Consider the following 72,089-nt stretch of genomic DNA (forward strand, 5'->3'; position numbering starts at 1 on the left):
ACCGGTCATAGGTCCATAGATATTCTGCAGCTAGAATTCCTCAGTATTTTGAAATGAAAATTCGTTCAAATCCCTCCGCTCTGCTTCAGCATTTGAACACATCAGGACGAGTCAGAGAATTATGAACCAATCAGAGGCCGACTTTCAAAAGTTATAGACCACATGGTGTCAATTGACCAATCACGTTTATCGTTACTGGGCGTAATACAAACCAGATGTCAGTCGCCAGTTGTTTACTCAAGTTGATAATTTACTATGTTTTGGCGAAAAAATAGGAATTTAAGCAAAATTAGACAGTGACAAGTAGTGATGGACATTATATACATATTTTAGATCAGGGCTCCTCAATTATTTCCCCCCGAGGGCCAAAATCCGACCAGCAGGCCAAACCAAGGGCCGGAACCGTCACGGGTTTTTTGCATGACGTCAGTAAAAGTTGTTTTAATTGCAAACGTTAGCTACTATTACTATTATTACTATTAGTATTGTTGCTATCATCATTGTTATTATAGTAGTAGCAGTCAAGGTGGTTGCAGTAATAATTTAAGCCTGGGATTTTAAAAACTTGTGTTGAGGGTCGTATATAAAAGCACTCTTGAAAAAAGTGAGTGCAAAACCAAAAAAGGACGAGCAAAACCAGCTATCTAATTATTACACAGAGAGAGACGGAGAACATAAGGCCCGTGGGCCAAAACCGACCAAGAAGCTCCAATCTGGTCCCACCAAGCAAGGAGCTTTAAAGGATTCATACAAGTTTGTTTTGACATTTCATTGTATTTTGCACCAGAATGTTTCATTAAAATTGACTTCATTTTCAAGAACTGCTTGATCTTGTAAAAATATAGAGAATTTCATAACAGACACTGAACACAACATAGAAAACCTTTAATGTGTAAATTCAAAGGTTATTATAGCAATGGAGGAGGAGAACAGAGCAAGAGGAGGAGGAGCAGCAGGAGGAGGAGGAGGAGGGGGAGGAGGAGGAGCGGAAGGAGGGGGGAGCAGGACATACCCCCACCGCCAAATTTAGGCTCACGTCCTAACCAACTCCCCCCCCCAGGGGGTGAGGTGGGACGTTGGGAGGCAGCACCTTTTGGGAGGCCAGCCACAGGACCCTTTGGGGGAGAGGATGGAGCAAGCTGTGGACACCGAGCCTGCTCCTCCTCTCCACACCTCCTCTGCCGTTGCCGCCCTCATGATCAAGGCCGCCGCCTCCACCCACCTGGTCTGGGCGGTCTCTATCCTTGTGGCCGCCGCCTCCGCCAACCTGGTCTGGGCTGCCTTCCCAGCCGACCTGGTCCAGGCCGTACCCACCCTTGTGGACTTGGCCACCACCTCTGCCCACCTGGTCCGGGCCGTCCCCGCCCTCTTGGACTCGGCTGGTGCCTCCACTCTCTGGCTGGACTCCGCCCCCCTGGACTCGGCTGTCGCCTCCGCCCACTTGCTGGACTCTGCCAGGCGCCTTAATGTCCCACGGCCCCCGCCGTCGCTGCTGTCGGTGTGCGAGGGGACCGACTCTGCACTGTCCCGTCGAGGCCCTGCCTTCCTCCGCTGCCGCCATTCCGGCCGTCGACGACGTGCGCTGCTCCGGGGCTCCGGAGCGCCGCTCTCCTCCGTGGTGTGGGGATCGGCCGCGTTGTGCTCAGCCGGCCAAAAACGGTGCGTTTACGTGAAGCAGTGTTGTTGTGTGGACGGCCTCTGAGTCCGTCACTCTACCTGGTGAATCTCGGATCATTCTCATCCTGTGAGGCAACGTTCCACATTCCACTGGCCACTTTCTGCTGCAGGGGCCCTCAACACGCTGTGGCCCCATGCTGTCTCACACTGCATCCCCCCCCCCCATGGAGGCCTCCCATATAGCTGGGTTGGAGTGTGCCCAAACAGGGCAGGTGGGGTAGCTTGTGAACACCACCCTCAGGCCGGCTCCAAGGAAGTTTCCTGATCACTACACCCTGCCAGTCTTTCTGGCACAACACGGCACTATGCTCCTGCAATGCCTACACGTGATCAGCCTCTCTAAAATGTTCCTTTTAGAGCAGAACCTGATGATAATTCACTCTATCAGTGTTAAGATGTTTTGCATTGAACAACCTCTGTGTAGAAGTGTTCTGAGATGGCCGTGTTGTATTTGGCGCTTTATTAATAAAAAGGAATTTTCTCCCAAACTCATTAGAAACTGACTTTTGGCATAACTTTCAGAGGCGATCACTTCAAACTGCCTCTGAGTTTTGTCAATACCCGTTTTAACTGATATCTTCTGTTTGGAAAGTCCTCATCTGCCCCGAATGCCTTATCTGTTAAAGGTGGCAGAAACTGGAATATTGTTCCTCCAGTTATCCGAGAAAGTTCCACCTTTGCTGTTGAACAACCAAACTGGTGATCATCAGGAGAATCATGCACTTTAAAAGATATATTTTTTTCTTTACCTACTGTATGTCAGACTACTGAGTAAGTACTTTAATATTTGCACTTTATGGTAGGTTTTTTAAGAAAAATTATTTTGTTATCTTTGTCTTCCCATATTGTTTTTATATGTTTAGAACCTTGTATGATTTCATGTGGGACAATGGATGGAAATTAGCATTGTGCTAAATCCGGAAACTTACATTCACCTCATTAAGAGACAGCTTGTTCATTAATATTCACTGTCCCATCCAAATAAAAAAAATGAATGAAATGAAAAATAGTCAGAAATGTGCAATAATAACGTCCTCAGATTGGGGACAAAGATTTCGTTGGAATTTTGATGAAACTGAAAATTTCCACTCGCAAATCTGCTAAAAGATGCAAATTATTTTCCCAAACTCACCCTCAGCGTAGCTTTAGTGCCAAATCACTAGAGATACCTGTCGGTCGTCACCCAATCGCAAGGTTGCAGGTTTGATTCCCATCTCCACCTCCCCACGTCAGACTGTCATTGAACCCCAAACTTCCGTGGACGGATTAGGTGCACTTGCATGGCGTCTGCCTCCATTGGTGTGTTGAATATGTGTGTGAATGGATGAAGCTGATTAACGATGTAAAGCGCTTTGGGACTCCTCAGGCAGTTGAAAAACACTACATAAGTGAAATGCATTTCCATTTTCTCTTTGCATGAATGAATCAGATATTTAAGCCCACGCAGCAGGAAATCTTAGCAAATACCTTTGATAATTAATATTTAAAAACCCCAAGCTGCAAACTCCAGATAGGAAAGCAGTCAACACACGTTAACTTGGCTCGTCAAACCGAAAAGTCCACCTGAGCTGAGAACCATTTTATTAAAGTTTTCAGTTCATAACATAATTTACAAAAACAACACAGCCATCACCGTCGATCCAAAACTGACGTGACAAGTAAAAGTGATGCAAAGTACAAAATCAGAAAACTGAAACAGAAAAGTCAAAGAAACTGGAAAATGAATGAATAATGACCTCAGAGCTGTGCTTTCTCAACATAACACGATCATCGCAACAATCAGAAATACCACAATAATAATAAAAACAAAAAAAAAGTTCCAAAACAAATAAATACCTTTCTAAGTGTCTCTACACGTGAGTGGTCTGCTGTACCAGTCAAAAAAACTTTATTGCAACACACATCCTCGCAATAGTCGTATTCGTTTTCAGGCTATTGTAAAACTCAATGAAGATAGCGTGAAAACAATACAAACAATAACAAAAATGACAAAAACAACTCGAGACAAAAAGCTCAGACAGCTTCTTTAACTATCCTCTTTAAATCAGCCATAAAAAAAAAATTCAAAGTGAAACGTCACAGGACATTTACAAGAAAGAAAAAGAATCTATGAAACAGTCCGAAAACCCGCGAAAGAACAATTTTAAAAGAAGTGAAGCGTGACTGCTGCAGGTCAGGAAGCTCCGTCTGACAAGCACGTGTGGCCGAGACAGCCCAGAGTCAGTTGAAGGAAAAGACACAGAAGAAGCACTCTGAGGACAAGGTCAGAGGACACAGAGGACAGAACAGTGAAAGGACAGACAGGACAGTCTCCTCACCTCAGGATCCTCAATTTTCACTCTTTTTCATCTGAACAAACTGTAACATGGACTATAACTGAATCTTGTCTTCAGGTCTGAACTTGTTTTGGTGTAGAGGTCAGCACTCTGGCTTCATAGCAGGAAGGTCACTGGTTTGAGTCCGGGTTGAGTGTCAGTCGCTCCACGGCCGTGCCTCTGGACTGTCCAGCCTGCAGGTTTGAACCAGGAGTCGACCTGCTGTGAGACCACAGTGCTGAACCACTTATTGCCTCTGTCATAATAAGATTTCAAAGATGATGGAAAGAAAGAGAGTAAATATTTAAAGGAAGCCGTCTGGATGCTAAAGTGATTCACCACTAAAACTGAGACGCTGAGCCGGGAGCCTTTCGGCTGATTGGTCACTTTGGTTAATTTAGTCTGAAAGCAGGTGAATGGAACGTTTGTGTCAGCATGTTGTGGTGGAGCAGTGGGACTGACTAGAGCTCCTTCCTGTGCCTTCAGGGTTTTCTTCTGATTGGCTAAATGTTTCCCTTCTATCCTTTACGTTCAGATGGGTCCCTCTGGTCCGGCGCCACCCTCACCCTCCTTCTGTCTCTCACTCCCAGAAGATGTTGGTGATGTCAGAGTCCAGACTGAAGATCCAGAAGACGAGCGGAGCAGCGATCAGGACGAATGACCAGGACACACCTTTAACGGACTGACGCAGCCTGCTGCTAACGGAGCCCATCAGCCCCGTCCCCACCCGGAGCTGCTCCTCCTCTTCCAGTGTCTGGGTGGTGTGAGGAGAGTCAACATGAAGAAGTGTAAGATACTCTCACCCTCCATCACCTCTGTGCATCCCGTCAGTCACTCCTCTCACCTGCAGCTGATTCCCAGGCTCTATGTAGTTCCGGGCCAGGAACTTGAGGGCTTCATCCATCAGTATCACAGGCAGGGACATCTTCAGCACCACCACCCACTGAGGCCAGGACAGAGGGCGGATCTGGAATATGACCTGAGGACACAACATAACCTTTAAACCCTGAGCGCTCCAAACATTCAGGGCAGCTTCAGCTCAAATAGAAGCCATTACATTGTTCAATCTCTTCTGACAGAACCCAGACAAGTTGGAATTCTTAAGACAAATGATATTCCATTTTCCCCGACATGTTCCAGTTAAATCTAGAAAGTTCCCTTCAACCAACGATTCCAGTTGGTGCTTTATGAGTCAGATTTGCATAAAATGCTAAAATCCTGCAGGCCACTGTGTTTCTCTGGAGACTGACGGAGTGTAAAACCATACTCACTGTGTGGATGTGCTGATGCTAATGGTACTCCACTACTTCACTAACAATGGGGCAGCGGGTTTTCTCTGTGCGTGTCTCAATGTTCTGTCCATTTATCAAACAGCGGCCATGAGACATAGAGGTTACTGTCACTGGAAAGTATTTCCTGTGAGCATGCTTCTTACAGGCAGTGGGTCCACGTAGAGAATGAGGAAGTGCAGGGCCATGGACAGACAGATGGCCCCCACCAGCCAGGGGTTGGACCAGGGGGGCATCTTCAGCAGGGACTGGTTCTCTGAAAGACTGCATGAAGACAACATAACGGGAGAGCCTCTCCACAAACACCACTCACTGTGTGTGTGTGTGTGTGTGTGTGTGTGTGTGTGTGTGTGTGGGGGGGGGGGGGGGGGGCTCTTCTCACCTGTTTAAGGCATTGCACATCTCGATGGTGACCAGAACAGACAGAGCCATGGTCATGGGATATGGAGACTCAAAGACTGAACACTGCACACCAGCGAACTCAGCATGGCCTTCAGTGCACTGCAGATAATGAGACTAGGACAGAAACACAGACGGAACATTAATACTTCACAGACTATCACTACATGTTACCAGCTGAGGACCCTCTGGACCTGCAGAGTTGTTCTAATTGTTGAGTGAGGAACCGTCACCTCTTTGAGGCAGGCGGATGAATGTATTCGTTCAGACTCTTTCAGCATGCAGCTTTTATCAGTGCGTCCTTTCATTCCTCTCAATCTGATGCTCGGACTAAAGGTCCAAGGTTATGGTGAAGTAAACATCAGAGATGCTTTGCTACTAGCTGCTACGGCAGGAACCCTAACTAAGGTGCAAATCTTCTTCCAAGCTGGTGTTTCTTTGGAGCGTCCACGTTATTGGAACCGTCCCACACCATCAGGAGGGTCTCAGGTGTTTCGCCCCTTAACCTGAACACCTCGCCTGAGTGGGACAGCGGCGACTGATTAGTCTTCACTTGCAGAATGGTTCTAACTGTGGGCTCTCTTCAGCCATAACCATGAGGGTGAAGACTCGGCTGCTGCTGCTCTGTCTTTGGTGGCTTTTTTTTAGCTGCTCGGGGCCCAGGCCCATTTTCTGGATGAAGTGGCACACCACCCCTTTAAAACAGCTTCCTCAACCAGGTCTTGGTACTTTGGTGGGATGTGGCTAGCCTCTCTTCCCAGGGCACGGTGAGCTCGGTCACTATGATGGTTTTCCTGCTCCTGGATAAAAGGACTAGATCTGGTCGGAGTGAGGTCACTGCCACGTCCTGCGGGAAGACAAGACTCCTCTTCAGGTCCCAGTCGGAGGCTCGCTGCAACGTTTTTGCCCACGTGTATTTGTTTATTGGTATGTATGTATGTATGTATGTATGTATGTATGTATGTACAGTGCATTCAGAAAGTATTCAACCCCCTTCACTTTTCCAACATTTTGTAATGTTACAGCCTTATTCCAAATTTTTTATTTCTAAATTCTTATTTTTTCTCATCAATCTTCTTGCAAAACCCCATAATGACAAAGGGAAAAAAGTTTTTTAGGATTTTTTTGCCGTTGTCACACCCTTGGCTATGACACTCAATCCTGAGCTGAGATGCAACCTGTTTCCACTGATCGTTGTTGAGATGTTTCTACAACTTGACTGGAGCACCCCTGTGGTAGATTCTACTGATTTAACTTGATTTAGAAAGGGACACACTTGTCTATTTAAGGTCCCACAGCTGACAGTGATTGTCAGAGCAGAAACCAAGTCATGACGTCCAAGGGACCGTCTGTAGACCTTCGAGACAGAAATATATTGAGGCACAGATCTGGGGAAGGTTACAAACAAATTGCAGCGGCATTGAAGGTCCCGAAGAGCACAGTCGCCTCCATCATTCGGGAATGGGAAAAGTTCAAATCCACCAGGACTCTTCCCAGAGCTGGCCGCCCGTCCAAACTGAGCAATCGGGGGAGAAGGGCCTTGGTCAGGGAGGTGACCAAGAACCTGACGGTCACTCTGACAGAGCTTTAGCATTACACTGAGCAAAGGGGAGAACCTTCCAGATGGACAGCCACGTCACCAATCAGGCCTTTATTATGGAAGAGTGGCCAGACGGAAACTCTCTCCTCAGTGAAAGGCACATGAACAGCCCGCTTGGAGTTTGCCAAAAGGCGTCTAAACGACCCTCCGAACATCACAAACAGGACGCTATGGTCTGATAAAACAAAAACAGAACTATTTGGCCTGAACGTGAAGCGTCACGTTTGGAGGAAACCAGGCACTGCTCATCACCTGGCAAATACCTTCCCTATAGTGAAGCATGGTGGTGGCAGCATCATGCTGTGGGTTTTTCAGTGGCAAGGACAGGGAGACTCGTCAGGATACAAGAAAAGATGAATGTACAATGTACAGAGACATCCTGGATGAAAACCTGCTCCAGAGCGCTCAGGACCTCAGACTGGAGCGTCGGTTCACATTCCAACAGGACAACGACTCAAAGCACACAGCAAAGAGAACTAAAGAGTGGCTTCAGGAAAAGTCTGTGAATGTCCTTGAGTGGCCCAGCCAGAGCCCAGACTTGAACCCAAGTGAAGATCTCTGGAAAGACCTGAAAATAGCTGTGCAGCGACGCTCTCCGTCTAACCTGACAGAACCTGAGAGGATCTGTAGAGAAGAGTGTCGGTGTGCCAAGCTTGTAGCATCCTACCCAAGAAGACTTCCCGCTATAATTGCTGCTGTAGGTGCCTCAACAAAGTACTAAATAAAGGGTGTGAATACTTATGTACATGTGATATTTTCATGTTTCATTTTTAATGAAATGGCAAAAAAATCCCCAAAACATTTTTCACTTTGTCATTATGGGGTATTGCAAGTAGATTCATGAGAAAAATAAGAAATGGATCAATTTTGGAATAAGGCTGTAACATTACAAAATGTTGAAGAAGTGAAGGGGGTTGAATACTTTACGAATGCACTGTGTATTCGTATGTATGTATGGAACCAACGTTTCGCAAATAATAACCCGAATTGCCTGAACGGTTCAGGGATGATTTGTCCTCCTCTAAGGACCAATCTATATCATTTTGGGATCGAACAGCTCCTGGGGAGGTAAAATATTTACTCCTTTGTGGACACGCCGTCACTCAGGGCTGACGCCGCCGTTAGCAGTCTGATAGCACACTGCTAACCTCCACCCCCCTTCTCCCCTTTCAGCCAATCACATGCCAACTCACTCTGACGGTGCGTTCACGTGACACATAGAATGGGAACCAACAGAACATTGTAATTTAATCTAGCCTTAAAATTGCAAGGTGGCGTTAGCAGAGGTACTCTACTGAGTTCTGGTTCTACTATGAGGTTGGCAGGATACACAAGGATACACAAGGACACACACTTTATCACATATGGAGAATCTGACCGAGACACAATATCAGGCCGTGATGCTGTGGCTGATTAGTAACTGATCAAACACCTCCACACACAGCATCTTACCAGCTGGTAGAAAGTAAGCTTTGGTCCGTCATGAGCCGCCATAAACCACCAGGCAGCCGCTCCCACAGTGGCGGCTCCCACATAACCTGGTGAGATAACAGGTTAGAGACATAACGTGTTTGGCTATATGACAAAGTGTGGTAAATATTTCAACACGAAACTCCATTCTCATGATACAAACTATAACTACTGTGATATTATCAGTGTTACTCTATTTGGAAATGACCAATTTAATTGATGAATGTATAACTGAATTGATGAATGTATAACTGAATTGATGAATGACTGCCTGCCTGAATGAATCATGAATAGTGAAGAAGAGGATGTGTGGCAGAGTGATTCCTCCCGGTTCCGGACTCACAGCCGACGATGAGGTAGCGACAGAACAACCAGCTGGAGATGAGCGGCTCTTTGGGAGAGCGGGGGGGACGAGACATGATGTCCAGGTCGGGGGGGTTGAAGCCCAGAGCGGTGGCGGGGAAGCCATCTGTGACCAGGTTGACCCACAGCAGCTGGACGGGGATCAGAGCTTCGGGCATGCCCAGCGCGGCGGTGAGGAAAATACTGTGGAGGACACACACCATCACCAGTCTGCAGCTTCTCAAGCTGAGACAACACGTGAAGACATCCTGATCAGGTCTGCAACCTGCTGCTCTGCAGCCACATGCGGCTCTACAACTGAAGAAAATAAATAAAGCAGCTGGAAACAGCAGAAGAAGAAAAACCCACTGGATCATAAACATCTCAAACATTCATAAAATGTCTACCATTCCACACTGTAGTTAAACATTTCATAAATGTCACTGCAGATATTTTTTTGTGTACGTATGTACTGTATATTGAAACTATATATGAACTTTATGAGCTGTGTTATTGTCAATATTAAAGTTGAAATCATTCTATAGCTGAGCATAAATCTTTTTTGGTGGAAAGAAGTTGACATGGTCTTTAAGTCCTAAATGTCCCAGAGGTCCGGTCCCCTCCCTCTTACCACACCACCTCTCCGATGTTGGACGATATGAGGTATCTGATAAACTGCTTCATGTTGTTGTAGATGGCTCGGCCCTCCTCAACGGCAGCCACGATGGTGGAGAAGTTGTCGTCGGCCAGGATCATCTCCGACGCTGACTTGGCCACCGCTGTGCCACTGCCCATCGCGATGCCGATCTCCGCCTTCTTCAGAGCCGGGGCGTCATTCACGCCATCCCCTGTCTGCACGGTGAGAGAGGACATGAGTTGAAATGTCCCCACCACATGTCTGCTCTGTCCAGCAGCGCCGCCTCACCATGGCCGTGATGTAGCTCAGACTCTGCAGGTACTCCACTATGCGACTCTTGTGGGCCGGTTCCACCCGAGCGAAGCAGCAGGCGGTGCGGCAGGCCTGACGCTGAAGGTGAGGTGGCAGCTCGTCGAACTCGCGGCCCGTCAGGCCGCCGGTGACGCCGGCGGCCTGCTGCTCCTCCTCCTGCTCTGTGATGATGCCCACTCTCCTACAGATGGACAGCGCTGTGCCTTTGTTATCACCTGTAGAGGAACACACCAAACAACTCCACATTATCATTCACTAAACCAACATGTTCTATTTCTCATGTCCCGTCCGGGTCATCCATGTTTGCTTTCTTTACACAGATAATTCCACGTTTGACTCCTTCAGTGTGCAGCGTCTCATCTGATCACCAGTGTTTGGGTCTCTGCAGCCTTCAGTGAGAGATGTGCCCCGTATTTGCAGCTTTTCACCGCCACCTGCTGTTAGACCAGGGTTTTACAGCCACGCGTTGCTCATCAGCACGTCTGTAATGGCTCTCTGTAGCGCTCACAAAATGAGATGTAATTATCTATTTTCATTTGATTGTTGCTGATCTCGCACTTTGAGGTGACAAAAGTTGACAAAATGAAAAGATTGTCAGGAGTTTGTCAGGAAACCTTTGGAACACGTCACCAAACGTCAAACAGGAACTGTTTAATATGACTCTGTGCAGCGTCTGTGCTCATCCTCATTGTCACCATGTGCATCCTGTTCCACAGTCCTACTGTCACAGCGCAGTGGCTGTGGAAAGTCTCAGTGGAGGCAGTGTGATGACACTGAGCCCTGTTCTCTTACAGCAGCTCCCCGTGGTCTCTGCACAATGTTTACTGTGCTCGGAGAGTTTACCGGCCTCCCCGGAGTGCAGCACTGAGAGCTGAGGAAGTTTCAGAAAGAAACATAATTGTTGTCTGTGGACAAGAGAAAGACAAACTGAATGTCCATCACAATCATACCTGTGGTGTCGATAACTCACGTCTGAGCAGGACTGTGCTGCGCTGCGCTGCGTGTGTGTGTGTGTGTGTGTGTGTGTGTGTGTGTGTGTGTGTGTGTGTGTGTGTGTGTGTGTGTACGCTCACCAGTGATCATGATGACCCGGATGCCTGCCTGCCGACACATTCGAACGGCACTCAGCACCTCTTTCCTCGGGGGGTCCAACATGCCCACACAGCCCACAAAGGTGAGGTCGGACTGGGGAGAAGGAGGCAGAGAGACAGGGTGTGTTTACACTATGACATGTGTGACGTCAACTGAAATGATGAATACAGCGTCAGTATGTATGTCAGTAAGTATTAAGCACAAACATGCATCATTAAATAACTGTTGATCCAATCAGAGCTCCGATCTACCAGAGTCTAAACAGAGAGAATAAACTGGCCTGTGAAGCTTTTGGAGTTAAAATGAAAGTTATGTGTTTCAGAGTTATTAAGAACTTATCTAACTAATGTAGTAAAATGTCTTTTGTCTTAATGTTTACAAATTAGCAGGACAATAGAAAGGTTAGTGATCTCCACTCCACACAGTTGATGAATAAACAGTTTGTACAAAAGAAGAAGAGGAAATGATCCCAGAGTCACATCAGAAGAAACTCAGACGTAAAAAGACTTTACTCATAGCTGCACTGACGGTGGAAATCCAAACGGGTCCTGTTTAGTGTGAATGGTTCATGTTCCACCAGTTTTAGGTTTGAATACTTCCTCTGGTTCTCTGGAGGAAACTGGGTTCTGTTAATCTGAAGGTTTTCAGAACTCTTTGTCACCTCGTAGTTCGCAAACGCAGCAGAGTTCTCCAGGTTGAGGCCGTGGATGTCAGGGGGGGAGTCTCTGGTTGCCATGGCAAGGCATCGTAGGGTATCTCGACCTGAGGTCCAGGCCCGCACTGTGGACAGAAGCTGCTCTCGCAGAGCCGCGCTCAAAGGCACGCGGGCAGAGCTGCTGATCCGGATGTAATTACAGCGCTCCAGCACACTCTCTGGAGCTCCCTGACAAGATCACACACACACACACACACACACACACACACACACACACACACACACACACACACACACACACACACACACACACACACACACACACACACACACACACACACACACACACACACACACACACACACACACACACACACACACACACACACAATGTTTATGAGCATCGTTATTATCTATTTCCCATCAGAGAGAGAGTTGGCCCAAATGTTTCCAGGTGAGGCTGTGACACTGACCTTCACAAACATCTTGGTACCAGAGGCAGACCTGGTGAATTTATTAGAAGAGCAGAAGACAGACATGGACTTCCTGTCCCGAGAGAACTCTAGCGTGAGCTCCTTTCTCATCAGCTGTTTGATGACCTGGTTCAGAAGACATTCAGACTCAGTCATGATCTGCAGCTTCAGAAGAAAAGGTGCTGATGAGTTTCACTCACCGAGCAGCAGGCCGTGGCTCGTTCAACTCGGCTGAGTCCTCGCACATCGGTGTCAAACACATTCAGCTTCTCCACCAGACAACACAGGGCCGTCTCTGTGGCCTCACCCACCTTCTCATACACACCCTTTGCCTGCAACACACACAGACAGAGATACACAGAAACAGAGAGAGACAACCAGAGTACATCAATCAGAAAATACTGCTAAATATAAATCTACTAACATCACATAAAGACAGAGTAGTGAGCACTCTCACTAAAAGAGTGTGCGTGTGTGTGTGTGTGTGCGTGCGTGCACACGTGTTTGTTTTCCAGTGATTTTCACTGTCGTCTTTGAGAACACTTCGGAACAGTGTCGTCAGCATCACAGTCCAGAAGCATCGACAGTAGAACATCCAGCTTTCTCACCTCATTGTAGTCCAGAGAGGAGTCGTTGCACAGGGCACAGACGGAGGCTAACTCCACCAGGCCTTCATACTGACTGCACTTCACAACCGAGCCATCCTTATACCTGGAGGGAGGGAGGGAGGGGGGAGGGGGAAGGAGCAGAGGGAAGGAAGAGAGGGCAGGATGAGATGGAACGGGCGGCAGTGAGACGTGTGGACGCTGTCAGGGAAAACAGTGTCAAAGTGTTGCCGGGGTTCAGACGCACTCACACTTCCCCTTCAGGGGCATAAGTAGATCCAGTCACTGTGAACTCGCTCAGGCTGCAGCGCTCCCCCGACACACTGTCCACCACAAACAGCTACACACACACACACACACACACACACACACACACACACACACACACACACACACACACACACACACACACACACACACACACACACACACACACACACACACACACAGTGATTAGTACATTGGTACGTGTATTAAATTCCATATATACCAGTCCAGTTATTAATGGTGCAGGTTGGATCTACAGAAAAGCTTCTATCAGATCAGGTTTGAGACGATCTAAGATGCTGTGTTCCGTCTTCACACTTCAGGAGAACTGTTGTGCATCACAGGAGAATATATGAGATCATTATTTCCTCTGTAAAGAACTTGATCTCTTGGAGGGATGAATATATATATATATATATATATATATATATATATATATATATATATATATATATATATATATATATATATATATATATATATATATATATATATATATTTCTGATATAGAAAGGAAAACACCAGAATCCAGAATTAATCAAAAGGTCAAGTATGCACATCACCCAACTACAATAATTTCTTTTTGGACAAAGGTCAGGTTGAATCATTAAAGTTTTAATCAGGCCCACTGATGAAGACTATTTAATCCCTGCCAATCTGCCATTATCTGCTGTCTCCGCTCTATACCTTCCTGAGGGACCTCAGCTGTGGGGTTAAAAGCTTCTCATGAGTTTGTTCTGTGCAGACAAACTCATTAATCACATATTCTCCACTTCTCAGTCTCTTCCTGCTCATCGAAATTTTGTTTCTTCTTAATCATTGATCTTGCTGGTTGCGTGATAATGGACTGTAAGTGGACGTTAAGAGAGTTTGGATCAGTAGCAGAGCCTACAGGAGGCTGACTGGCTCAATCCTGATGCCCCTCACACTTCTTACCCTGCAGACCGACATCTGGTTGGTAGTCAGTGTTCCTGTCTTGTCGGAGCAGATGACGGAGGTGCAGCCCAGCGTCTCCACTGACGGCAGGCTGCGGACGATGGCGTTCTTCCTGGCCATCCTCCGTGTGCCCAGGGCCAGGCAGGTCGTGATTACTGCTGGAAGTCCTGCCGGGAGAGTCATTAGAAAGGAATTATTTCTCATGTGTTCAAATGGACTGGGGTCTGTTCAGGTACATTTCATCAACCACTCATCTGATCCCATAAAAATATACCTTCTTCTTTGAGGGCACAGGCCAGGTTATTCACAGAAGGCTGCTTAACTTAAAGCAGTTTGATTTGTTAGGTAACAAACAAAACACAAACATGGCTTCACGCACTGACAGAACTCACTGTACACCTGGGGACATGAACCACATCGTACAGAGGATACCTGACTACCAAGAACTGGAGCTGAAAACCTTTGAGTACACCGATTACAACATTCTGGACGTGGAACAGGATCTAGACCCAGACAAGAACTTTTTCTCCACCATTAACAATAATTGCTGCTACTATACAGAAGATCAATACAACCAGGAGGTCAAATCTATGGGTAAATGATCAATTATTCATTTTAACAGTAGAAGCTTATATGCAAATTTCAAAAAAATTAAGGATTATCTGAATACTTTTTCACAACCTTTCAATAAAAAGATGAAAGAGGAATAAACTTTGAAATGGAGGGTTATGAACTCATATAAAAACAGAGAAAACAAAGGTGGTGGAGGAGTGGCTTTATATAGAGATAAAACATTAGATTTCAAGGTTCTAGAGGGAATGACCACTGTGATGGATAATGTCCTGAATGCTTGTCAATTTAAATTTGCAAGAAAAATACGAAAAATATTATCGATAGCTAAACAGTTTTTATATGTGCAGATTGGAACATTGACCTTTTAAATGCCAACAACCATAAACCTACAAATGAGTTTATCAGTACTATGTACAGTATGAGCTATGTTCCTAGAATCACCAGACCCAGTAGGATTACATGGAGTTCTGCTCCTCTCATTGACAACATATTCACAAATGACTTTGATAATAAGGCAATTAGTGGATTACTGATTAACGACATTAGTGACCATCTCCCAGTATTTACAGTTAATAATACAAACCTTGGAAATAAAATAGACAAAAAAACAGAATATAGACGAGCAAAGACTGAGGAATCCTTAAACGCACTAAGAAATGGACTGTTTGAACAGAGTTGGGATGCAATATATAATGATAACAATGTTGACCATATATATAATGACTTCTTAAAAATATTTACCTTATTATATGATAAATACTGTCCAATTAAGAAATACAACAAAAAACTAGCATATAATAGTAATCTGTGGATATCAACAGGATTACAAAATCCATGTAAAAAGAAGAATACACTTTACAGATGTTTCATTATATAGAGAAGTATAGAGGCAGAACAAAAATATTAAATATATAAAAATAAGTTCACTAATATTCTAAGAGTGAGTAAGAAAGATTATTATAAAAGGATTTTAGAGGATAATAAAAACAACATTAAAGGAACATGGAAGATACTAAATAATATTATACGAAACAGCAATACACACAATAGTCTACCTAAGTATTTTATTGATAAGAATGTGGAAAATTATAACATGAATGAAGTAGTTAACAGATTTAATGAATTCTTTGTAAACGTTGGACCTGAACTAGCAAAACAGATCCCTGATACTGGGAGTTATGGAGAGCATATACCTATACATATCTATCCATATACTTATATACCAGAAAGAAATCCTTGTTCTTTGTTTCTTAAAGTTGTGACAGAACAGGAAATATTGGATATTGTCACTAAAAGCAAGAATAAAAACTCTACAGATTGTAATGATATTGATATGTCACTAGTGCAAAGGGTAATAGAAGGCATCTCCAAACCATTAACATACATATTTCAAACTGGTTCATTTCCAAATAAAATGAAAATAGCCAAGGTCATACCTCTATATAGAACTGGGAACAAGCATCATTTCACTAACTATAGACCGTCTCATTAGTACCACAATTCTCAAAAATACTGGAAAAACTCTAACAACAGATTGGACTCATTCTTAGAAAAACACAACATACCTGCAGAGAAGCAGTATAGATTTAGATCAAATAGATCAACAACACTGCCAATAACTGAAGCAATAGAACTAATCACCAATACTATAGACCACAAGAAATATGCTGCAGGGGTGTTCATGCTGTTGTTGTTTTCCTTTCTTTCTTTTTTTTTGTTGTTTTTGTACCTTGATATTCAAAATAAATATTTCAAACAAACTTATAAATATATAAACATGTATAAAGTGTGTATGACTGTTGTTGCTTTAAAATGATGAAAAGTGTGGAAAAAGCATGCATGAGATGATATACTGACCTTCTGGGATGGCAGCCACAGCCAAGGCCACGGCGATCTTGAAATAGTAAACGGCTCCTCGGAGCCAGCTGCCTCCATGAACAGGGTCATTAAAGTGGCCCACATTGATGGCCCACACGGCCACACAGATCACACTGATGACCTGCAGGTGGAAACACAAACACATCAGCACTCATTGAGAGTAATGTATAAACACAGAGAAGAAGAAGCAAGAGGCTCATGCCTTAGACAGCTGCTCTCCAAACTGGTCCAGTTTCTGCTGCAGCGGCGTCCTTTCAGGGTCAGTCGAGGCCATCTCATCTCGGATTTTACCAATCTCTGTCTGAACTCCTGTTGCTATGACAACCCCGATGGCTCGCCCTGCCGCAATGTTGGTTCCCTGTAAATGAGAATAATGACTTCAGAAGAAGAAGAGCTTTGGAAAGGTCACTCAGAGCCTGTTCTTATGGAGAACTCGATTCAAGCTCAACCTCCTGACTGAAAGCTCCTGTGTTTGAGTTTGTTCTTGTTTGAGTTCAGGGGTAAAGATGAAGATAAATAAACCTCACTGAGGTATTTCAGGCATGTGTGATTGTTCTTATTTTGTGGATCGCCCTCGAATGCTAAATGAAGGGACCACAGTGGATCTGTAACAATACAGATTTAATGAAAGGACCGATGTGTCAGGTCCTCTTCTGTGTCTCTACTGTGGACAGTGGGCGCAGGGACTCGCCTCCTGCTCAAAGGAAGGTCAGTCTCGGGGTAATCTCCAGGGTAATGGACAGGGTTACCCATCATCTCCTCCGGATCCAGGCCCACTGACACCCTGCCCTCTGTCTCCAATTCTCTCCAGCAGTTGGTGCTATTGACAGGGCTGATGCCGACCTCATGGACCAGTCACTGGTGAGACAGCTCGGACTGGGGGGGGGGCTTCCCTTGAGAAACCACAAAAAGCCACAGCCTTCAGCAGACAGTTATTGTAGTTGGCTGTGGCGGCTGTGGCTTGGTTGGTAGAGCGAGTCGTTCCTCAATCGGAGGTTGCAGTTTCGATTCCCTATCTGTCGACGTGTCGAAGTGTCCTTGAACAAGACACTGAAACCCAAATTGCTCCCAATGGATGGATATTCAGCCTCACACACCACCTCTACTTTGTTTCGTATGGGTTTATTGTTTATTCCTGTTGTCTGAGTGTGCTCACCTGAAAACCGTGTCCACAAGGGGGGGCCTGGGCAATGTAAGGAGGTGATAAAGCCTGCAGGCCATAAGGTGAACCATGAAAAAGTGGTAATGATTGTGTTGTGTTTTTGTTGTAGTTAGTTAATTCATCTAGTTTAGTTTGGTTTATTAGTTGTGGGTGGTCAACCAGGGGTGCAGAGGGTTTTGTGTGGGGTGTCCTCCTGCCACGGTTTTCCTGTTTTGTGGTGTCAAGATAAAAACTGGACCTTTATAGTGTGCACAGTGCTGCTGCTCATTGAGCCAACTCCTCACTCTGTCTGTAGTGATTGCAAAGCTGTTGGCCATTGAACTGATAGTACTTAGAAAAACCATGGCGTGTCCTGTGCTTACAACCACTGAATTTTACAATTTCATGCACTTAACTACATGAGATAACACAAGGTCAAACTGAGTGTTTCCACTCACGTGGGCTGCAATAACGTTATACTTTCATAGTGAGGTGCAGGCCACAAAATATCGTCTCGCAAATGGCCTGCGGGCCGCGAGTTTGAGACCCCTGCTTTAGAGGGAATAACTTCACAGACTGAAATGTGATGGTGCTTTAGTCTTTAGCAGCAGGAGAGAGATAAAACACACTCAATAAAACATCAAGGTCTGTTACACACACACACACACACACACACACACACACACACACACACACACACACACACACACACACACACACACACACACACACACACACACACACACACACACACACACACACACACACACACACACATCACCTGTGTGTGTGTCCCTTTGGAGAGGAGCAGGCGACCATCTGTTTTGCTCTGAAGCCATCAAAATAAGACTTAACATGTCGAATAAAACCACAATAAAATTGACCACTGCTTCCAGGCTCTTGACATCAGACCAGGGTCCACAGGACAGGGACATCAGACCAGGGTCCACAGGACAGGGATATCAGACCAGGGTCCCGTCTGATGTCAGGATTTTGAGAGATTCCAGGAAAAACAAGACTGCCCCAATTCTTCCCATCTGGTCAATTATGATCCCAAAAGCTAAAGACATTTTGAACTTTTTAACCTTTTTAAGTCCCATGTGTTTGTGTCCCGTGACTATGTCACAGTCTCTCGTTCCTTCAGTCAGAGTTTATCACTAGCAATACCATGATTTTTCAGACTTCCTCTAAGTCCCAGCTCTAAGTCAAATGACTCTATTTACAAATGAAAGGACATTACCTGAGGATCAGCAGGGGAGTGAAAATGAGAATCTGACTTGCGCATTGGAATTTTTCACACCTTGGATGTTTTGGAGTGTTTGGGGACGGGCAAAGCTCAGAGCTTCTTTTAGCACACTCAATAAATCTCAGCAATAAATTGTAGAATATTTGCGTGTGTGATAACCTATAATGTGTCCCAGGAATAACTACAGTCTGAGGTCTAAAGACTTGTTTTTACACACAGTTCCGACCATCCGTTATAAACTGGGCAAAAAAGCCTTTATGTATTCTGCTCCATGTTTATGGAATGCTGTACAGAAAAAAATTAAAAACTCACAGTTTGTCATGCTGGGCGAGTTTAGGGCCGTTTTACAGCACATGTAAACACAAACCTAACCTTGTTCTTGTTTTAGCTAACTTATATTTAAGTATTTGGTGGCTTTTATAGTTTTGTCTTTCTCTGCGACTGTACTTTTTATTGTTTCCATCTATTTGTCTTTTGTGCTATTTATTTGTTTTAAGAATATTTTTGTATTTAGAATTAATATAAGACACAGCAAACTTTTTTATGGACTAAAAGAGGTGAGTAATCTCAATGTGGTTCTCCTGATTTCAATAAATATACATGTACACATGTGCATTTCAATACCTGGCTCCCCCTCCTGTGGTGCACCAGTATTAGCCTTGTTTACATAACAAACAGCTGAGGGTGAGGTGTTAGCTGAAAGGCTGTGAGTCAATTGACTGTTCTTTGGTATCTAGAGGAAGAAAAGTCAAATGACTTCTCCATGGTGTTGCAAGTGTTATTCTCAAACGGTGTCAGGTTTGGTCCAGCTAAAACCAACCCTGGTATTAACACTGCACCCAGTACTTTGTTGTAACAGTGTGTTACAGCCCACAGGCCGTATGGCCTGGCCTCTGTGTGTGTGTGTGTGTGTCTGTAACCATGTGCTGTTTGACAGGAGGTCCCCTCACTGACTTCCTCCTCCTCCTGTCCTGATGTGGAGCACCCTAATCGGAGGATAACTGCTGATTAGCTCAGCGCCGCACACCAGCTGAGGCCATTTAACAGCTCCAGCAGGCTTCTCATGGCGTCTGATGCCGAGTGTGTCTGTTCAGTCTGGCCCGAGAACCTCGATGTGTGTTTTGAATTGCTGTGAGATCTTTTGAACTCTGCTTCACTCCGATCTTTGAGGGAGTGAATTTGGTGTTTTGTTTGTTACCCTTTTTGCCACTCTCTTGTTTTTGGAATTTTGTTCGGTGAAACCTTAGTTCACGGCCTTATAGTGAAGAAGCTGTCAGTTTGTTATTGTTTATGGCCTTCTAGTGAAGAAGCTGACTTTTTGTTATAGTAAATTAACCTTCGTATAGTTATTGGGCATTACCTGTTTGGCCCTCTTTTGTTATATTATTAGGGACCGAGCAGAAAGGCCGTGGCCTGGGCCTAGAGGCCAGGACCCTATTGTTTTTGTAATGTTTCTTATTAGAGACCGAGCAGAAAGGCTGAGACCTCCAAAGGAGGCCTGGGCCTGGAGGCCAGAACCCTATTGTATTTGTAATGTTTATTATTAGGGACCGAGCAGCTCATTAACACTGGATAACATAAGAAAATGTAAAAATTAACCCCCAGAGAGCCAAAATGTGCTCTCTAGCACCACCTAGAAAAACCAAAACGGCCACCACGGCCCATAGGACTGTCGTAGAGAGATCAAACTAAAATGCAATTGTTTGTCTCATTGAGACCTAAAAATCACATGCTGGTACCCCAGACCTAAATCCAAAAGGAACTGTGCAGTTTGCCTTTCAAAGTACGACCTAGAAGTGCAGTTAGTTACAACCATGTTACATGATTGCTACCATAATACACTCTGGGTTCACTTCCATGCCAGTAACTTCATGTAACGATCCCGAAAATCCCCGCAGAGGCTCACAGGGTGGATGACGAGTTTGACCACGCGTACTGAAGTTTCACTTTCACATAACGGCAGAGAACATAAGGCCCGTGGGCCAAAACCGACCAAGAAGCTCCAATCTGGTCCCACCAAGCAAGGAGCTTTAAAGGATTTACACAAGTTTGTTTTGACATTTCATTGTATTTTGCACCAGAATGTTTCATTAAAATTGACTTCATTTTCAAGAACTGTTTGATCTTGGAAAAATATAGAGAATTTCATTACAGACACTGAACACAACATAGAAAACCTTTAATGTGTAAATTCAAAGGTTATTATAGCAATGGAGGAGGAGAACAGAGCAAGAGGAGGAGGAGCAGGAGGAGGAGGAGCAGAAGGAGGGGTAGGAGGGGGAGCAGAAGGAGGGGGAGCAGGAGGGGGAGGAGGAGGAGAACAGAGCAAGAGGAGGAGGAGCAGGAGGAGGAGGAGCAGAAGGAGGGGTAGGAGGGGGAGCAGGAGGGGGAGGAGGAGGAGAACAGAGCAGGAGGGGGAGGAGGAGGAGCAGGAGGAGGAGGAGCAGGAGGAGGAGGAGTAGAACAGAGCAAGAGGAGGAGCAGGAGTTGGCATGCTTTTTAATGCTAATGCTAAGCTAGTTAGCTTAGCAGATTAGCATGTGAGATAAGACCAGATTTCAGGTCAGGGACACCTGGGGAGGAACCTGTGTGATTTTCAGGTAGATAACATTTAAAGAGCCTGGAGACCACGATTGGGCTGACCCCGACGGGCCAGGGGGCGAGGTCCCGTCCAACACTGCTTGCAGCTTTAATTGTCTTTGGGGTTCTGTTTGATCATTGTAAACCTGAGAACTACCAATAAAACCCTCACTTCACCCAACTCACCTGCTTATTGTTACTTCCTACACCTACATCCATCTTTTAGTAGAGCCGGGTCGAAACAAATGGGGGCTCGTCCGGGAAATCTGAACTGTTCTCTCAACCAGGTGTGTTTAGTTCTTGGGTTGATTAGAGTGAGAGCATTTTTTTTTTTTTAGTTCAAGAGAGAGCAATGGCTCAGTTTAGTTTGCAGCAGTTTCTGGTGGGTCCTTCAGTAGAGTTCCTTGACCATTGCAGGAAGGACGATTTGGAGCAGGTAGCAGGTAGCAGGTAGCTATGGCATAGTGCATCCTCGGCAAATTAATAAAAAGCAATTAAAGACTCTGATAGTGGATAACTTGTGTGACGAGGGGATTTTAGTCATTCAGACTCAGTCAGTGCTCGCTCCTCTTGTGGAGGGCTGCCAATGGAGGTTGTGGGTGGCCCTGTGACGGGTAAAGTACCTAGTGCTGGTGAGGAGGAAGATGATTTTGGGGCTGGTGAGGCCAGAACTTCCTGCACGCTCCCTGAATTTGACCCTCTATGACCTTCCTATGGTAGTGATCGGTCTCTGGTTGGGGCTAGGCTGAAGCTGAAGCGAGCCCGACTGGAACATGAGGCTTGTGAGCGGGCCCAGAACCGACAGTTCTAGCTGGAAGTCCGAAGGCTGGAGATCGAAGCTGACAAGGCTGTCAGGCTTCGTCAGCTGGCGCTTGAAGCACAGAAACTGGCTGCAAAGTCCGAGGCTTCAAATGGTGCCCGAGGTGAGTTCCCTGTTCCCTGTTCCCAGCACACAAGCGATGTCACTAAATTTCTACATTTAGTACCAGAGTTCAGAGAGGCCGAGGTGGTCATTTGAACGGATCGCCCACGCTCTGCAATGGCCAACGGATCTGTAGGCCCTCCTGCTTGCAATGTAAATTACAGATAAAGCTCTGGAAATGGTGTCAGCTTTACCACTGAATGACAGCCTTCAGTATGCTCCTGTTAAAAGTGCCATATTGAAAGCCTAGGAATTGGTGCCAGAGGCTTATAGGCAGACATTTCGCCAACATGGTGAGAAAAGGTTTCGGCCCACTGTGTGGTGCGGTAGGATGCAGGTCTGAGCCCTGAGCTTAGGATGGACTAGAGGAAATGATGGCTTCAGAAGCACTAACCATCTGTAGCTGCTGTGTGTTTAGTGTGTAGATGGTCGGGGACTCACAGAGAACAGCATGTTCTTCTTGTCCTGGTTGACGGCTCTGGGATCTGGTACAGGGTCAGTGTGTTTGAGCACGGACACCGACTCCCCCGTCAGGATGGACTGGTCAACTCTGAGCGTGGTGGATCGAATGGATGTCAGTCGGATGTCGGCTGGGACTTTATCACCCACTGGGATCATAGAGGAGACACCACAACACATTCCTTTTCCAGTTGTTCCACTTTAATTGAATAGAATGTGCCACATTCTTTTCAATTACACTAATAACCACAAAAATACTGTATTATATTGATGGTTTTTTTTGTTAATAATTAGTTAGAATCCTCTCCCATTCCAACTATAAACATCGAGGCCTTTCAATTCGCCTATGACAGATGATAACAAACAAACCCTCCATTCAGAATCCCAACCACTAAGATCAGTCCGGAGAGTTTCTGAAAGGACTGAGAGAGACACGTCTACTGATTCTCCGCGAGCAAAAAGTTGCGCCACTTCCTCTACTCACCTTCATCATATGAACTGGATGTAAAAACCAGATAATGATTCCAGTTTGCGGCATGATACTGGAGAAGTGTACTGATACAGTTACACTAATTATCCAAGCAGCGAGCAACACGTCCAGCTGTTAGGACAACAGGGACAAGGGGCTTGCATCGGTTCATAATACAGGCTTCTGTTGTTTTCCAATGTAGATATCTACCAAGAGCTCTTTATAAAGAGTGACTCATTCAGAAAAAGGTTATGGTTTAAAATCAACTAATTCCCACTGAACACATGCTTCAAATCTACATGAAATAACAAGGAAACAGTTTTTGTCTTGTGCCTGTGGGCTGACTGTTTACTGAAGAACTGATCTGCAGCAGACAATTGACTAAAAAGATGATTATATATATATGATTATAATATATTATATTATTATATATCTATATATATCCTTTTTATCCTGCCTGTTAGATGAAACCAGAACACCATGCTGAAGGTTTTCAGCAGGACCAAAGTTACCAGAGAGCTGTGGTAGATATCAGTTAAACATGCAGACGCAATGCATCTCGAAGAAAAAAAATTGTAAAGAAATAATGTAAATGATGTGGATGTGTTCGTGCATTCATCCAGTTTCCTCCAGCACAGTTTCAGTTTGTTGTTTTTACTCCTTTTTTAATCTGAGTGTTTCTGACTTCTGTCCTGTTTGTCTTCAGGTTTGATGTTGAAATTCTGAAGTGAATTCTGAGCCGTTACCACACTCTAGAGCAGGACTCATCTGGTCAAATATGTTGACAAGCAGAGCCTGAATATACAGAGACAATATAATTGATCACAGATCAGTGTTCTGGGTATGTATATTGTGAATGTTGATATGAATTTACAGCCCTCATTATAGTGAAATGACCCCGAGTCTATATTTGCGATAATAGAAAAGGAAAATACTGAAAAATGAGTTCAGAATAAGGTTGGAAAGGCAGTGTCAGATTATTATAAAGCTCATCCTGACAACAGCCTCCGGCTCCCACTGTACAGAGAATATAGTAACAGGGTGTTGGTGTCACCGAGTTCCCATGCTCTCAAAGACACGTACGCACAAACTCTAGTTTCACTCTCTGAGGAGCCGAAGAGCCTAAAATATCTGCCAGTATTCAGAGGATTCAACTTTTTTATTACTGGGTCAAGATACATTCTCCTCTGAGTGGGTGAGTGAGTGAGTGAGTGAGTGAGTGAGTGAGTGAGTGAGTGTGTGTGTGTGTGTGTGTGTGTGTGTGTGTGTGTGTGTGTGTGTGTGTGTGTGTGTGTGTGAGTGAGTGAGTGAGTGAGTGAGTGAGTGAGTGAGTGAGTGTGTGTGTGTGAGTGAGTGAGTGAGTGAGTGAGTGAGTGAGTGAGTGAGTGAGTGAGTGAGTGAGTGAGTGAGTGAGTGAGTGAGTGAGTGAGTGAGTGAGTGTGAGTGAGTGAGTGAGTGAGTGAGTGAGTGAGTGAGTGAGTGAGTGAGTGAGTGAGTGAGTGAGTGAGTGAGTGAGTGAGTGAGTGTGTGTGTGTGTGTGTGTGTGTCTAGATCATTCGAAGCCTCTCCTCTTGTATTTAATAAAGCTCTGCAGCAGAACCCTTTGGAGAGGCTCTACAATCAGATATTTTCCATCTTGTTGGGTTTCCATAACGATAAGGGCCAAAGCAGACCGGAGAGGAGAGGCGGAAGGCATGCAGATGGAGATCGGTGCCAGCAACAACTAAACAAAAATCTTCCGTGTTTAAACAAACGCACAGCAATGGTCCTTCTGCAGGACTACAGATGAGAAGGAAGTGAGAACTGTTGGATTCAACTTCTCTCTTTACCGTTTATGGCCACGGTGGCTTTGTGGCACACGAGCTCCAGCTTTGAAACGGCCTAACCATAACCCTAACCTGCTCTGGAGCTGTTGTAAAGAGAGGATACCAGCTGAGGAACAAAGAGATTAGAGGACCACACCTTCTCCTATACATTCATGGGGTTGCTTCCAGTGAACAGGAGCTCAATGAAATAGTAAAGATAAGAGCTTCTCTTGACACTGAAGCTGACAGCACAGGGCCTCAACCCCGAGTGTCTGCTCTTCTCTGTCCTCCCATGACCCTGCTGGTGGATTTCTGTTCTTCTCTCCACTGGTGCTGATGCTTGTTATGGTTTTCATCCGTTTGATGCTTGGATTATGAGGAACTACAGCAGTTAGACTGAAATGAGCTTATATTTTTAGTCAAATCTACTTTTTTCTCAGAATGACTGAAGCTTGAGAAACAGGGAAGGTGCTGCTCTGATGTTTCGTTTCCAGCTGGTTCAGCTGTGTCTCTCAGCTCACCTGCGACTTCCACAATGTCCCCGGGCACAATGTCTCGGGCTCTGACTCTCTGGACGCTCTTCTTGTCCTGTCGGTACACCTTGCCCATCTCGGGCTCATACTCCTTTAGGGCCTCGATGGCATTCTCTGCATTGCGCTCCTGAAAGAGAACGAGTGTGTGAATGTGTGAGGAAGTCCAGTGACATTACCAGCCAAGCTTCAGACAGATTTACAGCTCTGAGTTTGTACATTTTTCACTCTCAGTCTGTCTGATGATGGAAACAAAAAACGACTGCAAGTACAACGTGTGTCCAAGTAGTTCTTTCTTTTTAGGTCCATTTTGCCAACATTTCATGAAGCCACCCCTGACCTGACTTGCAGCTTTTTTTATTATAAGGGTTATAATCTGGATTAAACAGCTTTCCCTTGGGCTCAGAAACATCTTCAGATTTCTCTTTGTCTGTGATGTTTGCATGACTTCATGTAATACAGACCAGTGTGGTCTGCTCAGCGACCACTGAGCAGTGGAAGATGAAAATACCACAGTGCCATGAACATAAATGTGATCTGGATCATCCAAACATCAGCTACCAGCAAACAAAGATTTCTCACACAAAGCTTTGGAGTTTTGCCAAAAGCTTTGAGAAAGCCGCTCATTTACACAGAGTCAAGGCACCTTAGAATAACAGAGAATATTATAACAGAGCTAAAGACTTCATTTCAGTAAAGCGACTGCCACTGGGACTTACTACTTCAACCAGTGTGCAATCAGTGTGCCTCATCATCATCATCATCATCATCGTTATTGAAGCTGATCATTGAAGATGAGATTCAGCTCCACGTCAGTAAACTGAGGATCATGTCCTGATGATGATTTCACCTGATCTCATAAAACAGTTAATAGTTTACAGTACCATGCCTCACAAAATCTAAGTTCTAAAAACCAGAAGAGGGTCAGGAACAGGAAAAATATGTTCACGTAAACAAACACAAAACTATTTAAAAGTCCTGAACATAAACAATATAGTGAAGGTCGTGTCAGCATTCATGGATCCACGTGAAACATGAAGGAAATCCTCACTGATCTCCAGGAATGTGAGGACAGAAGGATCACTATTTAAAACAACTGCACAGCAGAAATAACAGAAAGGCTTCATTCCTTTGTTAGAATGCACCAAAATAAAATGCTGGAAACTAGGTGACGATGATCCAACGTGACATCACAGAAAAAAATCCAGCGGCAAAGTGATCGAACAAGAAAAGCTCAAGTGAAGAGTTTACCTGCCAAACTCCGACTATAGCGTTAGCGATGAGGATGAGGAGGATGACGAAGGGTTCAACAAAGGCTGTGATCGTCCCCTCACCTTCTTCGAACCAAGCCAGGGTCTACAGCACAGCAGAGAGCAATCAGAACGAGATGAAATGTGTGTGTGTGTGTGTGTGTGTGTGTGTGTGTGTGTGTGTGTGTGTGTGTGTGTGTGTGTGTGTGTGTGTGTGTGTGTGTGTGTGTGTGTTGCTTTCTTACAAAGGAGATGCATGCAGCAAGCAGCAGGATTCGAACCAACAGATCCTCAAATTGCTCCAGGACCAGCTCCCACAGTGACTTCCCTGCAGGGGTCAGATGGACAGCCACACATGTTGAAGCTTTGGCTCAGATTGGGTGTGTTTGTCTGGATTACAGTGTGTGTGTTTGTCCGGATTACAGTGTGTGTGTTTGTCTGGATTACAGTGTGTGTGTTTGTCTGGATTACAGTGTGTGTGTGCAGTGGAGACGTGATCGGTGATTTTCAATCGTTTCTACTAAACAGACATATTTCTAATACTGCTGTCTCAGATAACCACCACACATTGCTCAGAGCTCATCATCATTTTTACTTCCTGCTGGTCTGATCTCAGCATGTTTGAGGTGTTTCACCTTTAGATAACATTGGAATGATGATTGTTTTAGAGCTGGAATTCAAAGAGGGAGCACTCACCTTCTTCAGCTGGCAGCTCTGAAAAGAGAGAAATCAACAAAGTGTAAAAACACACTGAAGTGACAGAAATACACACATTTGCATTTGGTGGATTATTTCTTGGTTGTAACCGTGGTTCAGGACGGGGTCGTGTTGTTAAGACTCCCACAAACCTAAAGAAATATAGTGGCTGTGGTGCAATTGTACCAAACTCAAGCTCTGTTTCCAGACAAGCTAAGATGTTAGAGACGAGCTGCAATGTGGCTTTTCTCCTCGTGTCACTTCTGCAGGTCAAGAGATCTCGTCTCAGACCTCCTGGATCAGACTGATCTCCACCTTCAGGCCTGTTTCCACTGTTGTGTGACTGTGTGCAGGACTGTGAGGTTCACTGATGCAGAAGATGTGTGCTGCACTCTCTTACAGTTCCTAACATAGCACACATTTGCACCATATTTCCTTCATTAGGACACAGTTTGCAAATCACTGCACACTTGTGTCAAATATGCACTTCACTGTCAAAATTTGAACTTTATTTTGAAAATTAGCACATACAAAGCAAAAGTATGACACTGAACTGCTAAAGACTCTTCTCTCACTGTGTTTTCTCATGAAGTATAAAACAATTATCCAGTCCTAAAACATGACAAATGCATCCTATAAATGAATCAGAGGCCACTGCAGTGTGACTGTTCATTACAAATAACTAATAATGTTAGACAAAAAAGTACAGCACTGTATTGTACACAGTACAGTATGCACATATTTACACCACATCTGCATCAGTTCTTTCAGCTGGTCAGGCCACAGGACCTCATCTACATCACAAGCTATGTTTTCTCTGGCCAGGCAACGTGGAGAGAAAGAATGTCTGATCCAGCCCTGACATACATCAACCGGAACGTCATCACATGCCAGGATCATGATTGCAAGAGATTTTTCCGAATATACGGCTGCCGCTCATACAGTATACCTTCCACCTCCATGTAGAGAAGAATTCTTCGATGGGATTCAGAAAGGGAGAATCTGGCAGCAGATCCTGCCGTGAATCTGCTCAGGTTGGGTGTCACTCTTTGGTCTATGGTCATTCCATGAATCAGCACATTATCAATTCTTTGCATGGGTCTTTGTCTCCGTCTTGGTCTTTGCCTTGGTCTTTGTCTGGGTCGTGGTCCATGACCAGGAGCAGGGGCCCGGTCAGATTCTTCACCAGGTGCATGGGAAGGTCCAGGTTCTGGTTCTGGCTGTGGTCTAGGTTGTCCATGTCCACGTCCACGTCCACGTCCACATTCTTTTTTCCCACCATGACCTCTTACTCCTCTGACATCCGTTGTGGACAGCTGCTGCTGTTTCCCAGCAGGTCTTATTGTGTGCAGTTCAGTGGAGAAAGTGTTGTCAGCTCTGACCTCTTGTGTCTTAATCGTGACCACTGTGGTGAAACTGTCCGAACGCTGCCTCCCAGCGTTCACTTTTTGAACAATGTGTGCTATGATTGAAAAACGTGTCCAAATGAGCAGAAAAATGTGTCCAGTGTTTTGCAAAAAGAGTCCAAGAGTTTTGGAAACTGTTTGCAAACCATGACTGGTGTTCAAGGTTTTGACACCAGCGTCCTGTTCCTGGGAAATGTGTGCAATCAGGTGGTGGCTGTGTGCGGTGGATGGAATTTAGTGTCTTATCAATCGAGAAAAACTGTAAAAGGGAATGAAATAGGCTTTACAATGATATTAAACTGATTACCAAGAACCTCTGTTACAACAAAGAGATAACCCGACAGTGTTCACTGAGGTTATAGGAAGATGATTCATAAATCGTACCGTTTGGTCCCCATCGCTCTCTGTTCTTCTTCAGCTGCTCACAGCTCAGACCCGTAGATTCATTCACTCCAAAAGAGCCCAGAGCCTCCTCCACCGTCTTAGTGTGAGCGTTATCCATCACTGTGGAGAGACGAAGGCCTTCATTCAGTGTGAGCATCAAAACAAATCCAAACACTTGGCTTACAAATGTTTCAGAACTGAAAAAGAAAGTTCCTGATAAAAAAATTAAGTTGGGATGTTTTTCTTTTCTTTAACTGTTCCACGCACGTTCTTGGTTTTCACTCTTGTGCGTTTTGTTTCGTAACATGTGACTGAATCCGGTGTTGTTTTTGACCCACTGACTAGAGCCAATCAGACCTTCACTAAACTGCTTCTTGGTATTTGTAATGAAAGTCAAATGCTGATCCAACATCAGCCGGCTGGGAAATCAATGTTCTATACAGCCAAGCAACCACACTGAGGGGAGCCCCAGGGGGAAGACGTGAACCAGCAGACCGGCCTCCAGGCCTCCGGAGGGCCCCCGTCGAGCTCCATATCCATTGGTAGCGGTGCTGTTTTCATCAAGTGCTCTCAGGAAAGACCATTAACTCTTTGTATAGGTGTTTGTGCACTTGTGCATTACTGCGATAGAATAAGCTTGAACTGAATCTGCTTCACACTGGGGCAAACAGAAAGAAGCTGTCGTGCTCGTCCAGGACTGAGCCTGCTGGTCCTGTTCAGTCTAAACAGTGAAGATCCATTCTGAATAGTCCTCCAGAACCTCCATGGTGTGTGCTCCATTTCTGGGCTTGGACTTTAAATTCAGCAGCTTAGAACTTTTTTTTTTTTTTTATTATAAAATATATGAATAATTTGTTTATGCCAACAACGGGCCCTAAACTGTATTCGCTTAATTTTTTACACATAATCTTCAACAAAAGAGAGGATTTCTTGATTTCTCTCTCTCTAATAGTGTGTGTGTGTGTGTGTGTGTGTGTGTGTGTGTGTGTGTGTGTGTGTGTGTGTGTGTGAGCGAAGAGGAAAGCAGCCCTGTGGAGGCGGGGCTTAGTAGTGATCTCACCAGTTACTGACTAACACCAGAGCGACTGACAGGAAATTAAACCAATCAGCTTCATTTCATGTCGGAGACTTGGAGCCTTTTTAAATGGCCCCCGGCCAGAGCTGCTCTGTGATTGGCTTAAAGTCCATCTGGTTTGTTCTTGCGTGTTTCTATGAGATGTTCAATTCAATTCAATTCAATTTTATTTGTAAAGCGCGAAATCACATCAGCAGACATCTCAGAGCGCTCCTACAATGATAGAGGACAACAGAACCCGACTAAACCTTCCAAAGCAGCAGATGGAACAAGCAACAGTCGCCAGGAGAAACTCCCTCGCAGGAAGAAAAGTTCTTGTTGAGATAGTTTTTTTTTTTTAGTTTTATTTCAAGAGAGAAGAATTGATGTGTTGTTTGAAAAAATACCTGATATACCTTTTGTTTTCCCTAAACTCAGACGAACTGTCATTTCCAGTAATAATAGAGAGCCCCACCTATTAGCCCCATATATGTTGGGCCTGGCCTCCATGCTCACTCCCTCCAGACAAGGGGTGAGTGACCATTGGAAAGATTCACCATTGGTCACGTGACCCCCACCAGGGGGCACCCGGGCACCCCTCTTTGGAAGCTGCATCCCTGCACCTCACCACCAGGGGGATCCACCAACTCCATCCACAGCGGGAGAAACGCCCAGGAACCTCTGAGGCGTACCCTGCTCAGATTGGACCAGAACACAGCAGGAGCCCGAACACGACGCGCAGGAATAAAAGTCTAGCCCGCAAAAGAACACGCCATCTCCAAGACGGATTTGCGTCAATCCAGATGCAGGACTTCGTACGCGGACACAAAGAGCCGCGTGTTAACTCACGCAAACCGGGTCGAAACTTTTCAACTTGCTGGATGAGGTGGAAAAGCCGTGGGATTACTTCCCTTTTCTTTTCTTCAACGGGACAGCGCCGCTGCCGCCGCGTCCTCCCCTCCACCGCTGCAACAGTTCTCCCCTGATCCTGCAGCCGCTGCCTCACAGAACCGCACAGCACCACCCGGTGGTAAACAACACAGCGTGACGAACAGTAGGAGCTTCTGTCTGCACAGCGTTGCTAAATTAGCCTAAAGCTAATATGCGATGTGTTTTAAAGTGCCGCTGATAAGGCCGCGGCTCTGCACGGAGCTGCAGCAGCCTGTTTGTGTACGAGCGCACGCGTGCGCCGCGGCTCGTGTTATCTGATGAAGATAAGCTCACACACAGCCACATTTAGCAACCAAACTTTTACCTGGCGCCGCTAAACCACATCCGCACGATCACCAGAGTTCCGGCTGCAGGTTTCCACATCCAGTTAGAACTCCGGCACTCAGAACCGGGCCAACGAAGCCGCCCGGTCTTTACGGGGAGTAGGTGACACCGCGTCACTCCGAGGCCCCCTCACGCATACGCGCGTGACGGGCGTCTTGTTTATCTGGTCGCTAACCAACCGCAGCGGCGCCCAGAAAGAGCGAGTCAAACGCCTCTAGAGGTCGCCATTGCAATCCCTCTTGCTGTCCACCAAGTGGACACATCAAGTCATTGCGCTCTCCCTCTACGCCCTACGCCTTACGCCCCCAGTGGTTGTCACGGTCACTACACTGATTCCGACATCTGCCTCTCTCTGGTGGACGTTCGAGGTCATTACACCCACTCACACTGACCCGCCAACATCTGCCTCCACCTGGTGGACGTTTGAAGTTATTACACCCATTCACCCTCATCACTCCAGACCACACACACACGAACACGCACTCTTTGTACATACAGTGCCTTGCGAAAGTATTCGGCCCCCTTGAACCTTTCAACCTTTCGCCACATTTCAGGCTTCAAACATAAAGATATAAAATTTAAATTTTTTGTCAAGAATCAACAACAAGTGGGACACAATCGTGAAGTGGAACGAAATTTATTGGATAATTTAAACTTTTTTAACAAATAAAAAACTGAAAAGTGGGGCGTGCAATATTATTGGGCCCCTTTACTTTCGGTGCAGCAAACTCAGTCCAGAAGTTCAGTGAGGATCTCTGAATGGTCCAATGTTGTCCTAAATGACTGATGATGATAAATAGAATCCACCTGTGTGTAGTCAAGTCTCCGTATAAATGCAGCTGCTCTGTGATCGTCTCAGGGTTCTGTTTAAAGCGCAGAGAGCATCATGAAGACCGAGGAACACACCAGGCAGGTCCCAGATACTGTTGTGGAGAAGTTTAAAGCCGGATTTGGATACAAAAAGATTCCCCAAGCTTTAAACATCTCAAGGAGCACTGTGCAAGAGATCATATTGAAATGGAAGGAGTATCAGACCACTGCAAATCTACCAAGACCCGGCCGTCCCTCCAAACTTTCATCTGGAGGAAGGAGAAGACTGATCAGAGATGCAGCCAAGAGGCCCATGGTCACTCTGGATGAACTGCAGAGATGTACAGCTGAGGTGGGAGAGTCTGTCCATAGGACATAGTCCATAGGACAACAATCAGTCGTACACTGCACAAATCTGGCCTTTATGGAAGAGTGGCAAGAAGAAAGCCATTTCTGAAAGATATCCATAAAAAGTCTGGTTTAAAGTTTGCCACAAGCCACCTGGGAGACTCATCAAATGTGTGGAGGAAGGTGCTCTGGTCAGATGAAACCAAAATCGAACCTTTTGGCCACAATGCAAAACGATATGTTTGGCGTAAAATCAACACTGCTCATCACCCAGAACACACCATCCCCACTGTCAAACATGGTGGTGGCAGCATCATGGTTTGGGGCTGCTTTTCTTCAGCAGGGACAGGGAAGATGGTTCAGATTGATGGGAAGATGGATGGAGCCAAATACAGGACCGTTCTGGAAGAAAACCTGTTGGAGTCTGCAAAAGACCTGAGACTGGGACGGAGATTTATCTTCCAACAGGACAACGATCCAAAACATAAAGCCAAATCTACAATGGAATGGTTCACAAAGAAACGTATCCAGGTGTTAGAATGGCCCAGTCAAAGTCCAGACCTGAATCCAATCGAGAATCTGTGGAAAGAGCAGAAAACTGCTGCTCCATCCAACCTCACTGAGCTCCAGCTGTTTTCCAAGGAACAATGGGCAAGAATTTCAGTCTCTCGATGTGCAAAACTGATAGACATACCCCAAGCCACTTGCAGCTGTAATTGCAGCAAAGGGTGGCGCTACAAAGTATTAACGCAAGGGGGCCAAATAATATTGCACGCATCACTTTTTAGTTTTTTATTTGTTAAAAAAGTTTAAATTATCCAATAAATTTCGTTCCACTTCACGATTGTGTCCCACCTGTTGTTCATTCTTGACAAATTTTTTTAATTTTTCATCTTTATGTTTGAAGCCTGAAATGTGGCGAAAGGTTGAAAGGGTTAAGGGGGCCGAATACTTTCGCAAGGCACTGTAGTGTTTGCTGTTTAGTAGATTAGATCTCCGTGTTATATGACGTTTGATACTTAAATGTGTTGATTTATGAGATTGCTGAATTATTTATGAATGAATACACTTTTGTTAATAAACGCCTGTTCGCTAAATTGAACGGTTCCTGGTGATTATTGTGTATTTATTGTTGACATTCACTGGCTTGCTAGAGTCTGTGCTTGGATCTCACACCTTCCCTTTTATTTAAGATTGTTATATTTTTTAGACAGAAATATTAACTAACATTTTCCAAACATTAACCTTTTTCCAAACGAGACTGACATTTTGGAATAAGTTATTGCCAGATTCTCTAGTGGTGCCCCCCCCCCCCCCACACACACACACTTTCATTATTAATGAAAAAATAACAATTCTATTCAAATAAAAAAATTTTCATCAATAATCTTCGATAATTTATTAACTTTAAGTAATTACTCAATTACTTTAGGAGTTGTTAATGAGTAAATTACCATTTATTTCCAATAATAATAAAAAAAAATTATAAATTACTTCCAGTGATTTATTACTTTCAGTAATCTCTTACTTAGAGTAATTTAATGCTAATAACCAACCATAAATCCCAACATATACATGAATATGATATATACTTATACTTATATATACTTGGAAAAGTGAGGGCAGATACACCTGGACAGGTGAGGGCAGGCACACTTGAACAGGTCTCCAGTTCATCAACGAGCCAACACAAACGTGCATGTTTTTGAACTGTGGCACAAAAGCGAAGTATGGGGATGAAACCCATGCAAACACAGCGAAAATGGAAACTCCACACAGAAAGGCCCAACTGGTATTTGAACCAGTGACCTTCTCGCTGTGGATTGAGTGAACCAACCCCAGCACATGCCTTCAACATTAGTACGTTTTGAGTGGGAACCGAAGTTATGGCGAGATATTGAAATGGATCTTGTTCTGGATAAAAAAAAAAAATTACAATATTACAAAGTGTAGGCAGAGTTGAACGTGTCCCTGCTACTTGCGGGACTCCTACTGAGAATGTCCCCTGAATAGTGGACATATGGGGCAACATTTTAAAAGTTAAATGAAAGTATGGAACTTCTAGTTGAAGGAGTTTAAAGGTAAATTGAAGGGTTTTCCTTTCCACTTAAAAATAAATAAATAAATAAAAATATACACATATAAACATACATATGAATGGGTATTGTTAATACTCAAGTTTAATTATTAAATTATTATTCTATATAGATAACAGCAAACTTCTTTCCTATATGTATTTCAGCTGCTTTGATTGGCAATAAAAGTAGTAATGGCAATAAATTGGTAATGTATCATGTTGTTCCTCTATCATTGATTATGTGTTAAACAGCAGTTAATAAGACAACAAAGAACGAGGTGTGGATCCTAACTGCACTAAGCTTCTGGCTCATTACTGATGAATGAACAGAGCAGTCAGGAGCCAGATGGGCTCCACAAACTCAGCTGAGCAGTACTTTTCCTCATTGTAACGGGTCTGGCTCCGGGCCACCGCCAGAGGAAACGGCCAGTAGCATTGGTCTGGAGGTCCGGAGGTTATATATGTGGTGGGCTCTCTGCTCACTAGGTGGTCCGGGTTGGGCCGCGGGTTGGACAGCCTCCAGCTTCCCAGCTTCCCAGCAGCAGCGAGCCGCTAACAGCTCGCCGCGGAGCTTCAGGCTCCAGGAAGAGGGGAGCGGGGAGCGGGCGGGAGCCTGGCCACTGGAGGCAGCCTTAATCCAGCTGGAGGAACAGGTTGCTTACCGGAGCACGGTCGTCTGTCCGCGGTTGGAATGATGGAGGATGTAATCAGAGCACTTCCTCGCTCCTCTCACAGCGACACACCGAGGCTTGTTAAATCACAAGCAGGTTTCTAGTTGGCCTGTGACAGCTTCTCAGAGGGGGGCAGCATCATAAACGGATATCCATTAAAATTGCTCCCGAATGTGGAATAAAATAAAGCTTCTTCAGGCTAATCCTCTCCGAAATTAGATTTACGAAGACTTTCTCCATGAAAGACGATGTCGTTATTCCATTTGTAGGCTGGATGAGAGTATCTGTGGGCCAGGAACCAGACTACAGACCCCTGCGTAATTTAGCATCAAGCTCGACACTCACATCACGACACTTCCGGTGAGCGCTCTAAAATTCACTACCTACCTCTCCACAGACGTTCAATTATTGCTTATTGTATATACACAATTAATGAAAGTGTTTTATAAGTACATATGAGTATTGACTGAGTAGTGTGCTGTCAAGAATGGCATATTTTAAACCCTTAATTCACCGTAAAGTCCAGTACTTCCGGTGAGGTCAAGGCTACGCCTTGCGAGCTTTACCAGCGGTGATGCAGCAATGTACGTGATTAACGGTGTGACGCAGGAGCTCGAAAGCGCTGGAAACGAACCAATGAGCAGCCCAGAAATTAGACTGACGTGCTGTTTCCACAAATCAGCGCGTAGGATATTTGACAGGCCCGCCCACTAAGAGCTTTGAGGCCATTAGCACCCGCCTGTTGATCGCATCACGGAGCTGCTGACCAATCAACAGGCGGTGCGTCTGCTGCTGCAGAATTGATCGATGTGAGAGCCAATCACAATCCAGAACTGGCGGGGCGAGCGGAATATTCTGTGTGCGTGCGTGTGTCTGTGTGTGTGTGTGTGTGTGTGTGTGTGTGGAATGAAGAAGGCAAATGAATGTTTACAGGAAAGATAACTGCTTCCATTTGAAAGGTAATGTTCAGCTACACTGCTCAGCGGCAAGTTTCTGAGGAGTCTGACTGAAGATGCATTTAAATCACACACACACACACACACACACACACACACACACACACACACACACACACACACACACACACACACACACACACACACACACACACACACACACACACACACACACACACACACACACACGCACACAGTGTGATTGGTCAGCAGCTCTGTGATGCGATCAACAGGCGGGTGCTAATGTCCTTAAAGCTCTTAGTGGGCGGGCCTGTCAAATTCAGTTATAAGAAGGCCAAAGTGAATGAATGTGAGCGTGCCGACCCCACAGAGTCCAGAGAGGAGCTCAGTATGACGGATTTACTCAACAAATCATCCTTCAGTGTTCACACAGAAACATCTTATAAAATGAGAGAGGAGGCCAGAGTTCAACCAGAAGCTGTTTATTTAAGAAGACATAATATTGAACACAGGACACTGTGACTTTTGAGTTTGAGAGATTTCTAATATTCTCTAGAATGTTTTTTGACCTGTTTCTCTCATACAAAGTGTAGTGCTTTCACAAATGTTTACTCTTGTCCTCTTTTCTTCTCATCTTCCTCATAATGGATATTCGCTCCACAGGCTGAAAGACAAAAACACCTTTGTTACTATTAGATCTGATTCAGAGGGACGTGAAGGTGAGAGTCAGATAAATACGAGGGACAAAAGAGAGCACAGCCGGAGTTAACGTACTTCAATCAAACATTTCACTCAGGGGGATTTTACACCGGAAAGAACCCGGTGCTGAGTCTGACCCGGGCTCTGAAGCCCGGGTCAGACTCAGCATCAGTTCTTTGTCTTTCCAGCACCAAAGCCCCGGCCAAACGGGCCAAACCGCTGCTACGCTGGCCCCTCTTCGCTGCTGGGCCACAGCAGAGCCAGAACGGGACCCAACTCGTCATCAGCTGGGGGCGGAGTTACCACCGGAGGTATCGCGACCTACAAGGCGGAGGCGAGGCTGAACCGGCTTTCTGAAAACTCCAGCGAACACGGAGCCCCGGAGTGGTTATAGAGAAAAAAACTAAAAACAAGGCGTGGGTTAGGGTTAATAAGTCGCTCCCTCAAGTTAATAATACGAGGGAACGAGATATTTTAATCCGCGATCGCGGAGTTGGTCGCTCTCGAGATGCAGCAGAGCTCCTCCAGTCTGTCAGCAAGGTCAGATATCATTTAGAAGCAGTTTTTCTTTGTGGTTTTTTTCATCATAACATCATCGTAACTCACTTCACTTCTATGTCTTGTGTCGCGTTCTGACCGCAGGCTGAGGCAAGGCAGTGTGCGGCTGCATTGCGCTCTGCTAAGAGACGCTCCAATATGATTTTCTACCCACAGAACTTGTTTATAATGAATACTTTTGGTTCATCAGTAACTTAAAAACAAACTACAAACTACTGTAAATGAAAGCTGGAGTTTATAGACATAAAATGTGTCTTTTAACGGCTTCATGTGAAAGAGAACTTTAATCAGCGTGTGTTTACGTAGGTTGTCATGGAGACGGCTTCAGAGCAGCGTTCTATCATTCTACACCTCCATTCCTCCATGTTGAAGCTTTTGATTCAGACACGTCCAGAAATAAAGTGAAAGGAGCAGAAATTAACTCCAATAAGCTTCAAGCTCATTCAAAACAAGACGGACGTGAAAAAAGACCAACAGAGATACGAAGAGACGCATCGTTTTCTCACTCTTTGGTCTGCATCTGAGGTTCAGGTCAAACGAGACAACAGACGCAGTGACGTGGCTCTGCTGGCTCTGCTGGCTCCGCTAACGGTGGAAAAAGAACCGGTTAATTGGCGCCGCTCACTTAAGAACTGGCCCTGGTACCGGCACTGAACTAGAACCTGGTTCTTTTTGGTGGAAAAGCTTTATCAGAGTGTGTGTGTGTGTGTGTGTGTGTGTGTGTGTGTGTGTGTATTACTTGTGGTTAAACTCAGGGCCTGTCTGTGTGTGTGTGTGTGTGTGTGTGTGTGTGTGTGTGTGTGTGTATTACTTGTGGTTAAACTCAGGGTCTGTGTGTGTGTGTGTGTGTGTGTGTGTGTGTGTGTGTGTGTGTGTGTGTGTGTGTGTGTGTGTGTGTGTGTGTGTGTATTACTTGTGGTTAAACTCAGGGCCTGTCTGTGTGTGTGTGTGTGTGTGTGTGTGTGTGTGTGTGTGTGTGTGTGTGTGTGTGTGTGTGTGTGTGTGTGTGTGTGTGTGTGTGTGTGTGTGTGTGTGTGTGTGTATTACTTGTGGTTAAACTCAGGGTCTGTGTGTGTGTGTGTGTGTGTGTGTGTGTGTGTGTGTGTGTGTGTGTGTGTGTGTGTGTGTGTGTGTATTACTTGTGGTTAAACTCAGGGTCTGTGTGTGTCTGCAGCAGCTCTCTGATCTCCTCAGGTGGATCCAGTCCATGAAGTCTGGCTCTCTCCCATCGCTGCAGCCTGCTGATCCCTGAAACATCAAAGGCTTCAGAGGGTGAGTGTCCACTGACCAGTCCACAGCTGTCCTGTCTTCACCTGTCCTCAGCTCATCGTCTTCTCTCACTGAACCAGCGTCAGGTGTGTGATCAGGGACATGTTCCTGCTCTGGACACACACCCTTTCCTCCCTGGATGAAGTTTCTCCACTTGTCACATCATTTTCCAGTTACTTACTAGTTACTACAGATAAAAAGTAACTAATTCATTTGGAAAAGTAACTATTTCTATGGTTTTTCTTCTTCTTCATCAGGTGCACATGGACATATTCAACAGAGATGTTTTTAAAACTTTCTACCAAATAAAATTCATCTGGAGCCACAAAATATGTTAAACTTTTCAAATGAAGGAAACACAAGGTGGTTTAAATAAATAAATTGGAAAAAATATACATAAATAAAATATGAATAAATATAAATAAAACTGGTTTGTGTTGCATTTCTGAAGTTTTGCAACCTCAAAAGTCGACATTTCAACACAGTTTATCTGTTTAGAATCATTTTGACTCTTTTCTTTGGTCATTTTTCCCTTTTTGATTTGTCAAATGTTTTTGGCCATTGAACCTTTTCTTTTTTTTTTTTTTTTACACATTTGAGCAATTTTATCTTTCTAAATCTGATTGGTGGTGGTGTCATCAGTCTCAGACCTTCATCACATCCCTGTAGTTTGTGTGCACATGTCAAAGATCCAGGTGAAGCAGCGGGTTGCCATTCAAAGTGTTTATCAATGTTCCTCTTAATCCTGGTTAATCTGACCCAGAGGAGACTTTGGAAACTCAACATTTCTCAGCTGAGGTGAAAGGAAGCTCAAAGCAGAGCAGTTCCATGTTGTCAGGAGGACTGCGTTAGTTCAGAGTTGATGGGTTAACGCCATTAACCACGACTTTAGTGACGTAGTAACTGTCACTACCGCTGAGGCTAATGCTAAAGCTAACTGCTGGCTCAGTGGGCCCTGCTCAGCTGTTGTCATGTGGTTCATCGATAATAACTGTTGTGCTGAACTGCAGCGCCTCTCTCTGACTCAGTGTGTCAGGTTGTGGGTGTGGCTTCCAGGCTGACGCCAGCAGCTCAAATGCATCAGGTGGAGGTGATCTGCTAATCGAGGAGGTTTGGAGGCGTTCACTCAGAAAGCAGGGAGGAGCAGGGAGGAGCAGGGAGCAGCAGGGAGGAGCAGGGAGCAGCAGGGAGGAGCAGGGAGGAGCAGGGAGGAGCAGGGAGCAGCAGGGAGGAGCAGGGAGGAGCAGGGAGTAGCAGGGGGGAGCAGGGAGGAGCAGGGAGCAGCAGGGAGGAGCAGGGAGGAGCAGGGAGCAGCAGGGAGGAGCAGGGAGGAGCAGGGAGTAGCAGGGGGGAGCAGGGGGCAGGGAGGAGCAGGGAGGAGCAGGGGGCAGGGAGGAGCAGGGAGGAGCAGGGAGCAGCAGGGAGGAGCAGGGAGGAGCAGGGAGTAGCAGGGAGTAGCAGGGGGCAGGGAGGAGCAGGGAGGGGCAGGGAGGAGCAGGGAGCAGCAGGGAGGAGCAGGGAGCAGGGAGGAGCAGGGAGGAGCAGGGAGGAGCAGGGAGCAGCAGGGAGGAGCAGGGAGGAGCAGGGGGCAGGGAGGAGGGAGGAGCAGGGGGCAGGGAGGAGCAGGGGGCAGGGAGGAGGGAGCAGGGAGCAGCAGGGGGCAGGGAGGAGCAGGGGGCAAGGGGCAGGGGGCAGGGAGGAGGGAGGAGCAGGGGGCAGGGGGCAGGGAGCAAGGAGGAGCAGGGAGGAGGGGGTAGGGAGCAGGAGGGTGGAGCAGGGGGGAGCAGGGAGGAGCGGGGGGGACAGGGGGCAGGAAGGAGCAGGGAGGAGGGGGCAGGGAGCAGGAGGGTGGAGCAGGGGGGAGCAGGGAGGACAGGGGGCAGGAAGGAGCAGGGGGGGGGGGCAGGGGGGGGAAGGGAGGAGCAGGGAGGAGCAGGGGGCAGGGAGGAGGAGGGAGGAGGGAGGAGCAGGGAGGGGGGGGGGCGGGGGGCAGTGAGTCTGGAGTCTGGACTGCAAAATGTAGAGGAAACGGAGACAGCGACGGAGAGCTTGCATTAAGAACAGGAAGTAGGAGCCGGTGAGCTTTGGTCATGAGTGTTTCTTGGATGTTGACGGCCATGAGCTGTTGTTAGGCGTGTGGTTTGAAAGGCCATTAAAATGTTATGGAAACATGTTGGTGGGAGAGACATTGAAAAAATTGTGTATCTTTAAAAGTAATTTAATATGGATTTATAAGAGTTAAAATCTGCTAAAAATTCAAATCAATATTGATCAGTGATTTAAAATGCATTTCAGTTATTTAGGGTATTTTTAAGAATGGAACATGTCTACTTTCTCTTACCCATTTCTTACTTAATTTCATGGTTATTTATTAGTCTAAGAAATTATGTATTTGGATTCTTGAGTTGCATTTAAGTCTTTGTGTTTGTATTTAAAGGTTTTTCACCTGTTTGGCCGGGTCAACTTTCAAATAAAGGAAATAAAGGAAACAAAGTGGTCCTGGAGTGAACTCCAGTCTGTCTTCTGAAGCAAGCGTCCCGTCCCTGTGGGGGAAACTGTGAACTTAAACCTCAGTGAGGAGGACTTGACAATAACGGAGTGGTTCTCAGTTCTATATAAAATCACCGATGACAGTTTTTCATTAGTTAATCACAAAGCTTGAACACACTTTTCTGTGATATTAGTGATTCTATCCTTTTCAATGCACAGTGCATGGAAGCATAACTTATGGAAGTTCAGTCTGTCTTTAACACATAATGTCTCGACCTAATTCACAGGACTGAGCTGATCTGAACATCAACCAAGGTTTTTTTCCTCCAGGAAATAATTCAGGAAAAGGGAGTGTGTCACACAGGATATTCAAGGTCTATGGGAAAAGAGATGTCTGCTCTTCTTTGTCTTTTAAATGTCAATAAACAGAATCTGATAGTGAGTTTATATCCCACAAAGAAGTAAAAGAATCTCCCTAACATAAACCCAATGGTAAAGAATTTACCAATGCAGCATTTATCCTGGAGAAAAGTGGCTCAAAATCCAAAGAATCATCTACCAGGAGGAGGTATGAGGATTATTTTAATCTGATGGTGATCAATGCTGCTGAGATTAAAACTGTCAGGATGATGAAAACATACAGAGTCACTGAGTGAGAAGATGGGGAGCACAAAAAGGGTCAAAAGATGGTACCGTTCTTATCTTCGGATTAACACGGTATTACAACCTTTATAACATTCAGCAAATAAAGTTACTCTACCTGAAGAAATCTTTGAAAAAATACTTCCCATAAAGGGTCTCAGTTGTGCACAGAGAATACACCAAAACAAGAAGATTTCCACTCATTTCCAACTCGCAGTTGCCTAAATCGATCACACCAAAGTCGATAAACCAACCTGAGTTTGTAGCCATCAACCTGGATTTTAGTATTGCTAACTGACATCATGTTCAGAAACCCGCCGCACGGCTTCCTGGGATATCAAAGATGGCAGAAAATATCTACTGTACATTTGACCAATTCAGCCCCGAAACAAGCCGGACGTTCTCAAAGAAAGAGTATTAGTAGTATTATTCAAGCCACAAGAATAGTCTTCAATATTATATAAAACTGTTTTTTCCAGTGCAAATTGAGACCTCGCAGGATCCAGTGTACGAACTGGATCTTGCTTCGTGAGTCTTCGGGCATTTCCATGACGCCAAGACGTCAACAACCCAGGATCTTTCGCAAAATATAAAAGCTGGAAAAACGTCTATGTCTGAGTGTAAAGAGGAATTTCATTCAAAAAGGTTTTGACAGCTTATTAGAGATGTACATCAACGGTTCAGTGCAGCTGCCAGCAGCAGTGATGCAGCACATACTGAAACTGTCCTCCCACCACCACAGCCTGCTAAAACCCCAAATCAATACAGTTCCAGTGAATCTGCTCTTGTGTCTCTCTGCACCCGACTGGCCCTTCTGTTTTCATGCGAGTGCAGACACTCTTGTTTCATGTTACCTGTGCAAGGGCCGAACCTCCAGTCCAGGTCGAACTGTCGGAGCTTCTGCAGCTGCTTCTCCGACGCCGACTCACTGTCAGACTCTGCTCACATCAGAGGAGGAACAGGTCAGATCGCTCTGTGTCAGAGGAATGGCTCACAAAAGAAACATGTTATTGGCATAAATAAAGTACTTCTCAAATGAAAAATGCAACGGTTACCGTCCACACTGAACAAAATGTGACATTTAGCCGATGGTTTTATATATAAGGTGCAGTCATAAAGTGCAGCACACAGAAGTCATTGATTTGCTGGGAGGTTCCCTGCTAAGCTCTAAGTGCCGTCTGGGACTGATTGAAGCAGGCAGCCTGCTCTTCCTCACCGCTCTGAGGAGGAGGAAGAGGAGATGGTTTCCTCTCTCGTTTCCTCCCTCTTCGCTCCTTCTTCACCACCTTAAATGAATCGGTGATCAGACCACGCTTCGTCGTCATGATGGTGGATCTAGAAAACAGAGTGGCTTTATGCTTACTGATCTGGAATGTCTGTTTTTCTCTGTGACAGTGCTTTCAAATGACTGTGATGTAATTAGTGCGATACAAATCAAAGTAAAGTGAACTGAGTTGACCTGAACGTGTGACTGAAACAAGCTCAAAAGAAAAAGTCTGGATTGTCTCATTCTGATTGATTCATTGATACTGTAGGAGGATGTCAATCTAACAGGTCTTTCTACATGTGAGAGGATCAGATAAACACACTGCACGTGCTGGACCTCCCGACATAGAATAGAATAGAATAGAATAGAATGCCTTTTATTGTCACATGTACAGGTACAGTGAGATTAAAAACAACTCCAGTGACAGTGCAGCAGTTTAAAAAGGGCAGAATATAGTGCAAGAAGGAGGGTTGGGGGTGTAGGGGGTAAGGTGCACGGTCCAGTCCTGTGAACGGTACAGAGTGTATTTACAGGAAATAAATAAAAACTATAAAAATGATATTGCACATTACGAGGTAGTCTGTAAAGTAAAGTCAGTGCATACGAGAGCTCACAGTGGTTCTGGCTCTGGGGAAAAAACTGTTTTTGAATCTGTTCGTTCTAGATCTCATGACCCTGTAGCGCCTTCCCGAGGGCAGCAGGTCAAACAGGTCCGAGCCAGGGTGGGAGCTGTCCTTGATAATGTTCGTCATTACATGACGTAATCTCCAGGTGAATGCTGGACATCCTTGTTCTCAGGGCTTCTGCAGCCACCCCGGTTCCGTGTGTTGTACCTCTGTACTCTGCTCAGGATTAAAGCACCGTCACCATTCAGTCTGGAGTTATTCCCTTTAAAAGTTCCCATTCAAATCATATATGAAGAAAACTGAACCTTCGCCAGTCCAGCAGGTTACATGTGAGTGTGAATAAGAGAGAAGAGTGAGGGGAAAGTCTGTTTTCAGCAGCGCGACACACGCACGCACGCGGACGATCAGCTTAAATCAGCACGAGTCTGAACGTACCTGTAGATTAAAAGAGTTAAAAAAAAAAAAAAAAAAACTCAGTCCGAGGAGACGATTACACCGTTTATACTCCCTTTTCTGAGATTTTGTTCAACCCGCTGGACCAAAACAAAAACACTTCCTTCTTCTGCTGCGGTGCAAGCCAGGCCGGGGCAGCCCTCTGCTGCTCTTTGCTGCGCCCTAACGTCCCGCCAGGGTACTGCAGCCCCCTGCTGTCCTCTGCGCGCCCCTCCCGTCCTGCCCGGGGTAGGACAGCAGGACAGCAAATCTCCATGTAGCGTTTGTCCAGTGCTTTAAGTGGAAAATAGTAAGTACTCCCTTTAACCCATAAGAACCCACTGTGACACGGGCGTCACCGACACTTTAAACGCCCTAAAATCTTCCTTATACTGCTTTATGCTTGAACTTAACTCATTAAGTCTCCAAGTGACGTCCTCAGACATAATAAAGAGTAGACGCTGCAATTGCTGCCGCCGAGCAGGAAATACAGCCGCCATCTTGGCCCGGTCGTCAAGTCCGTAAACACAAACTGCAGCAGCAGAGAATCCAAGACACCAGGGGCCTCATTTATAAAACTTTGCCTAAGATTCTTACTCGAAATGTACGTTCCGAAAGCTGAAAATGGCGTGCACAAAATTTTTTTTTTAATTAATAAAACCGTGCGTACCCACTTCTGCACGCACTTTCCTTTTATAGATCACAGTCCGCCTGGAAAGTTGCGCAGTTCAGGCCCCGCCCTCAACACGCCCACGTTCTACCATATATGGTCAATGCAAAGGACCTCGTCCATATTTTTACATCTCAATCAGCCTGTTGATCGCAGGTGTAGGAAACAGATCTGTCCCGGCCATAGACATAAACACTCGACGCCGCGCAGCCGGTGTCCGCCCGCCGCTCCGTTACGTCAGAGCGGCCGCCATCTTGTGAGGGGCAAGTCTGACCCGTCAGCCTAAACAAGTCTGTGTGACAGCGAAGTGTTTTCTGAAGAAAACAAGGCAAATATACATTTACATGACTGTGAAGAATCATTGCTTTCATTTTTAATTTATTAAATTAAAAATCATTTCATTTATTTATTTATTTAATGTATCATACTTATAGAAAGTATTGAGAGTAAATGGAAGAAGTTTGCAGACGGGACATTGGGACGCTGTCCTCTCCTTTTAGAGCAACATGATGGAGCCATGACAACAATATGCGTTTATTTACACACAATGTGACATTTATGTACAATGAACATGTACATTAGGGCACAAGTTATAACTTTTTTGTGGAACAAATTTAGATTATTTTTAAACATATTTACACACAATAACATATTTACCTATTATACTTTCATTTATTTTTACAGTTATCTTTAATATTACATAGAAAATAATTGTTAGATATTTACCGATTACATATTTATTTATTGTGACACATTTATCTATTATTCCATATTATATGACATATTCTCTTTCAGTTCTTCATTTATTATATCGTTCACTCTCAATTCAATTCAGTTCAATTCAATTTTATTTGTAAAGCGCTAAATCACATCAACAAACATCTCAAAGCCTCTTACAATGATAGAGAACAACAGAACCCAACTAAACCTTCCAAAACAAGCAGATGTAACGAGCAACAGGGACTTCTACTCAGAGCTTTCTTATAAGTTTTGAAGCTATCCTTCCAGGCTATATAATCTATGTTTGTTTTTGTTGAACGCTAAATTCTTTCTAATCTACGGGAGCGTTGTTTAAGCTGGCGGGTTGATGAGTTAAACCATGGGGATGACTTTTCCTATTTTTTCATTTTCATTTTTTGAGGAGCTATGTCGTCTAGCGTTGTCTCAGTCCCTCCAGAAGACCCCCCACTGTGCTCTTTGCCCTCCGTTCTCCATCTTTTCATTCCTCTTCTCTCTTCTCAGACTCTCCACCTCGGCCATGGCTTCACTGAGTCTGGCTGTCAAAGCATCAGGACCTGTGGGCAGTGCATAGGAGTGGTCCTATGTGTGTGTAATGTTCAGAGTCCTGTGTTATCACATTAATTCATTGCTTGGGCAACGTGCTATCCTAATCAATATATATAATAATAATGTTTGTGTTGGGATTTATGGTTGGTTATTAGCATTAAATTACTGTATGTAATAGATTACTGAAAGTAATAAATCACTGGAAGTAATTTATGAAAAATTGAAATTATTAATGGAAGTAAATGGTCATTTACTCATTAACAACTCCTAAAGTAATTGAGTAATTCCTTAAAAAAAAAATAAAAAATTATCAAAAATAATTTAATAATAAAAAAAAATTAATTTGCATTAAATTTGTTATTTATGTATTAATAATAAATTGGGGCACCGCCAGATAAACTGGAAATAGCTAATACCAAAATATCAGTCTCGTTTGTAAAAGGTTTATTTAAGTTAGTTAATATTTCTGCATAAAATATAACAATCTTAAGTAAAATAGAAGGTGTGAGATCTGAGCACAGACTGTTACAAACCAGTGAATTGTCAACAATAAATACACAATAATCACCAAGAAGCGTTCAATTCAGCTAACAGGCGTTTATTAACAAAAATGTATTAATTCATGAATAATTCTGAAATCATCTCATAAATCAACACATTCAAATAGCAAACGACATCTAACACGGAGATCTAATCTATTAAACAGCAACACTATGGACAAAGAGTGTGTGTGTGTGTGCGTGTGGATTGATGAGTGTGTAATGACCTCGAACGTCCACCAGGTGGAGGCAGACGTCGGAGGGTCAATGTGAGTGGGTGTAATGACCTCGAAGGTCTGGTGGATGAGTTGGGATCCTCATCCAAGATGGCAGCTCTGATGCTGTTTCAAAGAGCCAAAATGGCGGCCCGGCTGCACTCCGCGGAGCAGCGTTACCGTGGCGATTGGTGGGATGCTTTACGAGGTCACGTGACGACCGGACGACGCTGTCAGTCCGGTTCTGAGACGGAGTTCTAACTGGATGTCGGAACATGCAGTCAGAACTCTCGTGATCTGTCCTTAGCGGCACAAGTTAGCGGTTCGGATGCTAATGTGGCTATGTGAGCTTATCTGGAGAAGATAAGCCGAGCGGCAGCGGACGCGCGTGAACGGGTTAATGAAAGAGAGAGAGAGAAAAGGAGAAGAATTCTGGCGCGGTTCTAACACGAGAGTCCAGCAGTTATCAACAGGAGCTGGGTCGGCTGTTCAGACCGTCTCAGCTTCTGTGTTAGATGCGGGATAACTCCTGGATGCTTGTGCGCGCGTATGGTCCGTGTGAGCCCTTTGTGTCCCCATACAAAGTTCTGCATCTGGATCAACGCGAGTCCGTCTTGGAGATGCTTGAATTTTCGGACTTTTATAGTTGTGCGTCATAGTTCGACCCCTGCTGCGCTCTGGCTGCGTCTCAGCCAATCACCTTGGGCTGGTCTCAGGGTTCCAGACCATGGGTGTGGCAGAGTTGGTGGATTCCCCTGGTGGTGAGCTGCAGGGATGCAGCTCCCGAGGTGGGGGGTCACGTGACCAATGGCAAATTTTTCTAGTGGTGACCACATGTTTCTTTTGATCATGGTGATCAAGGCCCAACATTTGTGTCCATGTCAGTATGTCTAAAAGGAGTGAGGTGTGACATGTTGCTCAGCTGTTTGAGAACAGCCAGACAGAACTTCCTACTGGGATCAGGCTGGAGTTCTCCTGCTGGAACAGGCGGGGAACAGTACACTGACTGGTTCTGAGCAACTCATTTCTTTTGAAATGTAATATTCTACACACTGCAACTAAAATAGCCTCCGTTAGATGAACCCAATAGACCTTGATATTGTTGTTGTTGTTTGAGGTCGAGCTTAAGCCAGGGAATAGAGAGCATTTCCCACGGCTTCAGCTCATCTAGGTCCCAAGTTAATGTTATATGAGCTAAACACAACGACAACAACAATAAATAGGTTTTTCCTCCCTGTAGAAGGTAATCCCACGCTGTCCATTGTCCTGATTTGGTCTGTTTGTACAACCAAAAGCAGAACAGTGATGCGGTATCGTTGCTGAAGTCCTGACAAATGCCCCTCCCAAGATGGCGGACGCACTGACGTATGTTCCTGCCAGTTGGTGAGGCCTCTAGTGTGTTTATGTCTATGGTCTAGTCTATATCTCTATGTCTAGTGTATATGTCTAGTGTATATGTCTATGTTCTAGTGTATATGTCTATGGTCTAGTGTTTATGTCTATGTCTAGTGTATATGTCTATGGTCTAGTGTTTATGTCTATGGTCTAGTGTTTATGTCTATGGTCTAGTGTTTATGTCTATGTCTAGTGTATATGTCTATGGTCTAGTGTATATGTCTATGTCTAGTGTTTATGTCTATGGTCTAGTGTTTATGTCTATGTCTAGTGTATATGTCTATGGTCTAGTGTATATGTCTATGGTCTAGTGTTTATGTCTATGGTCTAGTGTTTATGTCTATGTCTAGTGTATATGTCTATGGTCTAGTGTATATGTCTATGTCTAGTGTTTATGTCTATGGTCTAGTGTTTATGTCTCTGTCTAGTGTATATGTCTATGTCTAGTGTTTATGTCTATGTCTAGTGTTTATGTCTATGTGTCCCGGCTACCAGATCGGTCCGGGGCGGAGTTCGTGCCTGCGCCTGTCAAAGACGTCACACACAGTATGATCTATGGCAACTCCATATAAACAAACTACATTACGGGCTGGAATGATAGATATATAGATAAACTTTGTCATAAGAATTCTACCTTTGTCGCTACGTCCAATATCATAATATTGTGTACGTATTTGGAAATATAATGAAAACAGTCACTTATCTCTACATTATACCTGTACATTCCTTCTTATTCATGTGGCCACAATATTTATCTTCAGTCTTAGAAATCACTCAGTTTATTGTTTCACCTGCTGGAGACATGAGAAACAGACTAAATGTCTCTGTCTCCCATCACTTGTTAGCTTTTCACGGCGCTACGAAGCTAACTGTGAAAGCTAACGTTAGCTTGATACTGTGACGGGAAAAACTTGCTGCCGGTTAAAATGCGAAACTCCATCATAGCCACTCATAATGTGAAACGTCATCACCGTCCACGGGTTCAAGCCCCGCCCCGGACAGATCTGGTACCTACACCGGCATTTGATGCTAAATCCTGATAGAAAAGACAAAGAAAAGGGATTTTACGGAGAGCGAAATAGTGACGGAGGAGGTGGAGGTCAGGAAAATGATATTATTTGATGTCACATTAGTGGAATCACTAATAAAAGAAAAAAGCACGTTGTCACCGCTGGATATAGTGTGAGAGTCACACAGAGATGAGTGACTGCAGAGGTGGAGAAGAAGAATCTGATGTGTAGGTGGAGGCCAGAGGAGAGTGACATCATGGGGGGCAGCACCCCACAACAATGGTTGTGACGGCCACCGTGCGTCAGAGTGTCGGAGAGGAAGGAGACATTTTGACCGATAAAGTTCAGTTTTATCTGATAATTAAATGTATGAATTAAATATTAGAATAGGGACTGTAAAAAGGCTCAGTGGACCTCAGTCACTCCAGAGGTGGAGGAGGAGGGTGGAGGAGGTTGTTCTGTCTGCAGCCCCAGTGCGTCCCGAGTGGATGAGTACCGCGAGAGGCTTTTCTCAGGATTTACAGCCATAAGGTAGAAATATACTCAACTGTATCACGTATCACATATGTATGTATGAAAATAAAATAAGCAATATAAAACCTATAATTTCACACGTAACCCATCGGTACATCATCTCAATTGAAGTTTGTTTTTTGCATGAGACTTTCCCAGAGACTCACATTTGTTGTTACGTGTTCATACAGTTTAGTATATTTGTACGTTAAAACTGTAAATCCTAATAAAAGCAGCTGGAACAGAACAGACGTCCCCATCAACAGCCAGTCAGAGCGCTCTCCCGACACTGCAGCTTTACTCACGGCTCTCACCGCGCTATTTATGTGTTTACTCTGAAATTAGACTGATTGTTACTCACTTTGTCACAATTGATAGTCAATCAGTTCTATCCACCGCTCTGTTTCATCTGAAGGTGAAAGTTTGACATGTGAACATAGAGCTGCTGATTCAGTCGTAATGTTCCACTAAAGAAACATCTAGACCAGTGGTTCTCAAAGTTTTTACACCAAGTACAAACCCAGAAAATACTTGGATCTCCAAGTACCACCATAATGACCAACACTATACAGCGTAGTAAGCCTCAGCATTCATCAAAAACAAGGCAGAGGTTTTACTCCTAAAGAAGTATATTTAATATTGTCAGCCATTGTAACATTTTACACAGTTTTATTAGTAACACTACGCTTAAATATAGGAAAATAAAAGACTGTACATAAATAATGATTCAATTAAAATATATTGCACTGAAAAGTTAAATAAACATTGTACTTAAATAAATGAAAAACAAACGAACAAGAAACAGTTCTTAAAGATTAAATAAAACTGTACTGTACTTAAATGTTAAGTAAAGAATGTAAAGTACTTGATTTAAAAAAAATCAAAACAGGCTGTCTGAACTTCACTCACTGCTGTATGGCTGCTTTCTGAAACAGAAACACACACACACACACACACACACACACACACACACACACACACACACACACACACACACACACACACACACACACACACACACACACACACACACACACACACACACACACACACACAGAGGAAAAACAATAAGATTAAGAATAAAACTATGATAAAAAAGATGGTCAATGGATTCTAACGAATGTCTCTCTATCATTCTACTATAGATCTGGGATCCCCCCTCCCTTCTCGTGTCACATGGCCCCCGCTTGAGCCAATGGAAAATGAAACATGGCTGGCATTTCAGGAAATGATGTTTTATTCACGGACTGAATATTTCAGAGGATAAACATTATGAAATAGATAACGGCTTTAGAAGGAATCGAAGTAACTCCTCTTCCACCGTCCAATTCATCCATATTTGTAATCAGCGGGCAGCGTTAGAGCAGTGGCGGCACTTCGTGTCACGATCGCCCGTAATGCTACGCTTAGCGACCTGCTAACCTCCGGGACTCGACGTGAAAAGTCATTTTACACACAAAATTAGTTATCTAAGCCTTTTCTCACAGAGCTGCTAAATCCCGTGTATTCAGGTGCAGTACAGACTAAGTTACGGGTATAAACGCTCCACCGTGAGTTGCCGTGACACGAACCCAGAAATGAGGTCCCTTTGTCGGGGTCAGTCCACAGAAAGCACCGCTGAATAACCGTTTTCACATAAAAAGTTTATTTTTTATAAGAACTCGATTGTATATGTCGTTATTCATGGTACAGGGGAGGAACTCTTGGAAATTCATGTTCAGAAACGTTGTCCGGAGCTGTACAGGTGGAGATGCCCACCTGTGCCCACCCTCAGGTGGGCATGACAACGCCGACTGTCACAGCCGGTCACCCAGCAACCGATTAGTTCACACGCCGGTACCACATTTTCAAGAAAAACACTTTATATAGTGAGATATGAACGTAAGAACAACAGCAGTGAAAACAGTCAAAAATTTCTTGAAACACTGCATTAATAGAGTGTGTGGTGAGCAGGAGTTGTGTGATTCTGTGGTGCAGCGGTGGAGCAGTCATTGTAGATTGTAAAAGTTTGAGAGAAAAAGCAACACAAGAGTAGAAGAGATGGGGGAGATGGGGACGGTGTGATCAGTAACACCGTTTTGGTAAGTCAAACCTAAAAAAAAATGTTTAATCAGAATAAAATTAAATCAATTAATTCCAATATGCTACTGTGACACAACAATCCCCCCCCCAGGGGCTCATGGGCTCAGACAGGTGGAGGCGGAACTTCTGATTTTTAATTCACATGGTGTGGGGATGTTGCCAGCACTACTGGTACATTTCATCACAACGTGAAAGGCACAGTGACTTGGAAATGTATCCGTACTCCTTGAATTTTTCCACATTTAGTCACATTACAACAGTAAATGTAAAAGTACGGACGCAATACTCCCGACTCAATGCTTCGTAGAGCCTTTCGCTGCAAGTCTTCTGGGGTATTTCTCTACATCGATCATATGAAATGATACTTAACAATGTGAACTACTGGGATATTTTACATTTTGACTGCTTTACTTTTGATTTGTGTGAACCTCTGTTAAATATTGTACAGAAACTGTACATTTTCTGAAACAGTCAGTTTGGATTTCTGTGTTCAGTGTGTATCATCATGTACAACTTTTAGGAACACAACCTGTCAGTCACTCCAGGAGAGAAAATTAACTCCCTATCGTCAGACAATATAACGATAATGATGTTATACGAATGTCGTCTTTCCTAAATTGTGATTTAACTTCAGATTGATGACTTCCCTGCGCTCAGTGTCTGTAACCGACAGCGAGCGGACGGATATTTCCGGCTGATAAAGGCAGTTTTTCTCGTACCTTCGTGGGCTGCGATGTCGTGCTGATTCCTTCATGCTTGAACAAAGTGTGGCTGGCTTTAATTAGTTCTTTCAGGACTTTTTTCTCATCTTTTTTCTGGAGACTTTCACGTTGCTATCCACAACACAGTCCATGGTGCGCGTATTTATTTTGTAAGGGTGAAACAAACATTGATAAAGAAATGTTCCTGCCCGCTGAAGCAGCAGTGCTTGGTCCACTGAGCGTCACTTTTCTTTCTTTCCTTCTTTCTTTTTTTAAATCATCTTTTTATTCAAGATAACGTATAGAAAATAGATTATTTATAAAGACAATCTTTTTTGGTTTTTCACAGAACATATACAAATACTGCACATCACTTTCAAGCACTGTAACATTATAATTTGGCTCATCCTCATTCCGTTTGCTTGGGCAAGCATATAGTATAAGAATATATTTTATTTCATCTCTTTATTTAACTGTATTTTTCCCATTTTCTTCATAGCTAAAAGACATTTATTTATTTATTTATTGTTTAATATATATTTTTATTGAGACAAACCAGTTGTATCACATACATTCTCTGGACAAAACCTTTCTTTTTTTTTTTTTTAAACCCAACAAAAACAAGAGAAACACATATACAAACAATAAAACAATAAAAATCCATCCCCTGGCACACATCCTCTTAAAAAGAAGAAAGAAGAAAAAAAACAAACAAGATTAACAACAATAAAAAGTAGATATTAACTTTTTTTTTGTTTTTTCAAAATAGCTTCTCAATCAAGATCAAGATGACAGTCTGTGCTCTTAACATATGAAAAAAAGGGTTCCAAGTTTTTGCAAAGGACCTCTCAGATCCAGACAGGGTTAACCTGATTTTTTCCAGTTTAAGAAAATAAAGCACCTCTTTAATCCAGTGTACATATGTTGGTGGAGCTGAAGATTTCCATCTCAGCAGAATCAGCCTCCTGGCCAGCAGGGATGAAAACACTATCAGGTCCTTTTGGTTAGAGGAAAGACAAAGTGTAGGCGACAACACACCAAAAAGAACAGTCAAAGCATTTGGAACCATAGTCTTCCCTATGACCTTAGAGAACACAACAAAGATTTCAGACCAATATGTACTCAGAGAGGGGCAGTGCCAAAACGTATGTATATAATCGGCCGGAGCTTGTTAGCACCTATCACAGAGAGAGGAAACTGTACTGAACATTTTGGACAGCCTCACTTTAGTGTGATGAGCTCGGTGTAAAATCCTACACTGAGTAAAGCTGTGTTTAGCACAAATAGATGAGTTGTGATCCCTCTGCAAAATAACCTTCCAAACATCATCCGAAATATCCTGTCCTAAATCAGTCTCCCAAACAGATTTAAGAGCATTCAAAGAAGAGTTCAAGCAGAGTTTGTGAATATTAGAATAAATGACAAATATTGTACCCTTCAATGAAGACAGAGGTACCAGAAAAATATCCAAATTTGAAGAGGAAGGGAGGGTAGGAAAATTCAGACCCAAAGAACGAACAAAATTACAAACCTGGAGATATCTGAAAAAGTGGCTTTGAGGTAAAGAATATTTTTTAACCAGCTGCTGAAAAGAGACAAATGTTGAGTCTACGTATAGATCTACAAAAGTTTTTATGTCCAGCCTAGCCCACAAAGAAAATGTACTATCCATCAGGGACGGCGGAAAAGCAGGAAAGGTTTGTAGCCCAAAGAAGCGCCTAAATTGTTTTCAAATTTTGAGGCAGGAGGCAACGATAAAATTTTTTGAATAAGTGGAAAATGAAAGAGGTGCGTACAGTCAGGATTTCAATGTCACCGGAAATGCAGATTTTTCTTCAATAGCCAGCCATAGCGGGGGACTCTCAATACTCTCAAAACAAAGCCAATAGTTTAAGTTCCTTATGTTCGCTGCCCAATAATAAAATAAAATGTTTGGCAGAGCCATTCCACCCAACTCCTTGGGTCGCTGTAGGATCTGAAGTCGCAACCTGGGTATTTTTTTGTTCCAAATAAAATCTGTCATAAGGCTATCTACTGTTTTGATAAAGGAAAGCAGAAGGAAGATCGGAACACATTGCAATAAATACAAGAAGCATGGAGGAATATTCATCTTAATAGAATTAATTCTAGCAGCAACGGAAAGTTGAAGTAAGGACCATCTTTCAAAATCTCGCTCGATTTGTTTAAGCAGGGTGACAAAATTCCTCTTGCGAAGGTTAACCAATGTGTCAGCTACATATACTCCCAGATAAACAAAGCCTGATTTTGATATCTTAAACGGAAATGTTTTCAGTGGATAATCCTTGGCCAATTTATTCACAGGAAAAATTTCACTCTTCTCCAAATTTAATTTATATCCCAAAATCTCACTAAAAGTTTGTAAGACCGAAAGGGCGGCAGGAATGGAGCGAGATAAGTCGGACAGAAACAGTAAAAGGTCATCTGCATAAAGGGCGACCCTCAGCTCCACCCCATTTCTTGTAATACCATTGAGATCAGGGTGAGACTTTAAAGTAGCTGACAAAGGCTCCATAACCAAGGCAAATAGAAGAGGTCTGGTGGAGCGAAACAGCCGGACGTATTCTGAATTTGTACTATTCGTTCTAACAGAGGCTTGTGGAGACGAGTACAATAACTTAACCCAAGAGACAAATTTTGCCCCAAATCCAAATTTTCCCAAAACAAAAAAACAAGTAGTCCCACTCCACTCTATCTAAAGCCTTCTCGGCATCAAGTGCCAACAGGGCTTCAGGAAGAGTTTTGGTAGGAGGGTTATATATCATATTAAAGACCCTTCTAAGGTTAAAAAGGGAGTGTCTCTTGCGAATAAATCCAGTTTGGACCTGTGAGATAATTGATGGTAGGACACCCTCCAAACTAAGAGCTAGAAGCTTGGAAAGCAATTTAGGGTCCACATTTAGCAGCTGATGGGACGATAGGAGCTGCATTGTAAAGGATCCTTGCCTCTCTTCAAATGCAAAGAAATACACGCCTGATTTAAAGTTTGAGGGAGCTCACCAAAAGCAGAAGCCTCAATGAACATCTCTAACAAATACGGGGCTAACTGCTTCCAAAATATTTTATAAAACTCAGACGGAAAGCCGTCCGGACCTGGGCTTTTGCCACTTTGTAAAGATTTGGCGGCCATCTCAAGTTCGAGTGCTGTGATAGGGCGCTCCAGCTCCTCACTCACAGTTTGATCCAAAACAGGAAGGGGAACCTTACTAAAGAAAGACTCAAGACCCTCAGGTACACAAGAATGTTCGGATGCATACAATGATTTGTAAAACTCTGTAAACGTTTTATTAATTTCTGATGGGTCTGATGTGACACCTGATGTTGTTTTCACCTGTGGGATTAACCGAGATGTAGATATCGGTGGGCCAGTACTTTACTAGTTTTATCTCCCTGCTCATAAAACTTTGACCTTGAAAGAAGTAGAAGTCTGGTGGAATGTTGAGAGGTAATAAGATTATATTCTGTTTGTAGTGAAACACGTTCCTTGTATATTTCCGGTAGTTTTGAAGTAGCATACTGCGAGTCTAACTCCGCCACGCGCTGGGATAATTTATTCAGTTTTGATCTCATAGATCACCTTCGGTGAACCTCATAGGAGATAATTTCCCCCCTTATAAAGGCCTTCATTGATTCCCATAATACGGAAGCTGAAATACAAACTCTTTCTCCAAGAGAAGTTGCGTGTCGAGGTGCCAGGCGGCCGTACACATGTGAATTTCTGAATATATATATTAGTGGAGATTGATGCGTGATCTGACAAAATAATTGAATCATATTTACAACCAGAAACAGCTGTAAGCAGTGAACTGTATACCCAAAAGAAATCAATACGTGTAAAAGTCCGGTGTACATGAGAGAAAAAAGAGTATTCCCTTTTGCCTGGGTTAAAATAACGCCATGAATCAATAAAATTAAACTTCAAGCTTCAATTATTTTGGCTGATTTAGATTGTGGCACTAAGGTTGAGGAGGAACGATCTAATGAGGGTTTCAACCAGCAATTAATATCTCCACCCAAAATTAAGTTATGTTGTGACAAGTCCGGTAACATTGAAAATACCCGTTTAAAGAAAACCTCATCATCCCATTTAGGCGCATATATATTTGCAAGGACTACCTTGACATAGGTCAAACCAAAGTGGATCTCTCTGGACTTCGAGGTCTGCTCTGACCCATCCCCCGCAGGATGTCCATGTTCTGTGGCGCCATGTTATGGCGGGCGCAGCTTGTTCTTGTGAGACAGATCCCCTGCAGCTCTGCTCTTTCGCACGCCAAGAAGGTGTCTGAGAAGGGGCCTGGAACACACAACCACACGGTGAGAAATTTAATTTTTAAAGGCCAAATATTGAACAGCTCTTCAACAATTTCAGGCAGGGTGACAGAGGTCCAACTACAGTACACGTATTCAAAGTGTGTTTCCCCAAATCCAGCTTCAGTCCTGAATTTGAGCCTAAAGGTTTCTCTAGATTCAACTATTGTGTGTCTGAGTTTGTTTCTTCGTTTGGTCGAATGTCTTGTTACAGTTACTACCAAGTATTTCTAGCTAGGAAATCTGCCTGTATGCAGGCTTCCTGAGACACTTTGGTTGTGCCGATGTCATTCTGGATGATAAATCTTAAAGAGGATTTTGACTGTGGGCTTCACCTGTCTGCTCTTGATATCATCAGAGATCATTCCCAGCAGTCCCAGTTGCTCAGGCAGCTGGAATTCCTCTTCTTCTGTCTTCTCTTGCTCCTCCGGCTGGGCTTTGGCTCCTCCAGCTGCTGACTCTCTACCAGGACCTCCGGTTTCTGACAATCCTCTGGCTTCTGCAGCAACTGGAAGAGCTTGAGCAAATTGTTCATCCTCCTCCGCGTCCCCCGGCTAAGCTTCGGCTCCTCCAGCTTCTCAAGCTTCTGAGGGTCTTCCAGCCATTGAGTCCTCTCCAGGTGCTGAGGCCCCTCTGGCCTCTGAGACTCTTCTGGCCCCTCCAGTTCCTCTGGCACCTCTGGCCTCTCCGTTCCCTGTGGCACCTCTGGCCTCTCCAGTTCCTGTGGCACCTCTGGCCTCTTCGGTTCTTGTGGCACCTCTGGCCTCTCCGGTTCCTGTGGCACCTGAAGCACCTCCAGCTGCTGAAACACCTCCAGCTTCTGAAGGCCCTCCAGCTCCTCAAGCCCCTCCTGTTCCTGAGGCACCTCTGGCCTCTGTTTCCTGTGGCACCTCTGGCCTCTCCGGTTCCTGTGGCACCTCTGGCCTCTCCGGTTCCTGTGGCACCTGAAGCACCGTTGAGACCCGCCTTCCTTCAGGAAATCCAGTCCACAGTTTGCAGCCAGCCAGCGAGCAGCGCAGCCAACCCATCAGTACCGCTTGTAGAGTCATTTCAGCAACAGAAAAGCACAGACGCGGCTTCATGTATTGGGAAATATCGACAGGTTGGATCGGAACCGGACCTAATATAGCAGTTTTAAAGTGTTATTTCCAGGTAATTAATTAAATCTAATAGTTCAAATTGAAAGACTTGAAGGCACTGACCTGTGGCATGTTGTAAAATGGAGCCTGTGGGATGTCGAACATGGGACCCTGTGGGCCATGAAACACGGGACCCTGTGGGATGTAGAGCATGGGACCCTGTGGGATGTAGAACATGGGACCCTGTGGGATGTAGAACATGGGACCCTGTGGGATGTCGAACATGGGACCCTGTGGGATGTAGAACATGGGACCCTGTGGGATGTAGAACATGGGACCCTGTGGGATGTAGAACATGGGACCCTGTGGGCCATGAAACACGGGACCCTGTGGGATGAAGTACGCAGGGATCATCGTCGTCGTCGTTTGTGGATTCACTGGGCAGAAACTAAACAAAAAGAAATGACAAAGACACGAAGAACTTTAGGATTTCCTTAAGAAAATACAAAGCCGGTGCTGAAGAAAGCTAAACTGTAATGGTAAAGAAGTTGAAGTAGTTAAAATACTAGAAATTTTAAAAAGGGACCAAGCCCGAAAGGACAGGACCCTATTGTATGTGTAATGTTTCTTATTATTATTGTTTCTTATTCCGCTGCATCATTAGACTCAAATTTGACCCCCAAACACGCTCAAAAACTCAACAAGTGTAGTTTTGTCATAGGGAGATCAACCAAAACTCAATTGTTCGTCTCATCAAGACCTAAAAATCACATGCTGATACGCCTTCCTTAAATCCAACAGGAAGTCCGCAATTTCTCTTTCAAAATAATAGGCACCGCGTAGTACAGAAGATCAGTTTGTGATCTGTAGTCGTCTGTTTCTGTAAATATGAAGAAATGTTGTGTTGGGCTTATTGAACTTATTGAACTCATTGAACTCCTCCAATCTTTTTCTGTGACAGAGGAGAAACGCCAGGGACAGTGAACAGGCCATAAAACAGCAGGGAAAAGGCCAAAGACGCCAGGAAGTCTCCAATCCCCCCAGGTTGGCAACCAATGGTGATGGTCAAACCTGACCCAGACACCACAGGGGTCCAAAAGTCAACTTGGTGAAGCTTCTTTCCTACCAACTGTCCTCTGCTTCTCAATCAAACCACCTAGAGGGACACACGTCTCTAATGCCTCAGGACAGTAAAGAGAGCAGTAGATCCAAGGGACAGAACCAACGAGGATCCAAACTCAACGTTCGAGGTCATCACACCCTCTCACATTGACCCGCTGACGTCTGCCTCCATCTGGTGGACGTTTGAGGTCATTACACCCATCACCCTCATCGTTCCAGACCACACACACACACACACACACCCACACACACACACACACACACACACACACACACACACACACACACACACACACACACACACACACACACACACACACACACACACACACACACACACACACACACACACACACACACACACAAACTCTGTACATAGTGTTTGCTGTTTAATAGATTAGATCTCTGTGTTAGATGACGTTTGATACTTAAGTGTGTTGATTTATGAGATTATTTATGAATTAATACATTTTGTTAATAAACGCCTGTATTGAGCTGAATTGAACGATTCTTGGTGATTCTTGTGTATTTATTGTTGACAATTCACTGGTTTGTAACAGTCTGTGCTCGGATCTCACACCTTTCGTTATTTTTAAGATTGTTATATTTTATGCAGAAATATTAACTAACTTAAATAAACCTTTTACATATGGATGTCCCGATCAGATCGGTAGATATCGGATCGGGGCCGATATTGGTGATTTGTGAGTGACGGGAATCGGCAAATGCAGCTGATCACCCCGCCGATCTAAAAAAAATAAAATACCGCGATGCGCAACGTCCCCTAATAACCAGAACAATCAGGGACTAGAAGCTCGGGTCGAGCTGCAGAACCTAGAAGCAGGCGGAGTGGGGCCGTAGACCTATAAAACTAGAGTTATATATAGTGGTTTATGTGTTTATGTGCAGAAGTCTACTTCTAAATTTCTATGTGGTCTGTCTTCTTCTGCTTTTTTGTTGTGTTTGGTGAGTCACAGCGCCCCTAAAGGTCTGGCATGTGTACTACATGCCCTGAAGCCTCGTGTTGAGTCGTGTTCATAGTGAGGTGTGACGGAGGTTTGGGAGAAGGCCAGAGAGAAGAAAGATTGTTTATTCGTCGTGTGGATGTTCCTCAGTTTACAACAACAACTAAAGAAAAAGACGCACCGAAGCAGCAAACTCGTTGCGGCTTTAAAATAAAGGATTTTAAAATAAAGGATTTTAAATAAAGGATAAGTCCCCACAGGGGAGCGATGTGGTGAAAAAAAGAACCCAGAAGGTTACACTAGTTTGAAGGGAGACTGGGATATTCAGAATAAGTTTTTGAGAGTACTATGTTCAGAGTACTTTTGTCAAACAGGTTTTACTACTTTGAAGTGGAATTAAATGTTTATAATTCACATTGAAATGTAAATGTTTTGTGACAATTCAGGTCAAACCTCTCATACTGCTTTAAGTTAAACTGGAATTTAATACACAAAGAAGTTACATTGGAGCCTGAGAGTATTTATGTTTAACATTTATTTATTTCTTATTTTTATTATTGTATTTGCACTTTTTTAAGGACTTATTTTCAACCCAACCAGCCAAAGACACTTTGAAGTGGAATTGGGTTGTTCTGATTGGTTTTACTGAATACTGTTTATGTTGTAGTTTTTTATAGTTTATATGTCAAACTGATTCACTGGGTTTCATTTTTTTGTTTTTTTTATTTGCCACAAAATGCAGGTGAAGTTGTTTAAGTTAACATAAATAAGAGAAACAAGACTGCAGAGTGTAACTGGGTTTTTGTTGTTATGACTGAATAAAGTTTAAATAAGTTCTTAAGTCATTCTGAGAAGAATTTTGATTCAATAAGTGAGTTTTACAATAATTTCTAGCTAAACAAAGCTTCTGCCAATAGTGCTTTTAGCTTCAGACGTCTTAGTTGCTCCAGAAATACACTATTGAGTATATTTGCAATAGCAATGTGAGTATCGGTATCGGGAAAGTATCGGTATCGGCCGATACTCAATTCTGAAAAATCAGATCGGTATCAAGGGCAAAAAAGTGTGATCGGGACGTCCCTATAAGAAATACTTGGTAGTAACTGTAACAAGACATACTACCAAACAAACTAACATACCTAGACACACAATAGTTGAATCTAGAGAAACTTTTAGGCTGAAATTCAGGACAAAAGCTGGATTTGGGGAGACACACTTTGAATACCTGTAATGTTGTTGGACCTCTGTCACCCTGTGTGAAATTGTTGAAGAGCTGCTCAGTATTTGGCCTTTAAAAAGTCATTTTCTTGCAAAGGATGACAATTAGGAAGGACAAATCAATGTGCTGAATGTCTTCTTGAAAGCTGGACAAATGGGACTAAAAGTGTTTTAGCCAGAGTTGAACTCTGTGTTGGAGTTTTAGAAAAAAGCTTACTCTGTGTTTCTGCCCTGTTTTGAACAGGGGACCTTTTGCATGTTAGGCAAACGTGATAACCACTACACTACAGAAACTATGCACAAGCCCAACAGGGTTGTGTGGATACATTTGTCTTGAAGGAGCAACGAACGTCAGAGATTAAAGGGGTCATAATCTGCAAAATTGATTTTCTACTGGTATTGTAACAGTAATATGAATCCCTTTACCTGGGCATGACGCCCCAGAAGCCAAGAAAGTCTGTCACCTCTCTCCCTGGCTTGTTTCAATTTTTAACTCATTGACTGCCAGGCATTTTCAGCTTTGGGAAGTGCGTTCTGCCAGCGTTTTCAGGGGATTTGACCCAACTTTGAAGGGCCACAGAATATGCATTTTGTTAGACTATGTAAAACCAAGGGCACTAAATTAAAGATTAGGATCTCTGCTTTCATCTGGAAAAAACTGTTTGTTTCGTAGAACATAGCAAAGTTTCACCCAAAACACCTGCTTCTGACCAAAAAACATAGAAAACAAGCTTTTTGTAAACAGTAACTTATCAAGCAGAAAAGTGACTTTTATATGCATTTTTGTTGCTTTAGTGACTCCTCAAACATCTTAACACCTTTTCCAATATATAAATTATAAAAACATGACTCAGAAAAAATACTTTTGATGGCAAATTTTTGGAAATTTATTCACAAAACAGAAAATGCAACTTTTTTAAACCATCTCAAAAAGTACACAAATTTTGAAACAACAACAACAACAGAAAAATAGATAATAGAACTAGAAATGTATGAACTAGAAAAAAAGTGAGTGTGTGAGAGTGAGTTTGTGAAGTGTGTGTGATTGAGTTTGTGGTGTGTGAGTGTGCGTGTTAGAGTGTGTGTGTGTGCGCGTGTGAGAGTGTGTGCTTTTTCAATCCTCCCAGGCCCAGTAGTTCGGCTTTGTGTGGTAGAAGGTGAAACAGTCTCCTGTGTGCAAGGGAACACGACACGCTGCGCACCACTTGTTGGTCTCCTTGCGAAGACCCCTACCCCCTACCTGACATCTTCTCGTCGGTCTCTCCTTCTTGCTGGTGGCCATCAGGTGGATGCCATCCAGATGGCAACCACTCATCTGAGGAATCCGGATCTGGTTCGCTGTAAGAGCCCGCGTCACTCGAGCCAGCCGGTGATACGCTCCGTGAGGCACCAGGTGTCTCCCGGCGCCGCGGTCTTCCTCCCCGCAACGCTGGCTCCCCAGATGGACCCTCACCTGGATCTCCGCTATCTCCCCTCTCTCACTGTTTATAACCGCCCTTCTTCGCCATGTCTCTTGCTATCCTGTCTCTCTCTAAACCGCTATCTCTCGCTAATGCTAACTCCCGCCGCTCCGCTACCTGCTCACACCACTTTCTCCAAACACTCCACACACTTCCGCCTCTCGGCAGACTTTTGACCCCACCGATCGCGCAATACTGCATTCTAGTGGCATCGATTAATCATTACAGGTAATGTCTCAGTATAAAGGCTCATTCATAAGGTGCGCCAGACATTTCTACAGCCCGCTGTGTAAAAAAATGAAAAACTCGTCAAAGTCGTCAATGGCAGTGAGCGTTACTATACATTATACTCGTCAAACTCGTCAATGGCAGCCAATGAGTTAAAGAGTGTGTGCTCCAATGAGTGGACCATAAATCAAACTGTATACAGTGTAATCTGGAGGTTTAGCCAATCCAAATCATGGTAGGCCCTCCCTTTGCCCAATTAGGTAGCTCTGCTCAGGCATATGGCACCATGAGAGGAAGTATCATTTTTAGTCCCTGAAAGGTTCACGGACACACCTGCATGTTTTAACACATGCTCTGCAGTCAGAAGTGGGATTTGAACCCACGGTTCCAGAAGAGACTGCGACCTGAATGCAACTATTTGGACTGCTCGGCCATCCTGACCTAAAACATCAAGGTCACGTTTTGCCGAGGACGTGTGGGGTTCCCTAGTTCGTGGAAATAAACCACAGAGTGCCTCTTCGTAACGAAACAATGAGTGCTCGTGCTCGACAATGAAATCAATTTCTCAAATAATGCAAACAGAACTGCTAAGTACAGTGGACACTCCTTGAGAACCCTGCACTTAGCAGAGTGGCGCAGAGGAGGCGTGCTGGGCCCATAACCCAGAAGTCGATGGATGGAAACCATCCTCTGCTAGTGACAGTTCAGGTTTTCTCCTCTTTCAGGTTTTCACAGTCAAATAACCATGTTCAAGGATCCAACACTTGCTGCAAATCAAGATTCTCACTGGAATGGCTGTGAATGAGTGCACAACAGCAACGCTTGTTAACAATGGTCTTGATCTTTGTCTAATGTAAGAACACCATTCTGATGTTGCTCACCCATGGACAGTCATGGCGTCAGAATTGGACGAGCCCTTAATCCAAGCTGATTCAGGTAGTGTTGCCGAGTGATCACAGGTGTTGGATTAAGGCTCCAGTCTCTCAGGAGGCATGGCTGCAAATCCCACCGCTGCCAGTTCAAGGCTTTGAATGGAATTAATTGCTCAAATCAGCCAGTAATGATTCACTGCCATCATTTATGGTCCTGATATGTTGGACACTTGTCTTGAAGGAGCAACGAACTTCAGAGTTTAAAGGGGTCATATTCTGCAAAATGGACTTTCTACTGGTATTGCAACAGTAATATTAATCCTTATAACTGGGAATGTGGATACATTTGTCTTGAAGGAGTGTTGTGGATATTTTGTTGTTGTCGTCGGTGCTGTTTGGAATAAAGTGTTTAAACAAGGTTTTTCTGTCAGGAGAAGTTTATTGGGGTCCCCAAGGCACAGGATCATGCAGAGTGCATTCAGCTGTCTGCAGGATCGAGTGTGCGTCTCACAAGTTGCGCCTCTGAGTCTTAACCAGTGGGTAGGATAAGGAGGGGTTAGAAGCAGAACAATTGAACTGTTGGGTCTTAGCAATAGCAGACTGTTGACCTTGGTTTCCAGGCAGATAAGGCCGTACTGGAGAAGGGAGTGAGGGAATCTTTGTTAGTTGAAAGCCAGCTGGAAACGGGACTGAACCAAGAGTTGCTGGCTTAAAGCCTGGAAGGTAGGAAGCCTCTGATGATCAAATATAACGAGTATAAGGCCAAGATATAATTTTACCATGACAGGAGCAACGAACTTCAGAGATTAAAGGGGTCATATTCTGCCAAATTGACTTTCTACTGGTATTGCAACAGTAATATGAATCCCTATGACTGGGAATGACGCCCCAGAAGTCAAGCAAGTCTGTCATCTCTCTCCCTGGCTTGTTTCAATTTTTAAAGAGTGTGTGTTCCAATGAGTGAATCATGAATCAAACTGTATAGAGTGTAATCGGGGGGTTTAGCCAATCTTTTGACCCTCCTCCTATCCCTTAGGCCCTCCCTTTCACCCTCGCCCAATTAGGCAGCTCTGCTGTGGCACATGGCATCATGAGAGGAAGTATAATTTGAGCCCTTGAAAGGTTCACAAACAAACCTGCATGTTTCAACACATGCTCTGCTGTCAGTAGTGGGATTTGAACCCACACCTCCAGAAGAGACTGCGACCTGAACGCAGTGCCTTGGACCGCTCGGCCATCCTGACATAAAAACATCAAGGTCACGTTTTGCCGAGGACGTGTGGGGTTCCCTAGTTCGTCTCATCTCACTGCCTTCACCCTGATGATGTTGTTTGGTTGTCCAAGCCTTTACCATCCAGGCCAACACTGTCAACAAGTCCAAAAACACACTGGAAACAAATCACGCTCCAGTAAATGGTTGGGAGGGATCGATTCAAGTCCACATTCATGTCCCCGATACACCTAAACAAAGGACCTCAGTGGGTCACAAGATCAGACAAGGGAAGTTGATTTGGGAAGAAAACATGTTCGGAAATAAAACACAGAGTGCCTCTTCGTAACGAAACAATGAGTGCTCGTGCTCGACAATGAAACCGATTTCTCAAATAATGCAAACAGAACTGATAAGTACAGTGGACACTCCTTGAGAACCCTGCACTTAGCAGAGTGGCGCAGTGGAAGCGTGCTGGGCCCATAACCCAGAAGTCGATGGATCGAAACCATCCTCTGCTAGTGACAGTGGTCCGTGTACCTTCCGGCCATTCAATTTTTGTTTTGATGTCGGAGAACGAAAAACTGTAAACCATCCGATTTTCGTTTTTCGATTTGATATCGGGAGACAGCTCGTCTCCCGTTTTTCGTTTTAAAATTGAAAATCGAAAAACGGAAATCGGATGGTTTCCCGTTTTCCAATATCCGTTTCTTAAACAAAAATCGGGAAATAAAATACGACCGTAATTCTTTATTTCAAGTTTGATTTGCCGGAAAACCCGGAAGTCGTGTCTCTTCTTCTCTGGATGGGAGAGTAAACAACGGTGCATCGCGTTGCTGCCACCTTCAGTCTGCCTGTGAGCAGACACTCTCACCCCCACCCATCGACACCCCCTCCCGCGCAGTCCGCCACCCCGGGAGTTTTGAACGTGGTCGGAGTGCCTTACAATCTGGTGATGGAGTCGTACGTTTTGTTTCGTGGTGGGAAAAGGGTGAGCCTGCGGGAGGAAGACATGTCGGTAGTGAAGGTCTGCCGAATTTTTCAGGTGTGTAAACATCATGTAATGTCATAGCAAAAGTTTGGATTCTGATATTTGTTGGGGGGGGGAACGTTAATGAATGAACCTTAGCTCGCGTTTATAGGTAGCTCACTTAAAATGGGCGCGCTCTCCGTGGGGCTCATACTGTTTATTACACACTGCCTAAAACTTTCTTTTTACTATCAGTACTGGGAAAAAACCCCACTATAAAATCCGTCATTGTCATTTTTAAAATTTGAAACGTCTCAAGGTTATCTACAGTTTGATTAAAAAAGTACATAATAATTACTAAGTAATTTCTTCCTAAAAAGGTAGCCTATATGTTTTTCATGACCTTGGTGCCGCAGTGTTGTGCTGTGTTGTTTTGATGACATTGAATCAATAAGAGTTTGTACAGTTCATTTTAAATTTATTTTCCATTCTATCCAATTTTACAGGTGAGTGTTGCGACTGTGTAAATCACAGATGATGGCAACACTGCCATTTTTCCTGAGGCCTCAGGGAATTTTCACACCATGAACCTCACCAACCGAGGCCATTATGAGGTGCATGGTGATCAGGGGCCAAGCATGACCCCTGTGAGTAGAGCACCTGTCCCCTTCTCTTTCCCCTCGCCCTCTTTGTCCTCAGCGGGTTCTGGAAGACCCCCTCCATTTGGTGCTCCCAGACCATTTGGTTCTTCAAGACCTCTGCAAAGGTAAAGGTTACGATTTGATCATGCATTTGCCATTTCCAGCTGAAATGTCATTCACAAATATATAAATGTAAATCCACCACCTCCCTCCAATCTGAACAGAGCTGATTATTACTTGTTATCTATTATCTGGAATTGATGAATTATGGATTGTGAACTCCTGGATGATTTCCTCTTCCCTCAAGAATAAATAAAGTCTGTTTCATTCCCTAGGTCAATCCATATTGCTGAGGTTGTCAGTGGCAAGCTGACAACCTCAAGAATGGTGGTGGTGCGCTTCTCAGAAGCCGAGGCGACTGTGGAGGGTATCGCCACCAAAGTGAGGGAGGCTTTGGGGGATGAGGATCTCATTACCCTGACTGACAGTCAGGGTAATGAGATCCTGGACTCGGACGGCACAAGAAGTAAGTTGCTAATTGTGAGGCAGGTTATCTCAATCACTTTGGTACATTTCTCACATCAGAACTGATCATCTCAACAGCGTTTATTCAATCCCTCACTTGTTTATTTACATGATAGCAGAAAGTTCTTACTCTTTTGAGCTTTTAAATACAAATGTGAAGTACATTCTCTCTGACGTTTAGGCGCGCATTACTGGAAGCAAAACTCCCGAAAAATTTTCGCTTTGCCCGAAAGCGAATATCTGGAGTTCCAGAGTGGGCGGCGGGCCAAAACGAGGTAATGCAACATTTCATATGAAGCAAAATCTGATTTAGTTTATGATGTGTATTGTGTGCTTTTATATGCACTAATGGAGAAATTTTGATTAACTTCTTGTATTATCTTTCTTTTTGTTCTCACATGTAAGTCGAAGGGCTGAAGACGGCCGTCTGCTGGACGTCGTCCAGAAAATGGACCAATTGAAGCAGGCTGCTGAGAGCCTCCAAGGCATCTCAGACAGCATAAATCAGCTGTCTGAGATGGCCAGGCAGAAGGTGACAGAGGCTGATGTACAGCCAACCAAAGAGGCTTTCACCTGCCTGGTGTGTAAAGGTATGTAGAAGATATGTAGCATAAGTATCCTTCAGTAAACTTGGTTTGCAGTGCCTCTAATGAACTGTTTAAATGTGATTTTTCTGATTGAATCTTTCTCAAACCTTGCAGCTATCATGGTGGAGCCCACCTTCGCCAAGTGCTGCAGCTCACTGGTGGGGTGTGGAGCCTGTGTGAGGCAGTGGCTCCTCACTATAGAACACTGTTTAAAGTGCAGGAGCCCCGACTTCAACAGCAGCATCCATGCCGTGAAGGGTCTAGATGCTGCTATGGAGTTCATTAAATTAATTTGATCATGTATTTTTGAATTGTAAATATTTGTTGTAGTTTTTTCCTGCTGTTGCAGTTGATTTTGATGTTCTTAATGTATATTTTCCTGCTGTTGCAGTTGATTTTGATGTTCTTAATGTAGTTTTTCCTGCTGTTGCAATTTATTTTGATGTTATGTAGTTTTTCCTGCTGTTGCACATTGTTCTATCTTGACTTACCTTTACATGCACTTTGATCCTGCTATTGCACTTTACTGTTGAATCAATCAACAATAAATGAATGTTTTTTGAAATAGCATGGAAAATATTCATATATATTTCATATCCCAGGCATTGGTTACAGAGGTTGATTTTGATTGCTTTCTAAATTCATGAACAAAGTTTGTGCTGCAAAAAAGAAACAAGATTTAAAGATGAAATAGAAATCCAACCTTTTTTTAACTTCCTTTATTGGTAGAACAAATTCTCTCGTTGAGAATGGATATTTAGTTAAAATCGGATGTTGCCCTTTTTACTTTGCTTTTTTATTCACTGCTGACACTAATAAGGTGTTGCAGAGCCTCCAGAAAGGGTGTAGAGTTGTCATTGGCGATGCCATCAAATAGAGGATTGATGTCCCCAAAAGTCTCCGAAAATCGTCTTCCAGCTTGTTGTCTCGCCTCATCGCTCATGAAAGGGTCGACTCCAAAGCCAGAGACCCTGGTCAGGGATGAACCTCTCTCTGCATCATACCAGTCTGCTGCTACAGAGGCACAAGGCAGCAGGTTCTCTGGGATCTTGACTGGACAGCCACCTGAGGCCAGAACATTTGGGATCCCTCTTCCTGCAATACCTTATAATGTGGACACGAGAGACAAGACGAGCATTTTAGCAACAGAAACAGCCTATTTGCAGGACATCATGGTCATGATTTGCAGTGACTGATCGCTTGTTTTTGCCTTAAACCATCATGATTAAAGATGGATAAACCAATCAAAGAAGCATAAAAAAGAAACTACCTGGCACTCGGTGGGCATTCCAGGAGTCGACAAACCGGCTGATACCAACGCTGGCGACCTGGCATGCCAGGGCTGAGACACAGAACCTGACATGCTCATCCTGCATACTGAGGACCTCTTGATCCTGCAGATGTGTCAGGCTGGCCTTTATTTTATAGTTGACTCGGTTATTTATCTATAAAGTCAAGCATATATGACAATTACATTTTATTGGAGCTCAGTTTAATATAAATCTAATTTCAGTTGAGCAAATTTATTAGGCCACAGTAAGAAAAATATACAAACCTCCACCCAAATCCTCTCAATGCGATGGTTCTGAAAGTAAAGACAAAACAACAAACAGATTTGAGTATCATGAATAACATGAGTGCATGTAAACAACAACACAGTTAACTTCTCTATGTACCGTTTCGAAAAATTACAGCAACAAAGAAAACCTACCGATGTTGATGGCGTTTGCAGAAATGCTGGCCTTTCAGTGTTGTATCTGTAGCCAGATAGTTTCTCCTGCATGAACAGGCTCAGGTAAAACTCTGTGCCACAGTCTGCTCGGAGCTGATCCCACAGCCCGTAATTCATCACCGCCTCCCTTTAACAACGGCAAAAAAACCATATGAGATGTGTATGTGCTTACATGTCTGTGTTTAGGGACAAAATGCAACAGGGTCTAAAGTCATGCTGACTTTTCACAACATGTTGATATAAAATGTCAGTATAAAATCCTGTCTCTGTTGGAACAAAATCTTGGAATTTGGAATTACTTGCAACATGTAATACCATACCTGTACACCTCCTCATATATTTTGAGGTTGTTCTTAACTGCCATGGTGGAATGGCCAACCAATTGGCCACTGTATCCATCAATGGCTACAACATGAGGAACTCCAAACATCACCAATTTCTCATTTTGGTCAATGTGGAGTTTCTGACCAAAGTAGTCAGCCCTGTACGGGACAGGATTCAGGTTCCGGGCTCCCTTAAAGAAAGAAAAAGAATCTAAGCTTTAGAAATCTGACAATTGCAATAGTGATTATTTGGAAAAAAGGCTTACATGTTGACGAGCTTCATGGTGTTGGGGGTGAACCACTTGTAAGGCTGCTCCCACTCTCCTTTCGCTGGCACGTATGCCTTTTGAAGACAGGAGCCCCGTCATCATTTTCCTCCCATATGTTGGGCCAACCTGTCAATTCAAGAGACACACGAATTAGAAAGACGATGGAAATGACACACAACTGCATAAGGAGCTGTATCAGGTTGTTACGAGTAATACTATCCCGAAGAAAACACCAATATTACATGTGTGCATTATATTATGAACCATTAACCAATATACAAAACGGTATCATTAATTTTTTAGAATGTGCAAATATTATGGTGTAACTACAAATTAACCCTACTGACACTATCCTGACATTTATAATTATTATTTTGTTTTAATATGCATTTTTTTTATAAAAGTGCTTCAGGACAATCTGCAAGTGTGCTACTTCTGACAGTCGGGGGCGCTGTGACACAGCAGTTAGATTAACAAAAAGCCGAGAATTTAATCATTTATATCACAAATGATTCTTGTACAACTCTACTCACCTCAGTAGTAGCTGAAGCAACTTCAGCTTGGAGTTGGTCATCTGTCACATAATTGGAGAGGCCTCGCTCAGAGATCCATCTACGGACATTTCTCTCCGAAAAACCTCTGACGGCGCCAAACTGCCTGCACAGGTGTGCGGAGATATCACCTGCAGTCATGCCGTTGGCGTTCATATCCACTATTAAATTGGCGCAACCGTCCAAAGACATTTTAACAAATTTTAACAGTTAAATGGACGAGAGTATCAGCAAATAATTAAATGTAGACGAGAGTATCAGCGGGGGGGGGGGTCAGCCAGACGAGTGTCAAAGCGAAGATGGTTGGCGAGTTCAAATGTCCTGAAGGTGGCAGCAACGCGATGCACCGTTGTTTACTTTCCCATCCAGAGAAGAAGAGACTCGACTTCCGGGTTTTCCGGCAAATCAAACTTGAAATAAAGAATTACGGTCGTATTTTATTTCCCGATTTTTGTTTAAGAAACGGATATTGGAAAACGGGAAACCGTCCGATTTCCGTTTTTCGATTTTCAATTTTAAAACGAAAAACGGGAGACGAGCTGTCTCCCGTTTTTTGTTTCCCGATATCAAATCGAAAAACGAAAATCGGATGGTTTCCGGTTTTTCGTTCTCCGACATCAAAACGAAAATCTAATGGCCGTAAGGTACACGGACCGACAGTTCAGGTTTTCTCCTCTTTCAAGTTTTCACAGTCAAATAACCATGTTCAAGGATGACCAAGAATCAACCAAAAAATCACACTCAATCACATTCACACATCTTACTGTGTCTCACTCACCGCTGAGTGGAGGTAGGAATGATTTGGCTCTGTAATTGTCCACCTTGTACAGACAGCAGATTTCATCGGCTGCTCATGTTGCTCTAACAGAGTTTAACAATATATTGATCAGCATGGAGTAATTACCATCACTAATCAATATAACGTCACTCAGAAGTTAATATTTGTCTCTCACCCAGCAGATGGATGTAGATCATACAGCCCTCTTAACTTTTTCCAAGTTTTCAGATCAGCACGAGGCAGCATCCGCGTCTTTTCTGTGATCGCTGTATTTCCGG

At 44.1% G+C, this 72,089-nt stretch overlaps 2 protein-coding genes across 4 annotated transcripts; both read right to left on the bottom strand.

The window, feature by feature from the left end:
- Positions 1–3,205: 3,205 nt before the first annotated feature.
- LOC308109373 (sarcoplasmic/endoplasmic reticulum calcium ATPase 2) lies at positions 3,206–35,982 on the bottom strand. The gene is made up of 24 exons (XM_080462901.1): positions 35,635–35,982; positions 29,409–29,528; positions 27,619–27,636; positions 27,168–27,250; positions 26,924–27,028; positions 25,664–25,802; positions 22,851–23,017; positions 16,723–16,878; positions 16,500–16,641; positions 14,070–14,236; positions 13,118–13,206; positions 12,870–12,972; positions 12,462–12,593; positions 12,262–12,387; positions 11,795–12,016; positions 11,115–11,226; positions 10,018–10,256; positions 9,724–9,944; positions 9,094–9,296; positions 8,733–8,818; positions 5,664–5,797; positions 5,428–5,545; positions 4,837–4,971; positions 3,206–4,746 (listed from the first exon to the last, which is right to left on the bottom strand). Exons 2-24 carry the CDS (start codon positions 29,524–29,526, stop codon positions 4,573–4,575), a joined length of 3,189 nt encoding a protein of 1,062 aa, XP_080319027.1. The 5' UTR covers positions 29,527–29,528; positions 35,635–35,982; the 3' UTR covers positions 3,206–4,572.
- A 1,046-nt stretch (positions 35,983–37,028) lies between these two features.
- On the bottom strand, positions 37,029–45,238 carry pold4 (DNA polymerase delta 4, accessory subunit). 3 transcript variants are annotated; one of them, XM_080464873.1, is made up of 5 exons: positions 44,547–45,238; positions 43,435–43,553; positions 43,073–43,156; positions 38,957–39,065; positions 37,029–37,224 (listed from the first exon to the last, which is right to left on the bottom strand). In XM_080464873.1, the coding sequence occupies exons 2-5, from the start codon at positions 43,541–43,543 to the stop codon at positions 37,200–37,202; spliced, it is 327 nt and encodes a 108-aa protein (XP_080320999.1). In that variant the 5' UTR covers positions 43,544–43,553; positions 44,547–45,238; the 3' UTR covers positions 37,029–37,199. The 3 variants fall into 3 exon arrangements, with proteins under 3 accessions (XP_080320999.1, XP_080320998.1, XP_080321000.1); XM_080464872.1 differs by having other exon boundaries at positions 38,957–39,080; positions 44,547–44,687; XM_080464874.1 differs by lacking the exon at positions 38,957–39,065 and having other exon boundaries at positions 44,547–44,675.
- Positions 45,239–72,089: the final 26,851 nt, after the last annotated feature.

The sequence above is a fragment of the Lipophrys pholis genome (assembly GCF_963383615.2).
Source record: "Lipophrys pholis genome assembly, chromosome: 5".
Lineage (NCBI taxonomy): Eukaryota > Metazoa > Chordata > Actinopteri > Blenniiformes > Blenniidae > Lipophrys > Lipophrys pholis.

Excerpts from the sequence above, each read along its gene's own strand:
- pold4 (XM_080464872.1), bottom strand. The coding sequence starts at position 43,543 with ATGACGACGAAGCGTGGTCTGATCACCGATTCATTTAAGGTGGTGAAG. Across the intron at positions 39,081-43,072 it reads GAGGTTCGGCCCTTGCACAG|CCTTTGATGTTTCAGGGATC; the intron begins GTAACATGAAAC and ends CACCCTCTGAAG. Across the intron at positions 37,225-38,956 it reads GACCCTGAGTTTAACCACAA|CCTGTGGAGCGAATATCCAT; the intron begins GTAATACACACA and ends TTTGTCTTTCAG.
- LOC308109373 (XM_080462901.1), bottom strand. The coding sequence starts at position 29,526 with ATGGATAACGCTCACACTAAGACGGTGGAGGAGGCTCTGGGCTCTTTT. Across the intron at positions 23,018-25,663 it reads GGACATTGTGGAAGTCGCAG|TGGGTGATAAAGTCCCAGCC; the intron begins GTGAGCTGAGAG and ends CTATGATCCCAG. Across the intron at positions 12,594-12,869 it reads CCTCTCTGGACTACAATGAG|GCAAAGGGTGTGTATGAGAA; the intron begins GTGAGAAAGCTG and ends TGTGTGTTGCAG.